The 67286-nt window shown below is 43.1% G+C and overlaps 1 protein-coding gene across 1 annotated transcript; it reads right to left on the reverse strand.

The window, feature by feature from the left end:
• Positions 1–30977: 30977 nt before the first annotated feature.
• Positions 30978–59892, reverse strand: FAXC (failed axon connections homolog, metaxin like GST domain containing). Its single transcript, XM_051778211.1, has 6 exons — positions 59403–59892; positions 58837–58972; positions 53558–53754; positions 45499–45716; positions 40109–40225; positions 30978–38522 (listed from the first exon to the last, which is right to left on the reverse strand). Exons 1-6 carry the CDS (start codon positions 59669–59671, stop codon positions 38239–38241), a joined length of 1221 nt encoding a protein of 406 aa, XP_051634171.1. The 5' UTR covers positions 59672–59892; the 3' UTR covers positions 30978–38238.
• Positions 59893–67286: the final 7394 nt, after the last annotated feature.

A 67286-nucleotide genomic window follows, 5' to 3' on the forward strand; every position in this document is an offset into this window, starting at 1 on the left:
CTGAGATATGACCACGAGACACAGGCTGGTGCAGGTGAAATCGATTTCCCAGCTGTGCATTGGAGAGGCAGGTTTTGGAGCTGTCTAATGCATGAGGCCACTTATCTGTCTCCCAGCACACTGCTATATGTTAGCAGCGAGTTTTCATAGATATCTGGAGACAAAGACTTGTGACTTTTTCCCATTTCCCTTAATACCACTGGAGGCCTTTGAGCAGGTAATACCTCCACCTCCCTCCACTGCAATTGGCACTGCAGTGCTTGATAGACTTGTAAAACCATAGGCAACTCAAGTTAATATCATCCCTAGGGATATATAGGACTTGCTTGTAACAGATGTTATTTAGCTTTTGAAGTTCTTGACATTGTCCAGAAGTTAAGACAGAAGAAATTTGCACAAAATGTGTTAAAATACTGAAACCAGTGCCTTGCAGACAATGAATGCTAAAGCATTTAAATTTCAGCATTTGAAGCTTCAGATTAGCTGGTTATGGTCTTAGAAGGTAAATAATCAGCTCTAATTGTGGACTTAGTGCAATTAACCATTTTACTTGAAAGCCAAAAAAGTATAGCTGTTAAACATCTTTAAACATCTCCTGAAATGAGATGAATGTGTGTGTTGAGTACTTACAGACTCTAGTAAGCTCCTGTAGTTTTAAGAGAGACACAATATCTCATCCTTAATCATTCATGTCTTAAAACAGTTTGAAAAGACGCCCCAGGTGAACTCTGTGGTCCTCCAAAGAAAATAACTAGGACGCAGATCTGCATTTTACAGCTTCATACACAACCTTGTCAAACAAAGGCAACAGAAAACAGGTATTAAACACAGAATTCTGTCTTATAAAGTGATACCATGGTGGTTCATCTAAATCAGAGTTGTAGCAGCGCTTGCAAAGGAAATATGTTTCCTATAACAGATGGAAGAGAGAATTTATGTTCTGCATTGATGAAGTCTAAGCAAAGAAAACCATGACCAGCAGACCAAAAATTTATGGGTGAATGAGACAAGACCTATTTTGAAGAGGAAATTTTTGTAACTAATTAAGGAGATACAGATGACCATTAGAATTGCCTCCAGTAATTGGGAGGAAACAGAAATTGCAAAATTTGTCCCCACTCTTTGATGAAGAGATACGTACTCTCCATACCAAAGGATTGCCCAGCCCACATGTTTCCCAAAGCCCATCCATGAGGATGAACCCTCAGTCAGTTGCATTAATCAATGTCCCAGTGTACACCAGGCCCTCAGAATATGCCTTGTCTGTGTGGGACAGAAGCGGCTTTGAAACTGCATGATGGTATTAAACATCTCACCACGCCCCTACGAAACGGAGCAGAATTTTACTGTGATTCCAAGATAACAGTCACCATTTAGACAAGGTACAAAATTCCTCAAAGACAAATTCACACTGGATTCCTGTCGTCCACTTAGACTTGGATAGACCAACCAGCAAAACTTATTAAACTTCTGGGCTATGTTTATCTGCAGTCAGATAAGAGGATGACAAGAAAAATAAAGGGAGCCTGGGCAAGCAAACCCTGCCACTTAAAACTTTCACTTGAAAATCTACACTAAGCTTCCTGATGACTTTTTTATTTTTCATAATGAAACTTCTTATTCTTGTGTTCAGGATTGTGCAGGAACTTCAGTGCCTGAGGTGTGCTGGAATACACAGATGCTCTCGTAACTTCTCCTCCAGCTCCCTTCCTTAGCAAGTCACAGATAAGAAAAGTTTCTTCAACTTTTTAAGCATTTCTGTTACAGCACCTGGCCAAGCCAGCCTGATCACAGAGAAAGAAAGTGACAGTGTTCACTGCCTCATCTGCTTTCCTCTCTCTGCATGGTATAACCAGCCTGGATAACACTGGAAGCCACCAGCCTGGTGTGCATTGGTCTGATATGAACCTTTACTGATCATGTTTATCCAGCACCTACTCGGTTTGATCTGCATACCGAGCCACATGAAAGCTGTGAGGCAGAAAGTGCATTTCAAAAATGTGATTTTCCTTTCAGATAAACACGTTTTACTCAGAGCAAGCTGAATTCTAACTTCCCTTCCAGATTTTGCATTTAAAAATTGTTCTTGAAAGTTGAGCAGCTAAGCGTCCAAATCTATGGGGAAAGTTCCAGCATCAGTCTGTAAAGCAGGAACTTTCCTCTGCTCGTGCCCTGTGCTTTCTGCTTCAACTTTTGGCTTGTCTGGAATTCATTTATTTTTTATTGTTTTAATCATAACAATTTTGGATGCTTTCAAATGCCTAGAGGACTGCTTATCAATTAATATCATTGCAGATACATCCCTCACAAATCTATGGGGAGGGATGAGATCCACTCAAGGGTGCTGAGTGAGCTGCTGGAAGTGCTCACCAAGCCACTTTCACTCATTTACCAGCAGTCCTGCATTGTCCTGCAGAAAATGGCTGCTCATGGCTTGTATCAAAAATAGTGTGACCAGCAGTGATCGACTTCCTCTAAGTCCCCCTGTACTCGGCACTGATGAGGCCGCATCTTCAATCTTGGGTTCAGTTTTGGGCTCCTCACTACAAGGTGATGGAGTGTCTCCACAAAAGGACAACAAAGCTAGTGAAAGGGATGGAGCACAAGTCCTATGAGGAGTGGCTGAGGGAGCTGGGGTTGTATCACCTGGAGAAAAGGAGGTTCAGGGAAGACCTCATCGCTCTGTACAACTGCCTGAAAGGAGGTTGTAGCCAGGTGGGGATCGACCTCTTCTCCCAGGTAACAAGTGGCAGGACAAGAGAAAACGGTGTCAAGTTGCACCAGGGGAGGTTTAAACTGGATATCAGGAAAAATTTCTCCATGGAAAGGGTTGTCAAGCATTGGAACAGGATGCCCAGGGAAGTAGTGGCATCATCATCCCTGGAGGTATTTAAAAAATGTGTAGATGTGGCACCTGGGAACATGGTTTAGTGGTAGACTTGACAGTGCTGGGTTAACTGTGGGACTCAGTGATCTTAAAGGTCCTATCCAACCTCAGAGATTCTATGATTCTAGGATTCTAAAATTATCAGAAATAGGAAAGGCCTTCATTTTCACTGAAGTTACTTGTTGTTAGTCAGGTGGACCACTTCACATCATGTTTTTTACATCAAGAGTTAAACTAGTGACTGGGAAGTGCCCACCCAGCTGTCACTGCCCAAGGCAGTGGCTTACTCACCTGAAACAACTGCTGCTTTTGGAGGAATTTGAAGGAATTTCCCATATGTAGAACATGATCCTGCATGGGACTACATGCAGTAGTGTTGCAACTGGGGTCTATAGCAAGCTCAGACTTATTTTTTCTATGCTGTCTGTGATGTCCTGGTGCAATACATCAAGGGCAAAGGAAGTATTTGGTAATGTGTACCAAGACAGGAAAACAAGCTGAAACAAAAGCTGGGGGATCAGAAACTAACAAAGCTGTGGGGATAGATTCACAAGAAAAGATGTGTCAAGAGAAACTGTGTTTTATATATATATGCTTAAATATAAATAGAAATATTTGGGGACAATAAAGTCCAAGTCTCACACATTTCAAACTGGTACCTTAAAAAGGCCTACCTGCAGCCTCTCTTTGCCTCCACTTCTCATCTGTAAGACAAAAATAGCACTGTCACCACCACTACCCTCATTGGAGAGCCACAAAAACAAAACAAGGATTCTGAAGCACCTCAAAACCATGGTGTTGCACAATACAGCAAAACTTCACAAAACTTAACAACTTCTGCCTGCCAAGATGAGTTTGAATAGTAGGCAGAGACCACACACAGAATAAAAACAAAGTGCTGAATAGTTGTGTCTTAAGTAAGTATTGCCTCTTCCACCTACAGAATAAGGCCACCACTCTGTGGGAAAAATATTGTACAATGTTATGACTAAAGCTTGTTTTGCAGAGGGTAAATTAGAGGCTGCATAGAAAACTTGACTAGTATTGATAAGTCTCTTCTGAGTACTTATGCACATAACAATTTCCTTTGAAAGCATATTTTAGTGTAATAGATACAACTGAAGGAAACCAAATTACTCAGAGCTGTGTGAAGAACCAGAGAGAAACAAAATACTTGGTTTGTGTTCTTGGGTGGACTCTGAGATCAGTGTCCCTTGCATGGATTTCTCTGATTTCAGACCCTTTCTGTGAACTTTCCTAAAGGAAATAAAATCCTTAAATTTCTAGAAACCAAAGCAAATAATTGGTTTGTTCAATTCAAGTTTCTTCCATTTCCTTTTTTTTTTACATCCCCACAACCAATGGCAAGCAAATGTCTTTTTCTGACAATGTATGCATAAAAGGCAAATACAGCTGTTTGAGGACTGGTTTTTTTTATTTGCTGGGTTAATTTGTGAAGAGCTTGTCACAGAATTTCTGCTCAAGTTTGGGTTTATAATTATATGTTCTCAGGCATCCCAGCAAAACCTCCCAGAAGAGAAACCCTAAAATGTTTAGGATCTGTGTCTATATCTCCATATCCATATATATATATATATATGTATATATATATATATGTATATAAAAACATGTATGTGTGTGCTATATATACAATTACATCTATATTTCTATTTAGAGGTAGTCATATAACCAAATATCTGTATACTTATATATGGATATAACAAGTGGTTTGTCAAAGAGCCAGAGAGCCAAATACTGACTCTCCAGTGCGATGCAGACCCAGCCTTAGTGTCTGGGGAACACAGCAGGGAAAGCCCCTTATGTGACTGCAGCCTCACCCTGTAGCACAGCCAGCAGAGGCTGCCTTGGCTTCTCCTGGTGCTCTCAGGGGATCCAGCAAGACTGGCACTGGTGGAAGCAGCAGGATGGGAGAAGGACAGGGACTGGGATGGGGTCAGGGAAGGCAATAATATGTGCCTTGACAGTGAGGTCCCCAGTGATGGCACAGGTATCCCCTGCTGCAACTCAACCTTCCCAGGGAGAGGAGGAGAGGTTTGGTTCCCCGATTAAATTTTATGCATCCCTCCACTGTTTCTCAGGTTGCTTTCAGAATCAGAAAATCCAAGAAATATATTCACAGATGTTCCCTTGTTTATTTGTTGACTCTGTGTAATTTGTTTGCCCTAATTTGTTTTTGTCTATCATGGGACTTCCCTTTTTAATTTCCCTTTCTCTGTTTACCACTCTTTGTGGAGCAGCGGTCTGTTAAGCTGTGAGAGGCACATGCCAAATTAAAAAAAAAAACGGGGCGGGGGGGGGAAGGCACCGCAGATTGTTTTAAGCACTGGCTGCCCCTTTGGGCCTGAAGGCCTTGCTTGCAGCCTGCACCTGCTCCTCCTCTTGAGACACGGGGCTCCTGATCTTTATCCCCTGCCTTTAAGCTGCCTGATTCCTATTATCCAAACTCAAACAGCGTTCTCTACATTCACGCCTCCAGCACTTGGCATGAAATTAATAAGCCTGGCTGATATATTTCCCTGGAAGCCTGCCACTCTTTAACAGTGGTGTTAGATTAAAAATTTTGGCATGGTTAATGAACAGGGAAAAGCTGAAGCCAAAAGTTTCATGCAGCAATGCAAAGATTTGGGGGTTATGAAAAGAATACCAACTTTGTTCGCATTTTCTGAATGCTGCCCTAATTACAGGGTTAGATAACAGACACAACAAAATAGTCATTGCTAGAAGAAAGGATGTGTTCTCATCCTTCCCTCACATTTGATCTTATCTGTAACCTTTTCAATCACATTCCATTCTGATGTATTGTGTAACCTGAAATGCAGTGGTGCTCAGTTGGGTTCAAAACTCTGCATTTACACAATTAGCAGTGAAAGTGGGGCACAAACCCAGATACTGCCCTGTCCCCTCCCCAGGGCCTGGGAGCAGTGCAGTCCTCCTTCAGTGTCTTCTGGAGACTGGGAACAACCTCTTCCCGGAAAAGCAGAGTCCAGTGTGGATTGCAGGGGGTGGTCATGTCCCCAAGTCATTCTGGCTTTTGGGCATTTCTGATCTTCATCCATCTCCAGTTTTAAGAGATTTCATTTTTAGGATGCTGTCACCATGATTAGGTTTTTCCACTAGAAAAAATAATCTTAAAAATATGCACACATGTGTGTCATATATATATATAAATAATTGGACATGTGTATATGTGCAAAGTAAGAAATGCTATTGAGTCTTTCAGGTGCAAGCCTTTTACCCAAATTTTTGTGACACACAGCCTGTATTCAGTGGCTTTCTGTGCTCCCACTTTGGGAAGGAATCATCTGAAAGTTTCCCCATAAGAACCACTTTCTCCTTCTTGGTTGCAACATCATGACTATGCTTGTTACTACCAAAGCTATAAAAATACTCTGAAACATATAGTCTGCCAAACTGAAAGAGACAGAAAAGAAACAAGAGGTGACATCCTGAGCATGTCACCTATGGGCCTGACTTAGCGTTAGGAAGAACACAAGACCTATCTCTTTTCCTGGCTGCCACAGGTCCCATAGCTACAAAGTCATGGTGTTGTACTAGTGGCAGAAATGCTCCCCCTTCCATTCCCTGTGGGCTCTGGGCTGTGATCTCGAAAATCCTTCCACGTATCTTACGAAGCAGCTGAACCCCATACAAAGGGCCATCCTCTACTGCAAAGAGGCCCACTCCAGGGAGAGCTCCAGCAGTCATTTTGCACCTCAAAACTGTGCAACAGTGCTACTGACAACAGAAAAGAACAACTTCTCCTGCTCAGTGCTCGGGGGAAACTTGGAGTGAAAGGGCCTTATATCGCCTTACTATTGTCCTATCTGCCCTTTTTTACCTTTGTTACAAACACAGATTTGTCACCATGCCTTGACCAAAGCAATTTAACATCTCCTGTCTCTTCTGCAGCTCATCATTTCCCTCTCTCCTTACCTCCTGCATTCTGGAATGCACTTGTTTTCTATTTGTCAAGGTACCCTTTGGAACTGAGTTTGTTTTCCTGGTCTTTCCTTGCAGCTTCCCTCCTTCAAAATTTCCAGCTGAGTGAAAGGAACATCTCTTCCACATTAAAAAGTCTTGACCATTCTGCAAACATTGAGGCAGCCAAACTCCTTTCCCTTCAGAGAAATGGCCTGCTCTCAGTACTATTTTTCTAAAAGTGAAATGTGTCCCTTCCTTGAATTCTGAACATGAGGCACACTGGTTGGGTTGACTATTAGCTCTTCATCCACCACGCTGTCTGGTATTGCTGAGAAGTGCTGGTATCACACAGCAGCTAATGCATTAATGGCTCGCTTACACTACCATGTCAACTGTGGTCTCGGTTGATATTGTAGAAAAGTGTGAAACGATAAGGAAATTGCTAATCTGAGTGATAGGGCATGGCTCTGTGTGCAGCTCCTACCTTTCACAGCTGCTCTTTACACATGTCTGCCCTTGGACAGCTTCCCAGGCTGCCTCACTCCAAGGCTCCTCCTCTCCACCTAGGGTCAAGTCATCTTCTCCTGCACTAGCACCAACAGCTGGAGGCCAATGACATATGAAGTGCATGCTGAACATAATAAGAGTTTACAATGCTAATAACTTAAGCAGGCAGCATTTGACCCAGGCATGAGTGTGACATGGCAAAAAAGTGATACGGAAGCACAACTTGTCAGGCTTTGCATCTTACATCTAGATGAAAGAGGGCATCTGCAAAACATGACCTTTCCTAAAGTGTCCTGCTTGACCTACTGTGGAGCTATTTCAGGAGTTGGGAGGGACAAGCCCGTGGGGAGCTGATTAAGCAGTGGGAGCTTTTGTTCCAGAATTTTGAAATTTTGCTGAGAATCTGCAAACCATATTTTTTCTTCAATTGTCTGCCAAGAGCAGCACTCTATAGTTTTTATTTTGCAAGCAACAGTTTCAAGGAAAATTACTTCCTTTCTATCAAATTACCGATTTCCCATTTGAAGAAAACAGACTGGAAGGAAAGTTTTCAGCCAGTCCCAAATACCAACCACCAGTTTCTTCATTCTGCAACCCTTTATGAGTCTTTTGTGAACCATTGATCTCCATTCTTCCAGCCCACCTCATAGCCCCAGACACAGTGAGTTTCTCTGAACAGTCAGAGCAGGCTATGCAGAAATGTTATGCATTTCCATTAGATTGTAAGGCAAGGTAGCCCAATCCATACGCTCCAAATATTTGCAAATTTATGACTTTTGGAATGTCCAGCACACCTTTCATTTTTATTGTGGTGTTGCACATTAGTTTATCATTAGTAAAGCAGAATCAAAATTAATTGATGATGAGCTCACTGTGTATTAATCAGAATTGTCTGCTACTATTGGAAATAGAAATTAGTCCATATTATTACTGTATGAAAAGCAGACAACCGGTCTAAACACGTGGTAAGTCATCATCATCATTTAGTATTACGTGGCTCCCACTATTCTGGTCTCTATTCCATGTAAGAATGGCAAAATCCAAAGAGATGTAGAGCACAATGATTTTGCATGAACTACTGCTAGTAGAAACAATAATGCAGAAATTATTTGTTCATGTGACATTTTGAAAAGAATGTGACAAAAATGCTAAATATCTCCCTACATAATCTCACTACATAAGCTGTTTCTAGTGTCTGAGTCAGCCATACTACATGATACTACAAACTCTTCAGATTACATGAAGTTTGAGAAGTGCGGATAAACACAAATGTTATAATTGCCAAAATAAAAGAGTGTTAAGACAGAGAATCCAACTTAAAGCCTAGCTTAAGAGACTGGATCCATCCTCTTTCTGAAACAGCTTCAGCTAAACACATTTAGCAATCTCCCTATAAATCTTCATCTGGAGCGATGTTTATTTCCTCTATTCCCAGCAGGCAGCCTGTTGCCTTCATGCCTTGGAACCCCCTCTTTACATTAATTTCCCCTCCCCTTACATTTTAGCTGAAGAGAAAAATTTTTCCCCTCAATTTTATTATTTTTTTATGTTGATATATAGAAAGTAATGAACATGAGGGAAAAGAAATCTGTATTTAGACCAGCTTGCAGGAATAGGTGGCATAACAAAGAGTGGCTGGGACCTGGTTTGCAGTATTTTCCAAGTAGATGCTCTGAAAAGAGCTGCAGATTACCAGTCTGCCAAAACCCACAGTGTTAGTCCCCATTTCAGATCTGTTCTGCCACATTTTTTTATCTGCTCTCACTGTCCACCCTGTCTTCACACCTCTTCCCCAAAGCCTGTGAAAGCAAGTCCCAAGCTAACGCTGACACACAGTGAGGCACCAGCAGAACCACTGGTACATGTCAGCATTTAAGGTTGAATGAGCTGGGGGTGTAAAGTCCAGTATAATATGGGGGCTGTGCTGAGAATTGGGGCTGTGCTGAGAATTGGGGCTGTGGAGGTTACTTAGTGAACCAGAGAATGGGTGTAGGAGGAATGGATACTATGTGTGAGGTGTGCATGTGTTTTGGAGACCCACACAAAAGCTAAGTCACAGGGACAATATGCCAGAAAAGATACACCAGAATTGAACCTGAAGACAACTGTCTGCTGTCACTCATTGCCCTGGCCTCTCAGCTAGTGGTGTCAGATAATCAGAGGTCAGCTGTCAAGCAGCAAAGATCACAAACCTGTGGTGAAATAATTGAGAATCTTGGTAGAATCTTGAGATCATCTGTTCTTCAGATGCCTTACCATCTCTCTATCTTCTGTGTTCACAAGAGTTTGGTTTGACTACTGGTTCTGGCATTTCTCCAGAAGTAACTCAGCTTTTCCTTTAGCCCCCCCTTTGTCTTCCAAGATTATGTTTTGACTGTACTAATTTCAAGATTTTCTCACATTATTTTTCCTATTGGAGGGGGTGTCAGATGTGTCCCATGAGACCTATTCAGCTGGTGTCCCCTTTTACCACAAGGCAAAGGTATTGGATGACCACCTCTCCCAGTCCCCAGTCTATGTGACACCCCTTACAACACAAATGGGTGCTGGGGAGATGTGGCACCAGTGCAGGGTACGAGGAGTGCATCTCTTACAGGGTCCTGCTCCCCCAGTCTGTGATCTGGTGTATTTCAAAACACACCTCTTGCATGATCAGCGCACATGACTGCATCCATCATATGGTTCAGTATGCCAGATTTCCACTCCAATATGTGACATAAGAATTGTCATAGTACATTTTGCACTCACCTAATTCCAAGTAGCATCTCAGCAGTTCATATTTCCTCTCTTTATGAGGGTTTCCTTCTCCTCCTTTTCTTCTTTTTTTCTTTTTTTTTTTTTTTAAGGCAGTGGATGGTTGTCAAACATGTTATCTGGACAGATCAGTCCCAGTCAAAGCTGGAACACATCACTGGAGGTTTTCCCTGGGGTTGTCTGGGAACTGCATGTACTGCTCTGTGGCAAGCTCTGTGGCAAGCTCTCCCTTGCCCTGCAACCAGCAAAAATATCTTAAACTACCCCAGGTGCCAGCTGCATCCTGCCAGATGGTCAGGGATTTTTCTCTTTTGGTTTCAGACTGACCCAGCAAAAATGGCACACACCCACCAACTCTACGTGACCCACCACAGAGTTATGTCCTTACGCTCAATCAGCTTCAAATGGCTGTTCTCCCATAAATGTGTTACTGTCACTTTTTTAAAGAGATCTAGGAGGGAAGGATCAATCTTCATTAATTTGTGAAACAGGGACTTTGCCATTACTGAATGATTTGTTCTGTGGTGCCTGGGAGCACACTGCTACCTCCAGCCCTGGAAAAGCCCGGTTCCAGGCACCAGAGGCACCTGGTGCAGAACTCTGTGCCATGGACTCGCATCTTGCCACACATTTGCTGGAATGCCGAAGGCCAGATACACTGAAGATGCCATGCGTTATCCTGGGGGCTCTACTGACACCCTGCCAGAGTCAAGCTGGCAGGAGCTGCTGAGGCAGATGCTTGCCCACGTCTCCCAGCAGAAGCGCAGCCGCGTAGTGACTATCCAGTAGAGGGGAAGAGGTACGAATGAAATCCTCAAAGTAAGAGCATGGTGTGCTCGTGAAATCTAATTCTTTCCTAATTATTTCACTTAGCATTCTTAATGTTGCCAATTATACAAGAGGGTGCAATTATTCATGCTATAGGAATTGCGACATGAGAGCAGGTCAGTGGACTTTTTATTATTAGATAAAGTTCATCTCTCCAGAAATATTCTCATGGGCCAGTCTGTGGCAGCCAAATGAACTCTCGCAGGAGTGGTGAACCATTGCTAATTCTCCCTTGATCCATATGCAGAACACGTTTCACCACCCTTGTCATCTTTAACACTATCAGCAAGGTATCTTTTAAAAAATCTGAAAGACCCTTCAACAAATACCTCCACAGCTTTCTGCCCTGGGAAGAATACAAAATTTAAAAAGAGAAAAAAATTAAATAGGCATTATTCAGTGTAGGTTAGGAGAAGCTTAGTATAGACATGCTGAAGTTAGTGTTATTGTGATAGAATAGAGAGAATAGGATAGAGCAGAACAGAAGTTATTTCTTTGTCCAGATCAATTAGTCTATATTTTGGCAATTAGAAGTAGTTAAAATTGACGATGCAGTCAGCTATCTCTTTGAATGGCTTTTATTTACAGGCATGTATACAATGTCCTGTTTCCTCTGTCCCAGCTCTACACCTCTTCCGGCCAACACCATGCCCAAAAAATGAGTTCTCTTCCCTTTTTTTTCAGCATCATATCTCTTAGATTTTCTTGGCTATGTAGTTTATCAAACTCTTCCTCTCCCCCCCCAAAATAAGTTAGTTTACCACCTGGTTTACAAGAAAGCTACATTTTCTACAACTGTTGTATCTGGTTTGGTTTTGAATGCTGTACAGTTGCCACATTCACAAGCTTTGATCAGGTTTTCCAAAATCTCCACCATAAAAATGGAATAGTCAAATAACCAAAGGTTGACAGTGTCTGGTGACAGATGGCTTGAAGAAAGATGCAAGAAGTTTCCATACAGATAATTAAGGAGAAACCTGCTCTTGGAGTGTGGGACACAGAGGGAGTGTCTGCTTAAACCCTATCTCTTGACTGGTTTCTGTATTCACTGAGGCAGAAAGGTTTATATCCCTTTTGGATTTTTCACTCTAGTACAGCTGTAGACTTCCTAGTTATCTGCAAATTACCCTAATAGTAAATGTCTAATCTGCTTTTAATCCTGCTAACCACTTGGAACTCTATGATATCTAGCCACCATGAGCTTCACAAGTTTATTTTGTACTATGTTAAAAAAACATTTATTTGGTTTTTTAAGTAGTAGTAGTGCTTTCTAGTTTAGAAATTCATTTCATCTGGCATTACCAGAAAGAATATGCAACCTATTTACTTTCTCCATTTTCAGTTTTATATATTCTGCCAATATGTTCCCACTTCCTTATCTTCTTTCCAAGTTAAGCAGTCTTAGTCATTTCAACCATAACTCGGATGGAAGCACCTTCTATTTTAACAACCACCTCTGCTACTGAGATGGCAGCTTCTGCTTCACACTTCTTTTTTGAGACAAAGAAAGCAGAACTTAGACTAGAATTCTGGATGATGTCATATGTTATGATTTGCGTCTTCTCATATTTTATGATTTGCGTTTTCATGACATGTCAGGTATGACTGTGATGTGTTCTGCATTCAGGTCCATTCTTTGCACGGTGAATCTTTCAATCCTTTCACTGATAGCTGCATATTGATCAGCCGCTTCCACTGGCTACCCCAATTATTTTCTTAGTTACACTGAACTGAGATCCCACAATATTTTATGAGCAGCTTAAATTATTCCTCCCAATGAAATGTATTAGACATAATAGTTTAGGCTACCTTGTATTCACTACAAACAGAAATCAGAGCTTTCTATGTCACAATCTGTTAGGTAGTTTTTTTTCTTTTATAAATCCTCTTTTCAAAATCCGATAGTCAACACTGTAGTTTTCAGTAAAATCTCTTCTCTTGGGCCACTGAACTTTTTCCTATAGGTCTTAGTTTTCAGCAGCACCCCTGTACTTCTTACCTGAGCTCTCCTCTAGGCCTGAGTTGACATGTCCACCTCTTCTGTTGTTTCTTGGCATAAAATAGAGGAGCTGATTTCTCTCCCACTGTATCATGAAAATTTACGTCCAAACAAGGAACAGTTTACATCCTGGGCCAGTAACACATGATTATGCTGATATTCCCTGATACTTGGGCCTTGAGCTAGTAGTTTGATGTCACTTATTTTGTTTTCTGTCCAAAGGTCCACAAGGTCCAAAAATACATTTTAATTTTGTTTTCTTTTTCTTTAAGGCTAAAGCAAAGTTATACAGAACAAATTCTAATATTCTCACCAAAGGAGAAAGGGAGAGAGAGAGAGAGAAGAATGGCCTACTGATACAAGCAGGACTTAATATGGCAAATCCTCTGCAGTAGGTGGAAGAATTTTTCTTTTCAGTTTTATAACCACAGACACCACAGTCAATGTATTAAGCTATTCATAATGACATGTCTTCAGCCTGGGTCTTCCAGAGTCTAAATGGATTACAACTACAGACAAACAAGAGATACAGTTATGCTTGGCCCCAAAGATCACACAGAATCCCAGAATATGTTGAGCTGGTAGGGGCATACATGGATCATCAAGTCCAACCCTTAGCCCTGCACAGGACCATCCCCAAGAGTCACACCATGTGCCCAAGGGTATTGTCCAAACACTTCTTGAACTCTGTCAAGCTTGGTGCTGTGACCACTTCCCTGGGGAGCCTGTTCCAGTGCCCAACTACCCTCTTGGTGAAAATCCTTTTTCTAATATCCAACCTAAAGCCCTCTGACACAACTACAGGTCATTCCCTCAGGTCCTGTCACTGGTCACCACAGAGAAGATACCAGTGCCTGCGCCTCTTCTTCCCCTCACCAGGAAGTTATAGACTGCAATGAGGTCTCCCTTCAGTCTCCTCCAGGCTGAACAGACCAAGTGACCTCAGCCACTCCTCATAGGGCTTCCCTTCAAGGCCCTTCACCACCTTCGTTGCCCTCCTTTGGACACTCTGTAACAGCTTAATATAATTCTTATATTGTGGTGCCCAAAACTGCACACAGTATTCCAGCTGAGGCCACACCAGTGCAGAGCGGGACAATCACCTCCCTCAACCGGCTGGCGGTGCTTTGCCTGATGCCCCCCAGGACATGGTTGGCCCTCCTGGCTGCCAGGGCACTGCTGACTCATCTTCAACTTGACAATGACCAGGACCCCCACATCCATTTCCGTGGCACTGCTTTCCAGCATCTCATTCCCCAGTCTGTACTAACATCCAGGGTTGCCCCATTCCAGGTGCAAAATCCAGCACTTCCCCCTGTTGAACTTCATGTGGTTTGTGATTGCCCCGTCCCCTAATTTGTCGAGGTCTCTCTGCAGAGCCTCCCTGCCTTCAAGGGAGTCAACAGCTCCTCCCAGTTTTGTGTCATCATTCTTGCAGTCATAGTCCTCCAGCTCAGGGCACTGAGACCCCCCTGGTCCATCATCCGTGTTGAAGACAGAGGCAAAGAAAGTGTTAAACTGCCTTGTCTCTGTCCCTATTTGTGAGGTGACCATCCTCATCCTGTAATACACTGCTGCTATTTCTATACTTCCTATTGCCACTAATATATTTGAAAAAACCCTTTTTATTGTCCCCCACATTTCTGGCAGCTTCAACTCCAGATGAGCCACATGAATTTTCTCCCTACAGTGGCAAGCAGCATCTCTGAATTCTTCCTGTGTCACTTGACCATGCTTCTACTGGGCATACACATTCCCTTTTTGCCTTATTTCCAAGAGAAGATTCCTGCTCAGCCAAGCCAGCCTTCCATTGCCTTCTTGATTTCCAAAGTTTGGGAATTGCCTGCTCCTGTGCCCTTAGGAGGTGATGTTTAAAAAGTGATCAGTACTGATGGATCCCAGCACCTGCAGAAACATATTCCCAGGGGACCTTATTTGCTAATTCCCGGAGCAGCCTGAAGTCTGCTCTCCTCATGTTCAGAGTTGAGGTTTTGCTGGCACTTTTCTTCCTGTCAACAGAGATTTTAAACTCAATCACTTTGTAGTTGCTGTGGCCACTGGCCCACTTCCATGACACCACAGCCAGGACAGTGTCAGAAGACACGACATAATTCTGTAATGAAGAAAAACCAAGATTTTGAAAGAGGGAATGAAACATAGGCACCTATTATATGACAGAAGGAGCCATCTGCCCAAATTTTCGGGGCTGAAAAGATGGCAAAGCCTGACCTTGTTGATTTATGTTTTTTTAATTATGAACAGGAAGAAAAAGAAACCTTCAGGGGCAATTCATTGCCATCTGTTGTAGGTGTCTCTCTGAGGATGTTACAAAATACTCTCCGGAGATACCTGTTCTGCACATCGGACTCTGAGGGGTGCCTTCATGATTGCGTTCCACTGCAGACATCCAAGAGCAGTAGGGGAACTTGATTTGATTTAGGCATCTAACTTTAAGATAGCTGAATTAGTTTGGATGTACTTCATCCAGTTTTCCTTTTGTTTAATTCCATCTTCCCTTTCCAGAAGACAGAGAAGGAATATTGTGACCCCAATACAAGGTGACCCCAGGTGTTCACTGTGCAATGGACCCAAGGAGATGCTGAGCATGGCAGGAGCCTGCAGCATCTGACATTGCACTGGCCGAAATTGCAGCAGTAGCTTCTCCAGGGATGAGCTTGGCCACATGCCTTTTAAGCTAGGAAGACTCCAGCATATATATAGTTCTGCTTTCTGCTGTAAAGCACAGGAAGACTCAGGATCATATCTCATGTAGCTGCATTCACTGCAAAGAATCAAAGGTGCATGCAGACAGCTGAAGAAAACAAAACACAAGACTGCAAGATTTTCCCCATTACCCCATTAAACCCACAGTGAAGAGAAGAAAGGGAAGCATGAGCAGCCATGAGAGGCACACTCACATGACCAGGTGCAGACAGATGTAATATCACTCCACTGTGGAAAACAGAGTTGCATTACTGCAAGGATGTGCTTGAGTTAAAAACTTACCCTCATCTCTCCTCAGGCCTGAGTTTCATTGCAGGAATGCTGGTGGTACTTGTGAACATCTGCTTGACAGAAATGAGTGTGAAATGCAATAATGCTTGTTCAGCTCTCTGGCTATGTTAAGTGCCTCTAAAACACTGCAAGTGCTACATATATTATTCAACTTTTAAAGGTGTAATGGGAACTGGCAATCATTATTGGCCTGGCCAGAGCCCGAGTCACATTTGTTCTTGCTGGAATTAAAAAGCATGGGGATTACAATTTGAGTAGGAAAACTCAATCATTAGCTCATATAATTGCCTCATAATATATAAGGACTAGTTTATATCTCTGTGATCGGACCAGGGAAATAAGCTCATAATTCTCATGGCTCATGTCACCAGCTTTACTATTGGCCATGCTGAAGAGTTCAGCTCAAATTCTGCTCTGGTGGAAACTCTGTATAGACCAAGCACAGACAAAAGAGTTGGGTGCAATGTGAACTCCAGAGATAATGACAGGAAATGATAAAAAAAAAAAGAAAACAAGATAAATAAATCCACTTCTACCCTAAAGATACAACAATACAACCCCATCGATTTGTTGCCACTGGGCTTCTTTTGTCATCAGACTTCATCAGCCAGACCAAGGCTGTGCTCCAGAAGCTGCCTTCCCCCTGCATAGGACCAGAAGGTCCACCATCACAACTGCCCAGCAAAAGTCTGGAAGGTCATACAGAACATCTGCTCCAGGATCAACATGCTGCCTACCCAGAAAACACTTTCTAAAATGTTATCCTGACCCTTAGCAAATATCAAAAGGCATTACCTACCTCAGCAGCACAGAAAGAGAGCAGAAGACATCCACCAGCATCTTAGCATCTAAGATCATGCCATTTATACAATTATTATATTAATAAATGAGAAAACAAACAACCTGGTAATTCTGGAAGCATCTGCACGTGCAATGTCATGCCTTCAGTGGGTATTGTCTGCTGGAGGAACCTTTCCCTGCTCAGATTGTAGACGAGCAACTTCTCTCCTGATTTAAGCATTAGCAGTTTGCAATTAGGCAAGATGAATAGGCACACATGATGCCTGTTTTGTTGGATAGCTGGCATTTTTTTGGTAGCTACTGTGCTTGAGGTCAAATCTCTTGTACTCAGTTCACTGCTGTGAGAAATGGAGGTAGAGCAGCTCAGGCTGGATACAGCTGGAAGGAGGGACCACACAGATGTGATTACTTGTTAAAACGCTGTTATTAAAATTACTTGTTCAGTATCATCAAAAAACTCTGTCTGGGGTGAAATCCAATTCTCCAGGCTGGTATTAGCCAGCTAAATCATAGTGCTTCTTCTTAATGCAGTTTTCTGTTTCGTTCACTACTCACTTCCCATCTTCTGCAAAAGATACAACATAGGGGCTCTGCAGGAAATAGTGTATTCCACTACCCAGTCCTGCCATGTCTCCTACACACCCCCCTGGCTCTGCTCTCTCAGCAGCTCACTCAGCCCTGATAGTCCCATGGTTTGAGGAACTAATTGAACAAATAAATTCACAGATTTTCTAGAGAATTTAATACCCTTGCACTGGAAAAAGTGAAAAAAAAAATGTTTACTGAATTCCATTAGAGCAAAAATAAAAGCAAACAGGTTCATAAAGATCACTAGAAAAAATTTTAAGTGCTCTTAAACATTTGTAGAAGTCTTTGTCACCTTTCCTAGAATTTGCACATATCACATGTCCATCTTCCTTGGGAGTGGAGAGCATTGTAGGAAGGGTGTAGTTTGATAAGTGTATTGGGTTTGCCACTCGGGGGTCTTCTGTGAGAACCTGCCAGGAACTTCCCCTGTGTCCAACAGAGCCAATGCCAGCCAGCTCCAATACAGACTCAACACTGGCCACGGCTGAGCTCATCAGCAGTGGTGGTAATGCCTCCAGGATAACAGATCTAAGAAGGAGGGGAGAAAACTGTGCAACAGCAATTGCAGCCAGTGAAGACAGGAATGAGAACACATCAGAAACAGCACTGCAGACACCAAGGTCAGTGAAAAAGGGGAAGACGGTGCTACAGGAACCAGAGCAGAGATTCCCCTACAGCCCACGGTGTAGCCCATGGAAAGGCAGGCTTTTCCCCTGCAGCCCATGGAGGTCCATGGAGGAGCAGATATTCATGCAGCTTGTGGACGACCTCACATTAGAGAAAGTGGATGCCCAAAGTAAAGTTAGATCCTGTGGGAAGCCCCCATTGGAGCACGCTCTTGGCAGGACATGTGGCCCTGTGGAGAGAGGAGCCCACACTGGAGCAGGTCTGCTGGCAGGACTCTAGAACTTGTAGGGGACTCACACTGGAGCAGTCTGTTCCTGAAGGACTGCACTCCACAGGAGGGACCCATGCTGGTGCGTTCATGAAGAACTGTAGGTTGTGGGAAGGACTCACCTTGGAGAAGTTCATGGAGGACTGTCTCCCACGGGAGGGATCCCACACTGAAGCAGGGGAGTGAGGAGTCCTCCTTGTAAGGAGGAAGAACCAGTAGAGACAACCTGTGAGGAACTGACTGCAGCACCCATTGCCCATCCCCCTGTGCTGCTCAGGTGGAGGAGGTAGAGAACTTGAGAATAAAGTTGAGTCAAGGGGAAAGTGAGGGATGGGGGTTTGTTTCTCATTATCCTACTCTGATTTGACTGGTAATAAATTCAATTAATTTCCCCAAGTCAAGTCTGTTTTGTCCATAATGGTAATTTTTGAGTGATTCTTCCCTGTCCTTTTCTTGCCCCATGAGCCTCTCATTCCATTTTGTCCCCTGTGTCCAGCTTAGGAGAGGAGTTATAGAGTGACATTGGTGGGTATCTGGTGTCTAGCCATGGCCACTCATCACAATAAGCAAAGAAAAAAAAATATAGAGGCAAGGCAACTTTTTCAGGCTGGGCAATACAAATATGGACCTCACCAAGGTTTGGTTCTTTTGAACCAAAATTAAGGGATGCAGTGAAGAAGACCCAGGACTGACTACATACTAAGTGGTGAATGTGACAGAGCAGGATTAGAAGGTCTAAAAGATGAGGATGTTTTTTCTATCTAAAAGAGGAATGTTATGAAGGTGAAGAAAATAACAGGTAATGAAGGTAGCTTTAGATACCATATCTGAACAAATAGCCCAGAGGAACCTGAGACTGTCCAAGTACATAAATGAAAGTTTGAGAGTCCCCCAGCACCAGAAATGAAGAACTTTCTCTAGGACTCTGACCTGTCTCCAGCAAACAGCAGTGTTTAAGCGCCAGGGAGCACAAACAAAACTGTTTAACAACAAGAAGGTTAAGTGCAGAATGCACTTGAAATGGGCTTGGTGTTGAATATCAAGTAAAGATAATAGAAAACCTTCTTGCCTCTACTCTTCCTATGCATCTTCCCCCTGTAAATCTTGTCATCAGGCTCCTGAGAGGCATCTCTGACTATTCAGGAAGACATAGTAGTCAGCAGGGACTATTTCTGCACAAGGATAGTCCTCAGAATGCTCTTCAGATGCAAAGAGACTCAAAAGCATGTCATAGTTTTCGTTGGCCTTATAAATTTGCTCCACTAAAATTGCACTTATGTAGAGCAATTAAATTTGGGAACAACTCAGAAAATCTTTTGAAGATCCACTAGAAACCACAGCTAGCACCACCTTTGTTGGAAATTGAACCAGGACTGATGTAGCAGGTAAAAATACTGAATAAATTTGGTCAAACATATCAGAATTCCACTGGCATGCAACAGGAATGGACTTGATCTACTGTTCTGACACTATAATTATCTACTACCTGATTTATCCTCCACCCTTTATAAGATACGACAGTGTTCACTGATCAAATATAGCTTTTTTCAATCAGAAGGGTCAAAACCTTTTATTTTGTGAATCAGTGTCTGGCTAACCAGACCTCTTTGTATTAGTATTCCGATGGTGGCCCAGCAGCAGAGTAGCATGGAGGGTAGCAGTTGTTTTGGTTAGAACCCACTTTGTGTTTTCAGCCCCAAGCATTGCCTCTAGCCACTTGCACTTCCTTAAGAGGATTGTTTGTTAGTGATATTTTCTTGAAAAAATATTAACACAACGTAATGCTATTGCCTTTTCTTAGGAAAATAAGAGAAGTTAATGACCAGGCATACGTCCGGGAGGGATTACTGATGTCATTAATATCTCTCATTTATTTAGTGGCTTAAAAATAACAACAGCAAGAAAACCAGATTTGTCTGAAAACTCTTAGTGCAGACCAGCTGATCTTGGTAACCTCATGTCTCTCTCCCCTTCCACCACCCACTTCCACTGGGAGAAGCATTTGGCTTTCAGCTCTAGAGGCAACAGAAATAGCTCTCAGAACCAAAATTTTCCTTCAGGTTGACTCAGACCAACATTTTTTCAGTATTTCCAGTGAATTTAAGCTGCATTTGGAGTCATTTTTGGTAAAGACTAGATCACTTGGATGAAGTCACTGTAAAAAATTATGTTCTGTGAAGTGGCAGGTTGTGATGGGGCGGACTTCGTGCTCTGGTGTTGAAGGCATTAGTGGAGGTTGGGGTTCACTGAGAAGGGTTGTTGAGAAGCTGGGAAAAGTATAAAAAATAAAATAATAAAAAAATAAAAAACAACACGAAAAAAAGGAAATGTCTGCTTATTGGTAGGAAGATCACAAGCCACCAGCTGACAGTGTGCAATGTTCAATATTTGAAACAGTCGAAGTGGTCACCACCCCTGTGCTGCATTCACTGCTCAGAGGCGGTAACACAAACAAGCTTCTCTGCAGATACAGTTTCTGAATTCCTTCATGTTGTGTTACAAAAGTCATTTAGAACCTATTTTATTGAGGGATGATTCTGACGACAAACTTATTGCCCTGACTATTGAGCTAACCAATCAGAAAAGGGAGGAAGAAAGTAATAACAAAAACGCTCACCCTGCCTCCCACAAAAATCACTTCCTGATGGGCTATATAGGAGGTTGTGCTCATGTACCACTGTTGGGTACGAGCCCGGAGGCTCAGTTTGATATAGGTGAATAGTGAAAGCAATGATAGTACAGAGAAATCCTGCTTCTTGAAGTCTACAGGAACTTTGGATGTAAAATCCAAATGGATTGGATTTTGACTCCAAACCTTCATCTGAAAGAAATATGTTGCAACCCAAGGCAGATCTGGGAGGCTGTAATTCCATGCAAAATGAGCCAGATTTGTAAATCCTTGTAAAACCACTGAAGATAAATCACATATGCACCTACACAGCGAGTCCAATCCATTCACAGTGGGCATGTGGAGTCTGACCCAGCAAGCATCAGGCTGGCCAAAGTGAGATTTTCATCAGTCTTCCTATTGGTTTCTCATCTGCCCTTCACGGCTAAGAGTCAGGTTCCTTTTGCTTTTCCAGTGCCATCCGAGCATCCCCTCTTGTCAGTGTGGGCATGTTGAACATCGCACCAGGAACTGGTGGCCAGCCAACCCAGCAGCTGAAATGATGGGTCAATAACCTACTGGTACACATCTGGCCTGTATATCTGTACACTGTCTGTTACACGGAGTCAAAATTACTCTGACACAAGTCACAGTGTTCCCACCTTGTCAGCTACTTAAGGGTGGTTCTTCTATCCTAAGCTGGTGGAGCTTGTACGTGGGGAAATATATGTGAGTTTTGCCTCTCCTGTGACCTTCTTTTTCTGCAGTGCCTCAACACAAAGACTGGCTACTCTACTGCAAGTGTCAAAAGCTCCAAAATACTTGAGATTTGTACCACTCAAATAGACACCCTCTCCCTTGCATCTTAAAGTTACAAAATCAGCTCCTTGACAGCCGTTCAGAGATACTCTTGCCCCCACTTTGCAATAGGGAAACTGAGGTATGGCAAGTGTGGGTGACTAGCACAAGGTCATACACACCAGTGGGAGTTCTGGGAATAAAGCCCAGAAGCTTCTGGCATATTGAGACACAGGCATATATTTCATACCATCTTGGCAGGCTATGGATGCTCTCCTCTCCTCCCCACACTTCGTGTGCCACAGAAACAGCCTTTGTTCTCCCTAACTTGCTTCCAAATTTCTCAAACATCACTTCTGCTGTGAACTGTAACACTCGTATTCCGTCTCTATGGAGCACTTGTCCAGACGGTCTGTGGCTGTTTCTGCCCACTGCTAGGCTGGACTTCTCCAATCCTGACTATTTGTCAACTTCTATACCTTTGATTGACATATAGGATCAGCCTGGAGAGCTTGTCCTGACATTTTTAATTGTTAGAGACCCTCTGGCCACTAACACTGATCATGAGGAGACCTGGTTTCATTTGGTTTTACCAAAATTGTTTAATTCTGATTATAATTGCAACTTTTGCCCTTTGCTAACTTAGCAAAAAGCTCAGGCAAAAAGAGACACCTGCCTATTAGCAAACCACTGGAGAGTCTAGAGCTATGATTTTATTAAACTTCTTGTTGGGTGAAACCTTTGCTGAACATGGGTCAAGTCTTTCAAAGAAGAAGGAATAATTTAGAGTGCATCTAGGAGAACTTGTGAGCACCACAGATAACCATTAAACTGTTTGTGGGCTCTCTGGTTTTTTTTCCTTGGAAGGAAGTCCTGACCTTGAAAGTTGTGCAAACACGGGAGTTGAACAGACACATTTCCTCCCTTGCCTTCTTGCCCTGCATCCAGTACCAGGGATGGTATCACACACTCTCCACACACTGATGATAAGTTGAACTAACAAGAATATGAAGAAAATGTGCCAAACTCGCAGAGGGAAATGAAAATCAAATCCCCTTTCTCACATCAGTGTGGGAAATTTTTATTTCTTGATAAGATAGGAGCTTGGTGGAAGGGAAACGATTGAAAAACAGATTAAAACTAGAAAGAAGCTGCATATCCAAGTCATCCACTGCCCTCCCGTGGCTATGTGTAAAGCACACCCAAAGCACTTGGCAGCAGAGTAGGGCCTCATCTTCAAGTCTGTGCAAATACATTTGCCAAATTAGTAGATTGTCTTTATGTTGTCATTCCCCGTCACTTAATGTTTGGCTGTTGGCTGAAAGATCATTTTTAACTTAAACAGTTGTAGAATATAGTAAAAAATAACAGAGGGTATGTTAACACATCCGATTGAAAAATCATGAGAAGGTACAGTATATTAACAGTTCTCTGCAATTTTTAGAAAATTATAATAGTACATCCTTGTGACAAACTGAATTTAAAAAAAACTTGCTATAAAAGTATTATTCTCTGAAATTAACCCTGTATTTTTCCTTAATACAACACAAGAGTACCTGAAAAATTTCTGGATCAGAGGCAGATAGAATTACAAAGTCTTACTCGTTTTCCTGTACCATTGCCAAAGGGGCAGGATTAGGATTGTCGAGTGTGTTAGAACCATTATTTTGTGGCTTTTGATCTAGCTGCACTTCTAGGGTGTGGCATATTTGTTGTCAACATATACGCAACTGAGGTTTAAGAGATGTTTGGCAGTCCTAATTCAAAAAACTGAGGAAATTTTTCAGAATTTCTGCTGTTTGCCTAAGCTGTTTCCCACTTTCACCAATCAGTAATCTACAAATTGCTAAATTACTGCCACGCTGTAGACACCGCGCAGGTGTGTCATGTTTCTATGAGAATAATGAGAAGATGTGCTGTCACCACAGAGAGGAGTGCTGAAGGCCAGATGAAGCACAGCTTCCAGGCAGAAGTGTCACTGCAGATGTGATAATTAAGGGCCAGCATCTCTGCTGTGGATGTCCCCACCCCATGTGGAGGCAGGGGAATCCAGTGGAGGGGTGTCCCTTGCTGCCCAAACCCACTGCAGCCACCCTGTGAGCTGTTGTGAGGAAACTCCTAAGCAAGGGGATGGAGGGGGACTTTTCAAGAATGTATAAGTCTTTCTACTTAAACACAGCACACAATAAGTAGCCAACACAGAGGGAGAAGGATGGGCCCTGGTTTCCTCTTCACAAGAACACAGAAGAGATGACTGAGTTGGTGAGATGCAGTGAAGCCTGCAGGTATTTGTTTCAGCATAACAGTGCCTCCAGAGAGCAAGTACACTTGGACAGCCACTTCCAAGCACCATAAAAGGAAGATTAGGTGGTCAGGAACTGAAACAAGAGATTCTAAGGAGGCAGATTTGTCACCACAGGAGCATCCAGGAGTCAGCCGAGCATGCTGGCAATACTATGCAACCACCACCTGTGCATCCATCAGGGCAAGCACAGAAGATGTGTTTACAGAAGAATGATTCAGGACACAACTGGGAACTTCCCTGCAGCTGACAGCAATTGATCACCGACAAGGATTCTGCAATTGCAGAAGAGAGGGGCACAAACAACAGAATTATATGCATTTCCCTGATGTATAAATATGGCAAGATAGGATGGGACATCTCATGTCTCTCTCCTAGGAATAATACATAACTAAAATCAACAACAGTTGCCACATGGGCAACCCCTTCAAGAAAGACATCAGGGTCTTTTTTTGCAGCTTCTTCCAGCAGATCTCTTCAGAGTCTCTTTCAGTTTTCCCCAGGAAAGAAAATAGGAATATTTATGACTGGAATTTTCACTGCTTGATCCTCTCCTAGTGAGATGGCAGACTGCATGAACAGGAGGGTGCACATCATCGTGTGCAGGAGCAGCCAGCTCTGCTGGAGACTTGTCAGAACAACCAGGAGGAGGCTGAATGGCAGAAGCAAACTGAAGGCAAATAAGGGACAAGCCCAACTTCAGTCCTCCACAAAGATGTTTTGCTGAATGCAAAGTGGATGATTTATTTCTGCTTCCTCAAACATGGCTGCTAAGAGATGAAGTACCAAGTAGGGAGCACTACCCATTTTAGAAGCATGGTATATCTGCTGTAGCTGATGTAATCGTGTTGCTGAAAGCTCAAGGCCTGATTCACTTGGCTTGAATGTTAAACGGGCTGACTATAACCTGCTTAGGATGGGGAGGTTAAAGAAGGGAAAGATCAGCACTTTAAATTACAAACATCATTCTGTCATTTAGAGCTCTGGATAAACAAAAACTAATGACATTTTTTAATACATATGGAACAAAATGCTGACTAAGCCAGGTCAGGAGGGGGGCATCTAAAGGGTCTGACATCTCCAGTGTCAGTCAATCACTCATATCTATTTCATTTCATTCACATGTCAAAGAGAAAAAATATTTACTTGCCTAACAAAGCTTCGTTTGCTTATGTTTGTCGTGGTCTGATGACATGAGCTACCCTCAGCCCCAGTACAGAGGCAAATAGGCTTAGATTACAGTTAAAAATGGCACTTCTGTTTGACGGAGATTACACACAGAGCGAGAATGAAAAACCAGCTAAACTGGGACTTTGTTGGGCCTTCCCTTATTCGGGGCATTGTTATACCAGATCAAAATCAGGGTGATTGACGCTTAAGTTGTCATTTTAACCCCAGCACAGAAGTTTGGGGATGCGCAATTAATAATTGACCCCGGTGCCTCCCAGCAGCGTGGAATCAGATAAGGGGCACAGTGTGAGGCTGCTGCTTGGGCAGGGCTGCCTCAAACTCGTTTCTCTAAATTTTTTTTTACTTTGAAGCATCCTTTGATATTGAATCTGTATGGAAACAGGAAAGTTTAATAATATTGGTAAGCAGAAATGCTGCAGGATGACTTGTTCTGCTTCAACATTTTTTTCCTCGTTGAGTGGCACAGAGCGTATGGAGAGGCTGCCCTGGGGGCAGGTCCTCGCAGGCTGCAGGGAAGTACTCACCCCAAAATAAATGACCTGTGTCTCCTTTGAGTCATTCCTGCCATGTTTTGGCATCTGTGAAATTTAATCATCAATGTTTGTAATCGGGGCTGTACAAATTATGATTTTATAACCATAACCTCAATATTTTTTATTTATTATTTCCTTACTCGCCCATTTCTTTTCCCTCTTCCCATCTCCTCAGCCATCAAAAGCCAGTAGAATACAAGATGTCTGTAGAGCTGAGAAACTGTTTAATTTAGATGATGAATGAACCTCTTCCTGACTTACAATTTGATGAGACAAGTATGCATTTAGATTTGTGTAAGTAAAAGAATCTACTAATGTTTACTCCTCATGCTAAAAAGAAACCTCAAATGTCAGCAGCAAATCCAGAAGTTTCTCACCTTATTAGCATGGGAAACACTCAATTTTAAGCTAAACTGATAGAAGCTATTCTGAAGCCTACGAGATGCCGCCAAGCTTCAGAGACTGGTTTAGACTGGTAAAAGTCTATCACAAAATCTAGCTGGCCTCTTTGCCAGCAGCAGCTACTTCGAGACAGCCTGAACCATCACAGCAATAAAGCAAGCTGCTTCATACAGACTTTGTGAACAGGAACTTGCCTGCTGCAATCACTTGATCTCTGTTGTCAGGTATTGTTGTGTTAAATAAGATGGAGAGAGACATCCTCCTGTGGATCTCATCCCCTTCTTCCCCATGAAGTTTTACAATTACTCTAGGTAGAATTTTAAAGCTTCATGTAATAACCATTAGGTTTGCATGTGTAAAATAATTGCTCGTCTTCTATTATCCTCCTATTCAAAGCTTTTGGTTTACCCCATTTCTTGCTCTTTTTCCCTCACCAGTCATGGCTGTTTGCCAGTATATATCACATACACGGTCCTTTCTTACATTGCCTGATGCTATTTGGCTCAGGTGATGCATGTTTCCAAAGCTTTCTGAAATTTATGTATGGATTAAAAAATATATATTATAATAATAGACAAGGCAAATCATTATGAAGCACTTGATTTTTATGCATCTTGTTAGCCAGCTCCCAAACCACAGGAAGATTACTTTACAATCATACCATTCATTCTTATTTGTCATATTTTTAGGCTTATTGTAAAAGTACTAATATTTTCATGGCTTTCAATAAAAAACTGAAGACTTCTTTAATAACTTTTCTAAGGGATTTGATTTTGTGAACCACTTCAGCAAGCAGGCTTTAAAAGATTGCTATTCACTCTGATGCCCCAAGTGAGTTCCAAATGTAACCATGGCTATATAAATGGTGTATCAGACAGAGATGCTTTTTTCTCCTCTTGGGTTAAGGTTTGCTTTTGGCCTCACAGCAGAAAGCAAATAACAATAGTTACAGCAGCTAGAAATTCTTCATATCATCCTCAGACTTTTACAATCCTTTGTTATTCTGCAGGATTTTGGTAGCTGGTTATGAGTTATAATGAAATCCCAACTAACATTTTTTAAGACACATAGATTAAAATAATTGTAATATTTTGAATTATTTTATGGGAATAGCAGGGCTGGCACTGGCTTTCAGAAAACAGCCAGGAGAATATTTACTATTCAGATAGCACTAAGCCTGGGAAGGCAGAGAAGCTACAGTCCCACCTTTAAAATGTGTGACAGTATTTTACAGTTGAAATATTACAGGAAAGTTCTCTAGAGCTGCGAGAGGAAAAGCATGGGCTGTTCACAACTTGCACAACAACTCTGGAGAGAGGAGGCACAAACTTCACCCCCTGCTTTATCAAAACATGCACACATTTGGGAACCACCTGCTTTCACACTGATGCCTTCTTCATCAGCAAACCTTAGCATTTTCCCCTTCTGAATCATTGTTTGACAGTGAATCACTGATGATCTTCAGTAGCGGGACCAAAAATAGGGCTGGGCACAGAAAAAGGCTGGGGTAGAGGGAACCTTTCTGTGTTCAGTCCTAGGTCTCCCAAGCAACCGTGAGCACACTGCTCCACCTCCAAGTACTTCAGATCCTCCTGGGAGCAATCACCTCTCCCTGCTCCATGGGCTATTTCTGCGATGCTGAACTCACAGTGCCGAGAAGCCACGCTGACAAGAGCCGCATTAGCATGCAGTGAAGTTTGCACCCTGAGTAATTATGGTTTTCTTTGTCACAGTGAATCACTGCATGCGAAATTATGGCAGTTTCTTTATGCGTAGATGTAGTTGATAAATCAAAGCTGCTTATTAGATAATAACTGTGTTTCAGGTGGCTCTCAAACAAATGCTGCCTTCAAAACGATGGCAAAGCATGGCCCAACCTCAAAGCCTTCATGCCTGGGCACAGAAAATTCAGCTTTTTTCACTACTGTCTGTAAGGTCAGCACACCCTCAGCTGCTACAGATTCTACTGTGAAGGACAGTAAAACTTCTGCCTGGTGATAGCCCATGCCTCCTGTCTCCAAATGTTATTATTTCTGTTTCACATTTGTCCTTTAAATAATTTCCTCCCTGTTTTCTCAAACAAGGCTTTATTTTACATCCTCAACTTCCACTCTAGAGTAATCAGCACTGCTCTAAGACCCTCTAACCCACACAAAGTGCATCTGCTAAGAATCTCTTTGATGCCTATTGCTTGCTTGTTTTTTCTTCCTTCTTTGAGCCCACCCCTGGCTTTTCCTATATCAAATTCCAGTTTCTTGCACTTAGTTTCAAGGCTCTTGACAACTCTATCTTTCTAGTCTTATCTGTTACTGCATCTGTAAACTTGTTAGCATTTTTGAAGCGCCCAGAAACCATCGTAATGACAGAGAAGCTCGTGAGGAAATTAATCATTCTGTTTCCATTGTAGGACTTGAATCCTGTGCAGTAAATAAGGCTTGGGAGGGGTCACACTTCAAATGAAATCCCCACCAGCTCATCATTAATTCACCAGTCTCTACCCCCTGCACCAGATGAGGCAGAGGTCTTAAAGAAAAAAATAGTAAGAGAGAAAGAACTGAAATCTGCACTCAATAGTTATTCAAAAAGAGCTGGCATTAAAACTATATAAGCAATGGAACTCTGGTCTAACCTTGGAGTACTCCATGTTACAGCCTGAAGGTTCCTTGATCAACTTCCCCTGCCTGAAATGGTATGTCAGTTCTCAGAAAAGTATCAGAATAGAGGTGATGGCTAAGCTTTCAGGTAAAGACACAGCCGTTTGCATGTGGGACTCAGCCTGGGATCATGAGGTGTTAATTCTGATGTCTGACTGTAGGGTACACTCCTGAGCCATATATTCATCTTCCACAGCTGCACATGGAGATCCAGGCCATGCAGTCAGTGCAGTGGGGCAGTTCAGCTCAGCCGACAGCAGACACCTGCTCTGCTGAGAAGCCCTGAGGTTCCACGTACCACTCGGAGCAGATCTTCATGCATTGCAACAACAGAGACACCTGGAGAAACCTAGCAAATTCTTAATATAAAATCAAGTGTACATGGCCAAATCCACAGCTAAACACTGAAGCAAGAGACTATCTTTCTCTTCTCTCTCTTGCTGCACCACTTTTTTGCTTGGATTGCAAACCTCAGAGTAGGTAGTCTGAGCCACTGAAGAACATTGCATGCAAGGACTCACATGCTGGCTGGATTATTTGGGCCCTGCCACAATATAAACACTGAATAATATTAGTTACAACACCAACACCAAAACCATCACTTTCTTTCATTTTCCCTTTAAAGTGGTTTTCCCAGGTAGGATTCACTTGCCTGAAAACAGCTGTTTAGCCATCATTTTAGATGCTGTAAGATAGCCTGTCTAGCCCCAGCTGCTGCTCCTGCTCTTAGGTCTCACCTGGATCCTACCAGCCAGCTCTACACAGATAACCTAGGTCTCCCAGGAGATACTGGGCACCTACCTTGTGCAATTGAATCCCAGCCTCACAATGGACACCAGCGTGGGGGAAAAGCTGGCAGAGACTTCCAATCAGCTGCTATGAGCAATTTAACTGGAAAATGAGCAATATTAGAACCATAGAATGGTTTGGGTTTGAATGAACCTTTACAGGTCATCTAGTCCAATCCCACTGCAATGAGCAGGGACATTGCCATGCAGGATATGGCCAATACCTAAACAGCTTTTCAGGGAACTTATTTGTGCAGTTCCCTTAGGGATGCTGTGCAGGGACGCTCCTGGACCACACACCTACATCTCCTCAAATGGAAAAGACAGGAACTTACTCTCACCTTTTTGGCAGCACTCTCTGCAATAAAGATCAGGCTTACCACCAGTTACTGTGATCAACCAAACTCCCACTGGCAAAGCTGCAGTAAGCAGCTCCATGTGCCCACACGTCCCAGAACTACCATGCAACATCCAGAATATTTCTCACATGCCCTAAGTTTAAGTTTTCGGGACTGGGGGATAAACAGAGTTTGTGAGTATTTCACCAAGGCAGAAGTTCACCGGAAGAGACAGAGACCTGATCTTGACAAGATCCTCAGCTTTGGCTGCCAGTTCTTCCAAGCGTGCTATATTTAATGTTTCAAGTCCTGTATTTCAACCTAGGTGTTTATTAAATACATTGAAATGTCCAGCATTTGTAGATAAAAAGCCTATCAACAACCTCACCAGCCATAAAACTTCAAGGCACTGAAAAAAGCTAAACATCTATTCAGAACGGTACTACAGGTTTGGGAGGTTTGGGCCTGAGTTTGTCCTTTTTTTTTTCTTTTTAAGTTTAGGTAGGTGAAGTGCACCTGCAACACTGACACCATCAGCCTACAAAGTTGGATTTGATGTCAAGCCTCTGCAGGATCTGAAAGCACCTGTGTGCAGTCTTGCACCTTTATCACTGAATGCTATTGTCTCGTATTTCTTCCAGCAAGGTCACGTGTCCCATCACACAGCCCCTATGCTGCATTCAGGGCAGCATGCTAAGCCTGGCTGAGGACTTGCACTTGCTGAAAATTTTCAAAAATAACATTGTACAATGAAACTAGCCATCACAAGTGCTCTTAGCTAAGACCTTAAAGATTATGCACTCCTGACAGTTACCTTCTCAGGATTACTTTTTTTCACGTTGGCAACAGTAGTCACAAAACAGAGAGAGGGGAGCAGGGACCCCTCCTCACACCCCAGTTTATGTGCAGCCCTCCCTCTTGCGCTAGCCCCTGAAATCCTTCTTTTAGTGTCAGTGGGAGAGGGGATCAGTGATAGAATGACTCCATCCAAGCAATGCTGATGGCTAAATTATTTGCCTGGGGAGATGAGGGTTTAACTCACTGGCCATTAAAGTCTCGTGCACTCCCCACTCTGAAGAGAGCACCTCTCAGCTGTTCACAGTTCTACAAAAAGCACAGACGCAGAATAAGGACATGAACCAGAAAGGTATTTTAGATCCATTAGTTATAATTTACACACCAATGACATACAGCATAAAGACAAAATATACAGATTTTCATATATATGTACATGGATCAACACAGTGCACAATTTAAAGTTATGTTACAATTAAGTGTACAATTTTAAATATGGCTTTATAAAGTAGTAATATAATAGTGCTAAAATAACATATGTCTCATGTAAGTTTATAGATAAACAACATAATGCAGCTACAGCATTAGAGTCCACATTTAGAAATGTGTTGCTTCATTTTGTTAGTTAAACCTTGTACACTGCAGCTAGCTGAATATATCTCTCACTCTATACCCATCGACATATACTTTATTCTTGCTGGATTGCACACCCCTTTCTTTGGGACTTGCCTTCTTCAAGTATCCTGAAAAATAAAAACCTGTACATTTGAGGAAAGGTAAAAGCTAAGGAATGAGGGAAGAACACATACAATGATAGTGCCCAGTGAAAACATCAACACAGCCAGTGCAGCTTAAAAAAGCACTTATTGTTTAGGGAGCTTATAAGAGAACAACAATCACATCTTGTTTGCCTTACTGTCCCCAGTAAAGCAAATTTTTACTTGAGTATAATTAGACTGGAATAAGAGAAGTGGTAAATTCTGGGTCACTTGGAAGCTTAGTTGGAAACTATGGCACCGCTGAAGCAAATGATACTTTTGTCAATTGCTTCAAACTGGGGCAGGATTTTATTTGTTCTGCAAAAGCTGAATGCCTTTTGGAAGCACATGTTTCAGCTTTAGCTTGTTGAGCCGAATGTAAAAAACATTACATGAAATACCACAATCCTTTTTATGCTCAAGTCTGACCAAATGCCCGTAACGATCTCCTCTGGTCTTGAAAAACCTGGGAGTAAACCTGGGTGCAACCAAGATGTGGTACTAAGAGTTTATCACTGTAGTGACACACAATGTTTTCACTGACTGAGATTCCTGTGCTGTACAAAGACATACCATTTCATCTTCCCAATTTCTCGTGGAGCTGCAGAAACCTCTGCTGAGAAATATTTCACATTAGGGTACTTCCATAGGGAAGGAACACAAAAGAAGCCCTCCCTGATGGCCGTCAAAGAGGATTGCCCAAAACCACCAGTATGGAGCTGATTCATGTTGCAACACTTTTCTCCACTAAGGCAGAGCTGTAAAGACTGGGGTCACTGGTCTGAAAATTAGATCCACCCTCCCACCAGCAACCCGTGCGGTGCAGAGGAACACCACTCCACAGCGGTGAATACACTCCACCAGCTGAATACGATGGCCTGTGTTCACCACTAGCTCAAAGCTGTGCTCACTGCAATGCTCTGGAAAGTGATCAAACCCAAACAGACCCTTGTCCTTGCCGTTCATCACCAGGACACAGCACGAGCATGGGATGACAGCACACTGATGCCTCATCAGAGGTACAGCCACCAAAATGAGCTCCTTCACTGTTCACCAGGCACTAATGAACACCCGAGGCACAGCACAGCACACACAAATACCCGTAGCACTGATCAACTGCTGAAAGCCTCTCATTCAGTACCTCTGATGCTCTTGGTCCATGAGATTAAACAACATGACCTGGGTGCTCCTCTGGATCACAGCTGCTGACATGCATGGGCATGACTCACATCTATGCTACGTGTATCCATTTCCATATGCCACTTACTGGGCCATCCAACTAATTCTGCATTTAGAGAGCATAATTTGCTTTATTCCTATCACATGTCCAAGTCACACTTTTGCACTATTTGGGGGGGGGGAAGGGGTTAGGCCAAACTTGTCAGAAAACAGATTCATATTTTTATTCAAACATCTAAGGACAAGACCCACTTGAATTCATCCCCTGCCACAGAAATTTCACTTGGTGAGTTGCCCTGCATAAATCTGCACATAACACACTTTTCCAGCAGGCAATATTTTGTAAGGCTTAGCATCTGACAGATACAGCCCTTTCAAGGAAAATAGTATGAAACTGTCATGATTACTTGAGCAGACATCACTGACAAAAGCAAATTTGTGCCTGAACTGTTGCTGCAGAAATATTTCAGGCAGTATTTTTTCAAAGAGAATATAGATCTGGAGGGACATTGCCAAGGTTTTAAAGATCAAAATGTGTTACTTGCAGTGCTATAATTGGATGGAAACAGTCCTCCAGATCTGAAACATCAGGTTCAGTTTGGTTTTTAAATCAAACACCACATTTGCAGAATTTCTGTAGGACCTATATATCCCAGCTCCTGTTTCCCCCACTCGGTAACAGTGAGCTCTGCTGACAGAGCCAATGAATCCAACAGGGGTAAACAAATCCCTTCTGACACGACAGAGTGTCACACAGTCAAACACTGCAATTCATGTAAAAAAAAAAAAAACCACCAGACTGCTTCAAATCTAACTCCAGTGGGAACATAGGGCTTGCTTTAAACTCCCATTTGCCAAATGAGGAGCAGACCAATTACTCATTCTCTTAAAGCAGCACTATGGAAACAAAGGCAGTACCCAGCCGTCGGTGGTATTTAAGGCAAAGTAACCAGGAGAAATGGCACCATCTCCTCATCAGGATATGGGGTCATGCTCCAGCTCATAAGCAGAGCAGGGGTTTCCCCTGGCCACTGGAACAGTGGCATTATCCAGGCCGCAGGTGCAGCCCAAGTCTTCCTGCAGCAACCCACCACTTGACACTTTCCCCATGGCCCACTCTGCCCCCTCCAACAACCATCCAAGGGCTCCCCTGCCCTATTTTGAGAGGGGCTGGACAGTGTAGAGGAGCTCCACAACAGCTTTCCTTCTGCCAGTACCATGTACCACCATCTATCCCAAACTGGCCTGGGGCTTTGGCTGGGACCAGGTTTGGTGCTGGCAGCTGTGATGCTCTCAGAGACCTCATGGGCATCTGACTCTTTTTTTAAGGGTCCCTGGACGTTTCCTAACATCACCCCACAGTGAGTGTTTGGCTGTGGCAGTGGGAGCCCCACTCATGGAAAAACCTTATGAGGTGCGTGTCACCTCAGACATAACATCGTGGCATCCTTCACCCTCCAGCTCCAGACAAAAGCAGCCATCCCAGCTCACCCACCAGGAGGCTGGCAATCCACAGCTGCCCCAGGCTTGATGGCTGCAGAGACACCTGATGACCCTCACCCCCATCAGCAGCACAGCCAGGACTTCCAGCATCCCTACAATGAACTTGCTTGCAATTTTGATCAGTGAGAGAGGAAAAAAAGAAAAAGAAGGAAAAAAAAAAGGAAATAAAGATAGTGTCTAACTAATTTTAGTTCTGTACAGCCCCTCAGCACTAACATTAAAAATAGATATGATGGAATGGAAAAAACCCCACAAACTAAAAAGACACTGCAGGACCAAGAAAATGTTGCTCTTTTAGCAAAATTTGGAAAGTCAAAAAAAAATGTTCCCTTTTTAAGAAAACACATCTCTTTTTTTCCCCCATGCAAACCAAAACAAATGAACACTTTTTCATAGCTGTTAAAAAAGTTTGGCTTTTTAAACTTCTTGTTGTTTGTTTTCCCACAATACTTAACCAAGGCCAGCTTTCAAAAGAAAAAGCGTGGATCAAAACCTTTTAAAGAGGTCTAACAGTCAATATTTGTTTCTAGAAGGGACAAATAAACCCAAAGATTTCCTACCCAACCTTGACAAAATACACCTATAAATTCTTAAAAAGATGCCGTTTCCTAATTTCACATCTAATTTGAACATGGCCAAAATCAAAAAGGCAAACTTTATTGAGTAGCTGTAATGAGGAAAAAGCCAACTAACTTCTCCCAACTAACCTCTCCTCTAAAGTAAGCTGAGCAGTCCCTCAGAAAGGGGAAGGCATGTGATGAGCTGCAAAATACATTCACCTTACTGATTAATCCTGAAAAACTCAGCTGACAGCAGAAAGCCGCTTACCCTTCTGCAACCCCTTCTGATCCTTCCTCAGCCCCTCTGAGGGCATGCCCATTACCTGGCTGGTCAGGATCAGGATGAGGTCCAGCCTCTGCTGAGGCATACCAGTCGTGTGTAACAAAAGCAAAGAATGCCAGGTGAGAACATAATCACAGCCCTGTCAAACACCTCCATCTCTGCCACAGCATCAGCTCTACCTGCCCTTGCAGCAGCTCCGAGTGTTAGCAGACAAACCAGGCCGTGGCATGACACCGGCTGTGCATCGCGTTGGCGTCTCCTGTCTCTGCACCCGCCTCTGCCTGCGGCCACACAAAATCCAGATTTGGTCACATGCACATGGGAGGGTAAAATGACATTGCTGACTTCTGGTTAATCTGTGTTTCAAGGGCCACTGCCATGGACAGACCTGTCAGCCCACCAAAATTATAAAGGTGATACTGAACCGAGGCTGGTCCGCTGAATTCAGGCTGGTCTTTCAATAACTGGGACTCATCAGCTGCACACCTCAAAATGCTGAAAAAAACCAAGAAAGCACAGCCTTCAAACATGCATGGGTAAATGAATGAGAACACCTCCATCAGAATTTCCACCACATTAATGTTTTCAAAGAGGAGCTTTTTGATGTATATGCCTTTTATTCAGAATATCAATACCTTGATTTTTGCAAATAAAATCTGTCCTGACTTGGCCATGGAGTTACACAGGCATTTCAGGACATCACTACTTTCAAGCCCAAGACTTATCTTCATGTGCCCTATTCTCGTGCTTAGTTTCCTGAGAAAGGTCCCAGTAACTGGATGATACCTTCATCCTTCTTGGTTTTGGTTCACTTTGCAAATGATACTTGCCCACATTGACCAGAACACGGCTCCAAGGATATGCCTGAGGAACTGAGGAAACAGGTGCAAATTCACACCAAACTCGTCAGCTCTTGCAGCAGTGGCTCCCATACATGAACAGACCTGGAAGCTCACTGCAGACACGTGTACCCCTGATTTCAGAGCATCAGAGCAATGGCTAGCTCTGTGTTTCCCCAGAGCAAGCACTTTCCTCTGCAGGAGGCACTTCAGGATCCAAGACAGTGAGTTATTCATTGAAAGTTGAAGTTATTTCAAGCTCCAGACTATTAGGACTACTAACAATTAACAACCTAAAGTAGTTGTCTACCCTGTCTGCTCCCAAAACATATAACACAACCAACACATTATAAAAATTTTGCTGAGGGATCCTGATTCATCTAACTGTAAATCATTGAGAAAGTTGTAATTAAAATATTTTTAAGCAAGCCACCAACAAAGTCTGCAGTCAGATACCTGATTTTATATGCATGTTTACAAATATGAGAGCTGTCTTAATGTTCTATATGCTCTGTCTCTACTTAAAACCAGCTAGTCTTGGCCAAGCAACATTGATGTACATGCTTAACTTCAAAGTCATGAGTAAGTCCAATGGATTTTTCTCATCTCTAACCTGCATTTAGGGAGACAAGAACATGAAGCATATCAGAACCTGTGCGATCATTCCAAGTTCCAGATTCACAGATGTGCTAGTGAAGGTCACTTAAAACCAATTCCAGCCATGCTTTCAGTTCCTGAATATTCCCACTGCTGGCGGTGCTGACAGAACTGTCCTATCTCAACTGCCTCCCGTGCATCAACTTTAGGGATTGGGCCCTGTAAGCCAGCACAGAGCTCAGTACCCTCTGAAGCACCTTCCCAGACAGCTCTAAAGCATTTCATTGCCTGGGCCAAAGCCTTACAACTATATGGTATCCCACGCCTACTAATATTCCAAATTGCTTTGCAGCCTTCATGGGTTTGCTATGTCTGTTGGTAAAGAGCACAAAGCACCCACTGCTGAGACACACCAGGCTTTCAGCAACACATCCCAGTTCTTTAGCCTTGCCTAGCAATAGCAGAGAGCAGTCAGGGGCAGGGAGTGAAAACATAATAATAATTCACAAACACAGAAGAAATTTGGCCAATACACATTCCAGATGAGTGTTCGGGAGATTATACATTAACACTGACATTTCCCTCCTGAATAAAAACATTCTGTAGTAGTGATTGCAAACTTCTGCAAAGAAGAAGAAACATTGATCAGCTCCTTTCTGTAGGACTGTGTTTTTCTCCAGCTTTCCCTGACTGTCTGAAAAAGAACTGGGAGTGGTTCTTACCTGCAGACACTGTAATATACGCACCCAAAGTATGAGCAGCTATCAAATAAAATTCCCTTGAAACTTTGCCAAATCATAGAATTTTTTAGGTTGGAAAAGACCTTTGAGATCATCGAGTCCAACTGTTAACCCAGCACTCCCAAGTCCACCACCAAACAATGCCCTCAAGTGCCACATCTACGTGGCTTTTAAATACCTCCAGTGATGGTGACTCAATCACTTTCCTCAGTAGTCTGTTCCAATGCCTGACAGCCCTTTCAGTGATGAAGTTTTTCCCAATATCCAACCTAAACTTCCCGTGGTGCAACTTGAGACCATTTCCTCTTATCCCATTGCTTGCTACTTGAGAGAAGAGACCAACCTCTGCTTCACCACAGTCTACTTTCAGATAGTTCTAGGGAGAAATAAGGTCTCTTCCTGAGCCTCCTTTTCTCCAGGCTAAATACCCCAGCTCCCTCAGCCATTCCTCACAAGACTAGTGTTCCAGCTCCTTCACCAGCTTCATTGCCTTTCTCTGGACACGCTCCAGTACCTCAGTGTCCTTCTTGTAGTGAGAGGCCCAGAACTGAACACAAGACTCGAGGTGCACCCTCACCAGTGCTGAGTACAGGGGAATGATCACTGCCCTGGTCCTGTTGGTCACACCATTGCTGAAACAAGCCAGGATGCTGTTACATCTGATCCACCAGGGCACACCACTGGCTCATACTAAGGTGCAGTCAACCAGCACCTCCAGGGCCTTTTCATTAAAGCATCAATCATTTTCTTCCATGGAAGAAAGCTGTGCCAGTCATACCTCTTCCTTTTATGTCCTCAACCCACTCCTGTAAAGATAAGATATTAACACAAATCTCCACTTCCCAGAATTCTGTCCCACTTGGATGGGGGATCTGTTTTTGAGTACGAACAAAAATGTAGATGGAAAGGTCCTGTTGTCCTCTAGAGCTCTAGTTTGCCCACATGTGTTTTAAATAAGTGTTTACCTTGGTTCCACCTGCACAGTAAGACAAAATGAAATACAGTTGAAATAGTCCAAGTAGCACGTGACAGCTGAGTCAAGCACAATGGTCTCTTCCAAAGTGGTATAAACCTCTTCCTGACCTGAAGGAGAAAACAAATCAGACTGACCCCAAGAAACAGCTTATTTGCACAATGGGAGACACTTGTACACATCACTTGCATTGTTCCTGATCTCTGTACTCATCCATGTCCACATCTGAATCAAAGAGGGAGTGTCCAGTGTAATCGGTATCAGGCGTTTGGGAAATACTATTCCCTTCCTCATCAAATGTTTCTGTCCTTGAATAAAAACTGAAGTCCTGCAAAGGTGAGTAAGTCTTGCTTGCTTCGCTGCTTTCCTCGGATTCATACAGAGTGTTATCATCATCGTGGTGCCATTCTGGCCAGAATTTCCTCCTTATTCTTTCACAATACATAGCAAGGTTAATCAGTTCACCTGCAACACAGTGCAACAGATTTCAATAAATAGATTCAGTCAATAATGCTCAAACTCACCTGCTAAACACATAAGCATTGTTTGGAAAGAAATTGTGCAGGGTCTTTCCAAAGAGTTTTCAAAATTCCAAGATCCCATGAATCCTCTTAGCAACTCTGTTTGTAACTTTCATCTAGCTTAAAACCCATATTATTAACCCATACACAACAAGAAAGGTTACGCAGGAATAAACACATATGTATGTTCATGCAAATAGAAAAATAAATCTCCCAAATTCAACATCTAAAGAAATCAACCAAGGCAAGACACTAATATTGTAAAGTTTTCATAGGAAAATTTTTTGCTTAATTGCAGACACCTAGTTCCTAACGACAGAATTTGATCCTATATATGCACAATACACTTATTAAATGCAGTGAATTTAGATTTTCCACCACCAGATGGCAGCGCTGTCTGCAACATAAATTCACATTTTTAAGTTTTCATATGGTCACTGGTTCACTCCTAGTGTTCCCAGCCTTAGTACCTTACACCTTATGTTTATACATACATGCATGCTTACAGAATAAATCATTAAAAGATTCAAAGAAGAAACAAATAATAGCATGTTAAAAGGGAGCTGTATGTGAAACCTGTACTCACGGTAGCATGAGCAGGTGGATGGGTACAAAGAATCAACCTTGGGTATACCTGCTTGGGTATTTCCATCTGTTACTTTCTATTTATTTTCATTAGAGACAAACTAATTCAACAAACACAGTATTCCTTCTAGAAAGCCGTGAGCCCTTCAGGATTTCATCTGTGATTCTCCAGACACTGAGGGGAAGAACTGTATAGCCGATACTTATTTCCCCATCTCAAGTGCTCATTATTTGAGGAAAAGAGTAAGTCTATGCCTCCTAACTGTCGATTTAGCAGAGCTCTCCTGTACAGAGTAGATTTACAGGTCAGATTCTTTCCTTTTACACCTATTTCATATCCTTTTCCTCCTTAGCTCTTCCCATTTTTTCACACTGAGTGGTTTTATTCTGAAAAGGGATGTAAAGATACTTTAACATCTACACCACTCCACAAGAAAAAAAAACCCCTCCGTGGTAGGGAGGAGTATGCTGGTTTCCAGCTCATGCCAAAACACAGTGACTCCAAAGTCAGGTTGGATTTTTTCCTTGTCCAGCATCTTCAGTAACAGCAAAGGCTGTAATTTCAGTGGGACCATAGCACTTGCAGTTCTACTATCAAGGAAACTACTCAGTTCAGCAGAGTTTGGCTCATGGTTCTGCTTCTGTCTTCTCATACGTTATCCAGTATTCATTCCTCAGAGGCTTTACGCCTTTGCCATTTTAAACAAGAAAAAGATCAAGTACACGAATAGAAACAATTACTGTCTAGAACACTAAAGAGAAAATAAATGTGAATTTTAAGAGAAAACAACATTACAAGATACAAATGCTACATCAAAGGCAAGAACTGTCTGTGATGCAGCTGAAGTACTGCAGTCTTCAAAATGTCCTTCCAAGGTGCTGCAAGTGTAAACATGGAAAATGCCACCAAGAGCTTTTCATCAGAGATATCTTAAGCTTTCTTACCTTTGATTAGTCTCTCTGGTCGAGTCCCTGGTAGCGTCCACATTGCCTGTGCCAGATGTCCAAAGACGGTGGCATCAACGGTGGAAACAGTTGATCCCATAATGTACTTCTTGTCACCTGTAAATACAACAGAAAACATTTCTTGACTGGTTGTCACTCTTGCGCAATTAAAAAAAATAATTCCATGGTTACATCTTTAGCTTTTTTTTTTTTTTAGTAAAATCAATTAAATGAAAAGGTTCACTACCTTAAAGACAGGAATTCAACACTGAATATGACTGCAAAGCCGTTACCAGGGTGAAATCCATAACTGCAGCTTGCCCCATGCTCACTCACAGCTTCTATAACCAGGCCAATAACAGAGCCACCACTGGCCAAGGAACCTCCTCCACTCCTCACAGCTGGCAGCACTCACACACTGTACTAGTTCTACTGCATTTAAAACCTGCTCTGCAGCCAGCAGGTGCCTGACAGCACGATTTTCATCTTGCTGCAAACCCAAAACTCTTCAACCACGGTTCAAAATCATGAACTTGCTGACAGAAGCTGGTCACGTGCAAGCACCTCTCGTGCGTGCAGATTCAGTTTTGATTTACTCATCTGATCAGCCAAAAAAAGAAACAGATGGATAACTAACTAAGACAGGGAAGAAAAATCACGTTTCAAAGCCACTGTTTGCAACAAAACATCCAGTATAAACTTGTTTTCCCATCACAGGAATGAGACCTGGAGCAAAGACCACACATAGAGCACGCAGGTGAAACAGGCAGTATTGCAGTGGTCAGGTTAACCGGTTGCACTGTTCCTGCCTTGGCCTGAAGTGCTATAAACTCTGTGAAATGTGGTATGTAATTGAATTCTCAAAATCCAGTTATCCCATCTCCCCAGGACATTCTTCCCCTGACCATAGTAAGCTGCCTGTAATTCAGCAGGTTATTAAATGTTAGGGGTATTGAGCGAGTCTAGAGGAACTGTCCAGCAGTAAAATGCATCAAATTCCAGTGTACAGTATAAGGAATGCTGCCAAAGCAGTGCTCAGGAATAACCAGTAACAATAACCTCCTCTGGCCTGTCAGATGCCATTTTAACATGGAGTTAAATCTCCCCAGCTCTTTCACAGTTGCATCAATCTATTGTTTGAGAACTCTGTACAGGGTAAATGTTGTGTCTTTTCAGTATTTATCTGACACCTAAGGATTCATTGATCTCAAAAACAGCTCAAAAATTGGTCCCTAAGCCACAGTTATATGCCAACACTAGGAATTTAGCATCATACAACTGGGCCTTGAGATTCAATCCATAGTGATTTGTGCTGGGAAGTAATACTGTCATTTCCATCTTGTTACAACTAAGGCAGGCAGTGAGCGAGGGCTGAACCATCTCTCTCTCTGGTTCACCACACACAACACACCCTACACCCTGAGGTGCACGGAAACAAAGGGCAAGAGGAGGAAATAAAACTGTGGGTTCATAAAACTGTAAATCTGGTTTTAAGTCATGTTGCACCACATAATATGGCCTCTATGCACGTTTTTCCCACCAGTTCCAATTTGTTCTCAAAAATTTCAGTGCAACTTTTGTCCAGAAGACTTTCTGATAGACCAGATATTTCTGTGTTCATTTTTAGGCCAGATTACAAAGTGCCTGTCACATCAAGGCTGCCACAGTGCTGATCATCTCAAACACCTCTCTGCATCCCCTGGCTAATCCAACAGAAATGAAATCACCTAGTCACACTGGACTTGGATCAAATATGTACTGCCTGGGAATTTGAGAGCACACAGCTCCACTATTTACAAAGGCATACACCAGAGAATTCAAAAGCAGCTACTTCAGCACTGGGTCAAGAAACACCAGCAAGAAACAGATCTGAGACACAGGCAGAAGACCTGCACCCTTCCAACAGCAGCATGGTCAGCCCTTGCAGGCTGCTACAGGGCATTTCAACTAACCTTAGAGGCTCACATTCAGGTTAGACCCACCTCTGTGTTTCAGCTCTGAGCACCCCTGCCCTTCACAAAGCATCAAGTGCTTTCAAAATCAAGTTCAGGAAGCTGCTGCCCTGCAACTCCCTGCTAAAATCCCCATCTCCCAAAAAAAGCCTGAGGCAGGCAGACAGCTGAAAGGGCACCAAGAGACTTATGGGCATTGCTCACTCACTTGCCTCTTTTAAACAATTACCAAAATGTATATTTATATATATCACTAATTCATATGCTCATTCCCCACAATTTCTTACGGTACTAGCAGGCAGTAGGAAACAGCTACAAGAAAATTACATTTGTGGTTTAAAGACTTCAGGACAAAGAGCAAGATGATACCAATGTAGCAGACTGATCCATCACGGGAGGGTTAGTTCCAATTTCCATGTTTATAAGAGATCTGGAGAAGTATGTCAGGGAAATGGGTACAAGGGAGAGAGAAAAATGATTCTCAGAAATGAAAAATAAAAAAAAAAAAGCACCCAAGATGTGACTGGGAATGTCAAAATGAGTGTCATAAGAACTGGCAGCTGCCACGTTATCATTCTCTGGAAGCAGCTCTTAAAATTTAAAAGTTATTCTTGTTCCCATGGGAATGGTCCCTGTTAAAAAATGGGGAGCATTAATCTGATATGCCTGATAACTGACAGCTACAGTTTGGTATGTGCAGCTATTCTGCATGATAGGCATCCTTTTTAAGCTCTTAAGATTGCCCTCTAACAGCCAAAATCCCAACTATTTCCTCTTCTGGGAAAACACCTGGGTACATATACGTGGAGGGGAATCTCACAAAGATTGTGCAGGCAGTAAGCTGACTGACCACCTTCTCCTTCCCCCCACGAAACAGAGCTGTCTCTAGTCAGTCTGGAAGTCTTTGTCCCACCTTCTCTACCCATTCCAGGATACCACCTGGAGGCCACATTTACTAGACCCAATCATAAACAGCCAGTTGGAGAAAACATGAGCGTACTGATGTTAATGAAAATCAAGGCAATTATCGAAAAGTAGATGAACTCACCCATAAGCAAAAAGGAAAATATAATGATTCACGTAACCACACACCAACTAATCTGACATCCATTTCAGAGGGGAAGATGAAAAAAAAGTACAATGTTCAGTTGGTAATGTAATAAAATAACAGGAATACAGCAAACGCCCATCAAGACTTTTTGAAGTACACAGGAACATTCTCAACAACAATCTGGAAGGAGAACAAAATCTCTGCTGATATGTGTATAATACAATTAAAAATCTGATACAGTGAAGAAGTGCTTTAGGATTTCTAGTGCTTTTTCCCACCAAAAACAAAAGCAAGAGACTGATTATAACATTTACCTTCACAGGGAGATGACCCAAGCCACCCAGAAAGGAAGGAAGAACTAGGAAAAGCATCTACCTGCAGGCTGGAATTGGACAAACTCCCATTTGAAGCAAGTCTGATTTTAAACAGATTTTGATAGTGACTAACATCTACTACCAATTACTAACAAAAGTGGTGGCACCTCTGCTTTCTGAAATCTCATAATTAAAAGTAGATGGCTTTTAGAAAGCCATCCTTAGCCAGCAAAAAGGCACAGGCCTCAAAACAGCAATCAAGCAGCCTGATTCACAGAGATATGTCTAGACGGTTAAATGATCTCTTTGAACTTGAAATTTTACAAATCTGAGTGTCAGTATAGACTCCAGAGATGGAAGGATGCAGACTTCAAATAAGCAAATCAGAACTTTTGCAGGTACTTGGGAACATGTTTTAGTTTTCCCTTGAAGGCTCTGTCTACTCATGGCAGACTGGGATGACTTTAGCACAGACACATCCACTGCTGCTCCCTGCAGCCTGTCAGTGTTGTCTAGCCAGAACCATGGGGCTTTGCTGAGCTCCCATAACAGGCTGAACTTGCTCCAGCTCCTGCCCCAACCCCATTCCTCTTTGTAATGAACATGGAGCAACACAGTGCCAATCTCAAAACCACAGCAACAGTAGTCCCACTGAGGAGGGTACCCTGAGCTGGCCACAGCTCTGCAGCAGATATGATCAGACCTCCACTTCTAAAGCGAGCTGCTCCCTCCCTTCCTCCCCCTAACAGAAAAGGGACTTCTTAAGCACCAAGAAACAGGTTTTCTTTGAAGAGGCACTAGAATAGATAACCATTTTTGCTAACAAACAAAATGCAGCATGAGAAAGCAGGGTCAGAAAAAGAGTAGACAAACCTTCCCCCTGCCCATTGTGCCCATGCATCGCATGTCTTTTTTCCACCTTGCTCCCAATCCAGCAACTTGGCAGGTTTGTTTCAGAGAACAAACTTAGAGAAAACTCTACATAGCCTCATCTAGGTCCACTGCAAACACCTTCTTTTCCAGAATACCTTGGAAGTTCAGAAGCATTTCTTCTTTCCCTTTCTGAGCAATCAGTCAGTTTCTTCCTTCTGCTGGGCTTTCCTCCCCTTGCTCCCTTCATCCACTCCACACTTATTTCTTTAGAGCATGTGCAGTATGTCCTCCCTTTGGAGCACAGTCTCTCCTGTTCTGCACTCAGCCACCTCTTTAAAGCAATCATAAGAGAAAGCACAGCGGCCAGACATGGACCATGTCTTTTGATTCCTTGCACAAGAGAGACAAAAGCTCAAGAGAAGCAGCAATCTGCCCCAAACCAATTCCTCAAAATCTAAATTTTACACAGACACACAATATGCTTAGCTCTCAGTAGACCAGAAGGCAGGAAGCACAGTGTAGACAGCTCCAATGCAGATTGCAGCCTGAGCCACACAACAGAAATGAGGTTCATGCAATGCTAACTAAGTGAGGTCACCTTAAAAATAACATTATAGGATTGGATTATGATAACCAAAAAGCCTAAACTCACCTCTTTTGACAACACACAACCACTGCCTACTAGGAGCTTTGAATAAAGCTACTAATCCAACCAAATACAACAAAGTTCAGCTCATCAAAATAACACCTGCAAAGGTGTTTTCAAATCCCAGCCTCATAATGATTTAGCAAACAGCCACAAGTCCCATGAAATAAAAAATGAGACAAACACCCCATCCCCAAAAATCATAAATAAGAGGTTTCATTTGCAGAATTAAACACTACATTTTCCTAAATTCATATAGCAATATGCTCTTCCAAAACTGCAGGCTATCTTTTGCTCCTCTAGACACACATACTTGGTGGTCAGAGAAGAAAGCCTCTTATGCCTCTAGACACACAATCTGGAAGCAAACAGTGGGGAAAGATACACTTTCTCTGCCAGAGCAAGGCACTGAATGACAGCAGCAGTGCAGCTTCTACCTTCCGCCAAAATGAGATTACTTGTGTGTGTGATCAAGCTGTCAGGAAGCACTTGAGGTGAGTTTTATCCTGTGGACAGAGCTGTGAACAGACCACGTACAACTCACTGTACCTTACCCAGGAGGCCTGCCAGAGTCCGCATGTCCTTCTCCATCAGCGTGTACATCTCCTCCTCTGAGAAGCGGCCAATGCCATGGCCGTACATTTCCCGCTTCACAATTCCTTTGGTCAGATGGCAGAAGATCCACTTCAGCAAGTCGCTGAAGGGGCCAAAAAGAGAAACCATCTTTTGCGTCTCATGAAGATTTTCCACCCATTGGCAATAAGCTAAAGTCCTAAAAGGATGCAAAGATAAGTTATAGCAGTGTGATCCCCAGATAGCCCACCACCACTCTGCCAAGGCTCAGACAAAGGTCAGGCAGATGAGCAGTCACTGCCCTGATGGAGAGGCAGCGGAACAGCAGACCCTGTGGCAATTTGGAGTGACAGCAGAGCAAACCGACTTTGCAGTACTTACACAGACTGCCCAGTGCTTATTCTCTCAGTAAATAATGATTCACTTCAGCAGAAAATGAGATTCATATTGAAATATAAAACAAAAGTTGTAGAATTCTGCTAAACTCATGTAACAAAATGCAATGCAAAAGGGATTTATTAGCTAAAGATGACTGACTGCAAAGACCTGGGGAACACAATAACAACAAAACAGCCCACAAAGGTATCAATCTTTCTCACCAACCTGTTCTCCTTACTCTCTATACTCTGAAACTTAGCCAACCAATAACTTTTCTCCAACAGTAATTTTTCATTGGAAAAAAACTTCTCCTTGGAAAGTAATGATGACACAATCTTTTAAAAACAAAATTTAAAAAATGAAGGAGTAGACGTTATTGGGTTGGTTTTCTGTTTCACATTTTCCTCTCTTCAAAATGCTGATTTTATGAGAGAGACATTTCTAAAGGATTCTGTTGTATCCCATGCTTTATTGAATGGCAAATAATATTCTTTTGGAAAGTCTTTTTATAAAAATTTGTCTCGCCAGCTAAAATTTTTATTTCCTACATGAATTTTTGTTTTTTAATAATATAGACAAATAAAAACTTGATTTGTTGCTGTTGCAACTCCAGAAACTCCTGAAAAAAAGAAACATTAACTTTTTTAATAACCAGCATCTCCTGAAATAACAAACAAACCAAAGAGACCACATATATGACTTTTGTCATCAAGTTCAAAGGATGTTGGAAAAAGGGCTAAAGACATCTCAAAGTAGACGTGACAGCCATATGATGTCTGCAGGATCTCAGAAACACTGGGAGTTGGTACCCATATTCTATTAGGTTTGTAGCAATTTCCAAATGGAAAAAAACTAAAAGTGGATTTACACATTTGGGATTGTATGAAAAGAGGCTCAAGGAGACTGACAAACTAGGGAAGCTAGATAGAAAAGCTGAAATATCAAAAGATGCAAGTTCATGTACACAATTATATTAAATACTGACTTAATAATCAAATGTTTCCATTTCCAATATGACCAGAGTTCCATTGCTTTAGTTCGGAATATGACTTCAGTTTAATCCTTGTACATATTTATAACTCCACATAATTTTCTTAGTGCTGATATGGATCACCTAATTCAAAAAAGGAAAGGGAAAAAAAAAAGCAATATCTCTTGAAGAACTCCTGCGACTTTTTTTCATCATGTACATTTTATCAAACTCCCATGTGTCATGGTAAACGCTGAATTCAGCACTACTATCAGGGAACAATTACTTTCCACCATGAAAATGTTCTAATATTTTAAATTTCCACAGATTCTTTACTTGAATTACTAATAACATGAGGTGAAAGGAGAGTATTTTGCTGTAATAGCTGAAAACAACTCCACTTTGTGCTCAAATTTAGAATGCTCCCAACAAAATGGGTGAAAAGTATTTTAATTCTTTTAAAAGTTGTCCACAGCAGTTCAATGCCTTCTGCTCAAACTGGTTTCACTGAAGTTAGTAATAGTGAGGCATGCACAGGTTTTGCTGCAAATGCATAAACAATGAAGAACAAAAATGCACCTGCTATGCTTCTAATGGCTTTTACCCTCAATAGGTTTCTCAACAACCTCTTGCACTATAGTAATATGACAAAAGCATCCCGCTGACGTTTCATACACTTCAATACCTCTCTTTGAATGGGGGCGTTCTGCACAACCCTTGTTTTTTAAACTGGATGGATCAACTCAAGTCATTGAGCTGGTTTCAGCACAGCAGAGTTTGAGACAGCCAGATTCAGCAGAGGAATTCAGCAATACAGGAGGAACATGAAGCCAACAAGCACAGCAGCAAACAGCTACTGAAACTCCTAAAGCATTAACTTTGTCTGGAAGATGTGGTGTGGGACTACCTTGCTCCAGGAACAAAGTAAAACAGTATTTAAGAAGGATGGAAAGAAGACTAGCCTAAAGCATAAGGGCACTCTATAGAGTGGAACATTGCAGTAGTCATGTTTCACAGCACATACAGCTCTGAATAGGAATTTAAACTCTGGTCTTGATGTGAACACTAGGAAATAATTACAAATACTATCTACACCACAGAATCATAGAACGACTTGGGTTGGAAGGGACCTTAAAAATCATCTGGTTCCACCCCCACTCCAGGGGCAGGGATGTTACCCACTAGATCAGGTTGCTCAGGGTCCCATCCAACATGGCCTTGAGCATGTCCAGGGATGGGGCATTCACAACTGCTCTGGGCAACCTGTTCCAGTGTCTCACCACTCTCTTCCTACCATCTAATCTAAAAAACTGTTCCCCCTTGTCCTATCACTGTCTGCCCATGTAAAAGTCAGTTTCCCTCTTTTCCCTAAGTGCCCTTTAGGTACTGGAAGGCTGCAATGAGGTCTCCCTTGAGCCTTCTCTTCTCCATGCTGAACAACTCAGTTCTCAGCCTGTCTTCACAGGAAAGGTGCTCCAGCACTCTGATTATCTTTGTGGCCCTCCTCTGGACCCTCTCTACCAAGTCCACATCTTTCTTATGCTGAGAACTTCAAAGCTCAATGTAGGTGGGGTCTGCCAAACACAGAGAGAATCACCTCTCTTGACCTCTTTTGATGCAGCTCAGTATGCAGTTGGCCACCTCACACTTTTGACTCTTGTCCAGTTTTTCATGCACCAGAACACCCAAGTCTTTCTCCATAGGGTTGCTCTCAATGAGCTTTTCTCCCAGTCTGTAAGTTATTACTTAATACTTGAATAAGCAAAGAAAAACTTGGTCACTGAAAGCACTGCTCTGTCATGCTGCAAAGACCCTCCTACCCCAGCATGGACCTGACCTGCTTCATCTGGCAACTCTGCAACACAACTTAGCTGCTTTAGGACAACAGGCCTGGCCTGGAGAAGGGCAACAAGAAGGCAAAACAAAACAGAAAAAGAAGACAGGAGACCTCACTGCAGCATTTTTTAAAAGTCACCCCAATTGCACAAGACTAACTTTGCCATATGGACTTGCCACCACTATTGCTCACTCCAACCACACCAGTGAGCTGGCACTGCACCCTGAATGATCAACTTTGTCCAAGATGGTCTTTATTTCATAAAACAGAAGCAACAAGATTTCCCACAAAGCTAATTAGCCCATACTTTAAAGCAAAAATACATTTCCCTAGAGCTCGCTTGCTCTTGGGGGAGAAGATCTTTGGGTTTTGAAGAGGCAGAAACCAAATCAGGTGTTTAACAACCAGGACAGCAACAGAAAACTGCACAGGATTAAGGTAATCCTGCTTAGGCTAAACTGTCAAGACAAATCTTAAGACATCTGCTTGTCACTGTGTGCCTGAAAGTATTGCCAAACACTTCTTGAACTCTGTCAGGGTTGGTGCTGTGATCACTTCCCTGGGAAGCCTGTTCCAGTGCCCAACCAACATCTGGGTGAAGAGCCTTTTTCTAATACCCAACCTAAACCTTCCCTGATGCAAGTTCAGGCCATTCCCTCAGGTTCTGTCACTGGTCACCACAGAGAAGAGTTCATGCCTGTCCCTCCTCTTCCCCTATTTACCTTATTTACCTTCTGACTTTGAACAAGTAGAACTGTCAGATGTCCCAAATCTCAAATGTACATGGGCAACAAAGATAGCTAAATAGAAAATCAGAGTTTGCTTCTAAAATTTTATAGCTCTAAGTATACAAAAGCAAGGAAAAAAGTAGGCTCAGATTCACAGAGAGTTAAAAACACTTTTAAAACTGACTTTACAAGCACTCCGTTAAAAGAATTCTATTCAGAGGTTCATTAATCTGTGTTTCCTACCAAAACATGCTTCTGAGCACTTAATTTCACCCATAACTCCTCTGCTCAGAACACATCAGTAGAGTATTATCAACATTACAAAATATTAGGAAATGCCAGAAATTGGGTAGTCTACAAAATCTACTTCAGCAACGCATAACTATGTGTTTTATACTACAGTTAGTATTTATGGGATGACATAATTACTTTAAATATTGGCCTGAATAGAATATTTTGGGAAACATTAACACTCCCATTTGTGCCAGCACATCTGTACAAATGTTAGAGTATAAATGAAAAAATAATGCATTAAAGAGCAATGCTGTGGAGGTGAAGTAAATCCGAACTCTAAATGTAACAGCAGCTTTGGCCTCAATACATAAATCAGGCAAGGAGATGAAGAAAGTGACTCATCAACAGCAGCTTGCCTGATTATCCCAAAACTGTCTAAACACCAAGGCAAAGGGAAAGCATTCACAAGGATGTGAACTGGGGGTTATTTCTCCTATCTGAACATGTGCAAACCAGAATTTCTTGATATACAAAAGGATTATAACAAATTCATTCCACAATCAGCAGCAGAAACTGCACCTGCTGTGCAACTTCCCAGAGCAACTGGCTTCTATGCCACCAGTAGCACTCAAGTCTCATCACTGTTAGCAGCAGGAGAGACACTGCACTTACAATTGGCTTGATGTATTTAAACATATTTACATTATAAACATATTTTATGTTTAACACATGACAGGTCTGAACACTGACCAGAGTCATATTCATTTGTATTCTCATACCATGCTTTTCCTGTACTTCAAGCACTCAAGTCACATATGATGTTTACAGTTTCTTCTTGAAAGACAAAGCAAGAAATGAGTCATATATATATATGCGTGGATATGTGTTTGTATATATATATATACATATATATATACATATATATATACATATATATATACATACACACTTATCACTACAGTTCTGTTTGACAATACAGCTAAAGCAATCTAATGGGATAGTCTGCTTAAGCTGAATATTCAAGGCTTTATGGTCTAGCTAAGCACATTAGTGCCACCAACCTAAGATCCCTCTCCTGAGATTAAAGTGACAGGAGGCATCTCACAGAGACTGCTACCCCTCTAGGCACCAGGAGCTGCCTGGCCTGAATCCCAGCAGTGTCATCAAGCCCAGCATGCCAGTTCCGGAAGGAAGTGAGGATCACACCCATCTTACATAGAGGTCTGATCCCATGAACGTGCTGCAGATACACCAAAAACTCAACACATCCCCAAAGGTGGCTGTGGGTGCCCCGTTAGTTTCTGAGGGCCCACAGGTCACTGCAGGCAGTGGAGGAGACCCAGAGCAAGCCTACAGCAGATGAGTGGTCTGCCCTGGATCCAGGACCTGGGGTGAGAGCCACAAAACTGTTCCACTCCCATCTCTTCCCTGCTGGTTTGGCCCAACACCCATTCAGGTTAGCAGGCTTTTTTTCTTTTGCAAATTTAAACATAGCAAAAACCTAATGGTTATGGCATTCTCCAGGGGCAGGAGCTCCAGCATCAGCTCTGAATCAGTCTAGTGCATCTCACAGATAATGCTCTAATCCCAGCACAAAAATAAGCACACTCACTCGCTGTTTCTCTGCCTGACCCCTGCCAGGTGCCAGTCTGGGTTGGAAGCAGGGTGTCCACATGCTGAGGTTCACAACAGTCCTACACTGCTCTTGGGTCCAGCCAGAGCAGTCACTTCCACCTGTAAGGGGCACCAACTGGTGAAGATGAGCAATTACCTCAGCAAAAGCCAAACATTTCCAGAGGAATGCTGAGCACCCACCAGGATTAGCTCCATCCAGAGACAGCACACCACAGGATGTACTTCGCTTCCTCGTTCGATAAATGTAACGCAGTATTACTTATTTATGATGAAGTTACTTTGCATGCTGCTGGCAATAAAACAGTACGTATCACATTTGCTATCACCGCTTTGGAAGCTTGATAAACCTTATTCTGCAGACAGGCATCACTGCGTTACAAATTCTTTACTGTGGGACTGAAGGACACAATGAACAAACCCTAAGCTTCTGGTGGGAAGTAGGAAGGTTCAGGGACTGATGGAAAGGGATCCCACAACCACAGATACAATGCTGTCAAGGAGAAACGCGGCCCTACACAACGAAAGCCTTGGTTTATTTTGGTGTAACTGTAAGGTGGTCAGAGTTGTTATCCAGGAATTACAGCAATACAATTGCAATGCCTCGTGACTCAGGCTTTGCCCAGTACAGGGAACCCACATGGTATAACCTCACCAACACACCAAGCCACACAGCAGGGACATAAAGTAAGACTTGCAGCTGGATGTTTTACTACACTGCAGCGAAAATACATGCCTTGGAAAAACTCAACTGTGTGACTAGACAGGATAGGCAACAGGGATACACAGCCAGGCATGCACATCTCTGTCCTTACTCGATGTAACTTTGTCCGCCCGTTTGGACACCACCTCCCTGGGTCAGTGCCTGAATTTGCAATACCTGTCCTCCACACACCCCTGTGTCATGTCCAGCAATGCCAAGTCTGCTCTGAGGGAGTCTGGATGAACAGACAAAAGCTTCACAGAACAAAGCACAAGTTTGCAATTGAGACACAACAACAGTATTAGCTTGTCAGCAGTAATGATACATTTAAAGCAGGTAAATCTGTGACCCACGAAACTACCGACACTAAGGCAGAGAGGTGAAGCATTAGGGAACTAAAAGGCTTCATCCTCCCTTTGGCAGCTATAGTAACTGAAGGTGGAAAAATGAAATAAAGGTTACATTTGCAGGCTGCTTGTGTCAGGTTTTTGAGGCTATGACACTGCAGATGGGTATAATTGGTGAAGGCCACGCTTCCTGGAAGGCAGAGATTACATTTCTAAATCAAATCACTTCAATCTGGCTACTTAAGGCTAAATTTGTTCTGAGGAGACACTAAAAATTATTTGAAGAACTATATGTTCACGTGTTGCTGCTCATCTTTGATCACAAGGTGAAAGAAAAAGCAGAGAAATGCATTCAATTTAAAATCACACATCGTTTCTAAGAAAAGAAGTGCAACATAAATGCAAAACTTAGTATTGCAAGGGCTTAAATCCATACTAGAAAGCACAGTATCGGGAAAAAGCCTTGTGCCTGCTGAGGCAGCATATGCAGCATCCCAGATGCCACGTCCACCTGATACTTCTATGAATTCAGTCTGGATAGGGCACTTAAAAAGGACTGAAACATAAAGCAAGAGGTGTTATTTTCAAAGGTGTCAGTAAAATGCATAAAGTACCATTTCTATTTTCCATTCATATACATATTTCAGCTTTTCAGGATACTGTGACTAATACTGTGTCCTATCAATTGGCAGTACTGTCAACAATACATATTAACAGGAGTATCCTGTGTTACAAGGAAAGGCAATAATCCATATTGTAATCACACACACATAATTAAGATCAGTAACTGTAAGAACACAATATTCCAGATTCGCTACAGACACTGGATTTGTTCCCCTGCGTCCCCAAACCACAGATGTATTCAGCCACCTTGATCTTTTGCTCTTTATTAAGAAGACTCTTTCTATATGGAGGTCACACTAAACAGGACGAAGGAACATCCCACTGCTGCTTCCTTCTACAAAGCTGCAGGCAAAGGGTCTGACTTTACCTTCCTCACACAGCATAACAAATTCTCAGGGGAATTACCCCTGGTTCATACTGGCGTACACAGAAAGCAGCAGCGGTTTTCTAGGATGAAGAAAGTTGTGAAATTAACAGTTGGGTACCCAAGCTTTCTGCAAGAGAAAATAAGCACTCGTGTCCGGGTACAAGCTCAGGGGCAGAGCTGACAGCACAGGAATGCAGCCAGCTTTGCCATGCAAACTTACCAGTATAAGTGCTCCTCCACCATTTTTGTCACAGCTCTGGAAACAGCTCTTTCATGTGGCCCAAGGTGTTTATTTAAATTCACTCCAAGTTTCTCTTCCAAAAAGTCAATAATGAACTCGGTGCCAGATACTTTCTTGTGATTGTATTCAATCCAAGGCATTTTCCCTTGAGGGGAAAGTTTTCCATCAAAATAGTTCTAAGGAAAAAAAAAATCAAGTAAACAAACAAATATACAGACAAAAAAGACCCTTCAGGTTCTGTTTCAATGAAAATAAAGATTTTAAAATAATGTTCTCTCTTTTTAAAGCCAACATTATCCAACAAACTTTTTTTTCTAATTAATACTCTAGAGCAGCAGTAGCTGTTCAATCAGAGCAGCAGTTTTACCCTATGTGACAATTCAAATAAAACTACTTCCAGGTCCCGAAAGGTGTTACTCACTTTTATGCTGGATGCCATGTGATGTAATATTATTACATACCCAGGTTATTTAAGGGTTGGAGATGCTCAGATCTCCCAGAAGACTGGATTAGTTATTCTAAACAAGTTTTTAATCACAGGACTCACAACTACATTTGGTTCTTGCACAGAGCTGCACTTTTCATGTTAAAAGTACTTTTAAAAAATTAATTAACTACCTAACACAGATGCCTGCATTACCTCCAAGGATAAAACACACACTACCACAAGCATATACAAAAGGCATATCATTCCCTTACTGAGCAGGAGGGAAATCTGCTTTCTGCAACTTCAGAACTTAGAAATCTCACACATTCAGAAACATACTTGTTACAACTGGGTCTCCAAGAGCCCAGCACAGAGTACTGCACTACTGCATTGCTGAATACTGGCAGAGGAATACTTGCTCAGCAGACCTCTCACGCAGAAGTAGCAATGTATTTTCCCCATTGGAGAAGGTGAAACACAGAGATTACAGAATTTACGTCTCCTCTGACAAACTAGAGAGGAATTGCTGGCTGCCAAAACGTGATCAGATATTTGGCTTCAATTCTCTTACTCCTGACAGCAGAGACACAAGGCAGAACTTTCTTCCTTCTCTGTGATTCTCATTCCCGCATCCTGTTATTTAGTGAATGAAAATTCCTAGCCTAGATAGCTGAACCATAAGTGCTTACAATAAAGGCTCTGCACTCAAGTCTGGATTCACTTAAGGTGGATTAAGGTACTCTCACAGCATGGAGTGTATACCAGAACACGCCTCCCACTCAGTCTGAAAGCACCAGCACCCTGTTTACCACTCAAAATGCAGATGTGCAATGCACTACAATCATGCAGCCATTCCCAGAGATTCTTCCCTTGTGGATGAAAACAGACAAATGGGTAACACTGCTGGGAAACAATGCCTTCTGGCTCTAGCCTCTTCTGGGATTTGTGCCCAAACAAACAGCATGCAGGGATACTGGATTATATAATGTCTCATCTACCACACCTCTGCATGGGTGAACAAGGCACCTGAATCCCTCCTACTTGCATGTGTGGGTGAACATGGGGATCATTTCCAATGGAGAAACTCTAAAAGCACTGCACATCCAAAACAAAGGAGAGCACTGCCCCATCCTTCCACCTTCCAAGGCCTTTCCTTCATCAAAGAGTCTTTCAGCACTGAGACTACTGATAGAATTCCATAATTTTTCATTATGACTTTACTACAGAAGCCTGAGCTTTTTCTGGAACTACACGGTGTGTCTAGAAGGCAATAAGCACTGCTGGTTTATTTCCCTTCTTGTGCACAAATATGGATGTTTTGCAGAAGCTACTGGACTTGAAGCTGTGTTTATTACATCTTGCAATTACTGCAGTCCATACAATTCACAACCCAGAAAAAAGCAAATTGTTATTATTCAACTGCACATTTCTTCAAGCACATATATCTAAAACATATATATACATTGCCTAAGAAGATTTTCGTGTTTCACTATATATGGTTTATCAAACAAAACAGGAAACATCTTTCAGTGACCTGAAAAAACCTTAGTTTCTTGAGAAATCTGTTATACTGTTCTTGTATTCACTGTTCTCAAAGGGGCATTTTTAAGCTTGAAACCTCAGTACCCTTATGGCTGCTACTAATTGTCATCAAATATTTATCAATTTTCCACTTAAAAATTGTTCCAGCTGCAAAGTAGGGAAAAGCTATGTTATTGTTAAAAACCAAAAAAGAAACCAACAAAATATTCCTTCATACCTCACAGTACATTAACTGAACTGCAGCCTGCAAAGCAACAATAACAATAGCTCCACAGAACATCATTTATAGATGAATTTATAAAAAGAATGGCACAAGGCATTTCTGGGGTAATTTTATAGTATTATCCAGAAGAAATTAGGTTTCACATTTTCAATTACTGGTGCTTATGCTTTTACTTTTACTCATGTCTCTTCTCAAGAAGGCTACCATCTTCACAGACCTGGCATGAAAACAGCACATTTCTGCTCATTAATTATTTATCATATTACATAAAGGCTCAGCTCCTCATATTCTTGAGGAAATCAAGGAACATCCAAAACATCTCTATGAGCACCCAGAATGGCCTCTCTCAAAGCAGGCTTTATCAAGAAAAGCATCAAACATTTTGGAGAAACAGCTAGGCATTGTGACAGCCCAGCCAGGGTGGGGCTGCCCAAATAATTTTTGATGGAGAACTCGCACGTAGAAAGGTAGCTTCAAGAAAATGTAAGCACATTACAAGAGTGCATCTGTTGGAAGAAAATCAGCTGAAAGCAGGAACGTGTCACCCTATTCCAATCCTCACACACCATTAAGGCACATTGTGAAACACACACAGCACATTATTTAACAGCCTGATGCATTATAATAAAGTATAAACATAAGCAATTGAAAAAGTAAAAGCAGTCTGACCACCTTGCTGCCTTCTCTTCACTCTATTACACAACCCTCCCTTCCAAGCAGCCTCTCCCTGCAGGGTGATGACCACAGCAGGTCTCCTGAGAGGAGCACCAGCTGCCACCTGCAGTGCTTCTCCATCACAGCCCCTACCAGCACACAGGAAGCGAGGTGTTTCCTCCTGTATCACGCTATACCCCGCACACACACCCTCTGCTGCCTGCCAGGCAGCCATCACATGCCTTCGTCACCTACAGCATCCTACAGGTAACACAGTCATGAGGGAACAAAATAAAAGTCTCCAGGTACTTCGGTATAGAAAACTCCATAATTCCAGCCAAGAATAACGTTACCTCCTGCTCCCCTCCCACTCAGTCCCACAGCAGCATCCTCACCTTCCTCCACCTGCCAGAGCCCAATGCAGCAATGTACTCAGGGACAGAAATAAAATCTGCTTCTTCCAGAAAAAAAAGCTGCATCTTCAGCTCATAAGTTTAGCTCCACCAAACTTACCTCTAAAACCCTACAAACACCTTAAACCTCTATAAGCCAGCATGGCTAAAAGCAGCAACCTGGCATTCCCAGCACCTGCAGGACCCATTCCTGCTCCTGCAGCATAGCACATGGAGCATGTGGGAACCAAGCTGGGTTAAAACCGAATTAACTAAACCTCCCTGGCTCCAGCTAGGCCAGCTGCAATCCAGCCTGATCTGCCACAGAAAAGCACGAGTAGGAAGGGACAAGAGGAAGCAGCTGAAGGTAGGACTATCACTTTTGATGGTCCTGCTGATCTATGCCAGCTTAGTGTGCTCACAGCTAGTGAGTTGGGATAGAGAGAGATGCAACACCAATAAGCAATACCAACCTTCAGTCCAGAAAATAAAGAGGGGAGGGTAACCCTTGTAAAATTCCTCTCTTTGGGAAAAGTTGAGTGAATCACTTATAACCAGCATGAGCTCCTGAAACGACTCCGTCCTGAATCACACAAATGCACAATGTCATCTTTTAGAAGTAAGTGACCACATCTTGTCACAACCATCTTTTATACTGCAGCTTTCTTCAGCTACTCTCCACCAGAGCAACCTTGACCATCACAAACCTTTAAACTGCATCAACTGCCATTAGGAAGAAAACAGATCTCACCAATATTGTCTTCCCTTCAAACATGCAATTTCTACCCAAATTACTTTGGGTGGAGAAGTGATGTGCACAAAGTCCTCCTGCTCCAATAGCATGTACAAACTTCAGTATCTTGCAAGTTCTGTAAACCAAAATGAGGAAAATACATCCCATGGGATGGAAATCTTCCTCTTTAGTAATCCAAAGTATCTGATTCAAGTACCATTAATTCTAAGATAACGAACATTAAACTCAGGCCTTTTATACAGAGTTAAGCAAAATGTACTCATTAGGTTTTCCTTCACTTCTGATGTAAAGGAATTTAATCACAAATGAAGCTGAATGAATAACAACTGTGAATGTGCTAAAAAAAAAAAAAGTTGTAATAGGGTTGGTTTTCCTGTGTACAACACTGGACATAAACAAAGCATTCTTTCTAACATCTTGCAGACATTTCTTCTACCAAAGATCCAAAGATCTTAATTCTATGTATCATCACTGCTGCATCATCTTAAAGGCAATCAGTGCTTAACACAAACAAAAAGAAAACCACCCTGTTTCAAAGAGCCCGTGTGCTGCACAGCCTGCCAACACCACAACAAGGTGTGCACCAAACTCCCAGTGTCACAACTAAACCCTTGATGCTAATGGGCGAGACTGAGAGATCCAAGTTTCCACTCTCATAGCTTTCATTCACTGGAGAAGCTCGGGCTTCATCATCCCCTGTGGGAAGATGGCATGAGAAGCACCCAACCACAACTACAGAGCAGTATTCATGACCTCTAAAAGAAAACCCGTTTTACCTCACCGTGGAGGAAGCACAAGTCATGGGAGGTGAAGCAAAAGGCAAGCACTTCTTCCCAGGAGAGCTCCATAGAAAAACCCTCCAGGAAAATAAGCTGCAGCTATCTAATCATGATGTCTTCAGCATGGTGAAATTCAAAGATCAACTAATGTTACACTTTAGTTCTGGGGTGTTATTTAGTGTTATAGAAACTCCAAACTACTCTCCCACTTCAGCATTTCCAGCCAAGTTAACTTCTTAACATTCATTTAGCTGTGCCAGTTCAATCTCCAGCTGTTCCAGACCAATCTTATTCAAGTCACGTCTTTAAAGGCTATACACCATATTTAACAGGAGATATAAAAGTGTTGGTGTACCCACCCAGTTGTAGGTGTATGTTTACATCTCCCTGTGTGAGACAGACTGGGGGGGAGGAGAGATGGGATGCCTATGTGCCATTTCACGTAATTACAGCAAGCTGCAATGCAAAGGCAAACTGCACAATTTACCTGGTAGGGTAAATCAGCCATCCTCAAGTATGTTTCCATTTTCAGACAGAACGGCGATAAACTTGGAACACCATTCCTAGGCCTTGAAAACTGATGCAGTATGATAGCATCTTTTGAATCAAGCTCTTCCTCTTTCCTGTCAAAAATGAAATGGAATTTTAAAAAAAAGGAAACACTGGACAGGTGCATAATACATCAGTAAATTAAATACACAAAGGAGAAACCCTGGCCAAGGCAACACACTAGTCCGCCTTTAAGGGGCTGCTGCAGGTTTTGATTGCCTGGGTCCGGAGGCGGTGCGAGGGCCCAGCCTGGACCACCTGTGGGGGCAAGCGCAGGGCTCGCCACGGGGTCGCCTCCTGGGCTGCTACGAAGGGCGAACGGGGGGAAAAGGGAAATAAAAAAAAAGGCAAAAACACGGCGAAAGACAGAACCCAACCCGCCGGACCCCGACGGCCTGCCCCCGCAGGTACAAGCGGCTCCGAGCGCCGCTTCATCCCGGCGGGAGCGCCCTCGGCTTCCAGCGCCGCATCCCCCGCCGACCCGGGCGGCCCCCGCAGCCTCACCGAATGGCCAGCAGCTCGTGGAGCAGGTACGCGGCGGCGGCCAGCAGGGCCCCGCCCGTCAGGTACAGCGTCTTCTTCCACCAGGAGTCGGAGCCCAGCGCCGCCATGGTGCCGCCGCCGCCCGACAGCGGGAAGGCGACGATCTCGCCCCCATAGAAGGCGGGCGGCGGCTCCTCGGGCCCCGCGCACCAGCCCAGCGACAGGCTGCGGTTGCGGCTCAGGTCCGCCACGCAGGAGCGCGGCGCCGCCAGGCCCACCCCCCACAGCATCCTGCGCCCGGCACCCGCATCCCCCGCCGCGGAGCCGCCGAGCCCCACCTGCCCTGCCCTGCCCTTCCCTGTCCAGCCCAGCCCAGCCCAGCCCTGCCCTGCCCTGCCCTGCCCGGCACGGCGGCTGGGAAGGGCCGCGCCGCGCTGGGCGGCTGCGGCGGCTCCCTCAGCCAGCGCTGCGCGGCTGCGCGACGAGGCTGGGGAGGGAGGGGATGGGCAGGAGAGGGAGGAGGTGGGGTGGACCGAGTCAGGTCTGTCCTGCCCTGCCCTTGCGGAGTGCCCGGGCCGCGGTAACCGCTGTCCGGAATTGAGTGGGAAAAGAGGACGTGTCACGCCGGGGGGGTTCCGTGTGTGCCGGCCCTGTTAAAATGCCCGCGGTCCGAGCATCGCTTCGCTGCTCTTGGAGGACCATAAGAAGCCTCGTATTCATCCCGTATTTAGGACAGAGGAGCCACCCCCGTGCCTGGCCGCAGCTGAGCGTTGCCACACTGCGTCTGTCAACACCGCGGTGATTTTCTTTCTGTTATTCTGATGCTCGATGAGGTGACTGAGGAAAACACCTCTATGGGCAGAAAAGGAAGCAAAATGGCTTCAAAGCAAATCTCTGGGCCCAGAAGGTCATGAGATTTTTACGGGCACTGAGGGTCCCGGCACTCCCTTGCCTGCGGCCACCTGCTGCAGCGGGAGCCGTGGGTGCGCCGTGGTGACATGGGCAGGATTTCACCTCACGTTCTGCCGAATATCCGTGGCTCTGCATATCGTGCTGACCCCAAAACACTAACAGTGTCCTTTGCTTTCTGATTAATACCATTGCCCAAATACTTCGTCTGTCATCAAATGCTGTGGTGTGTACAGAGCTGCTCCAAAAAGCTCCCACAAGTTAGATATTTTATTATGCCATCAGGGGCATAATAAAGTGACCTGATCCTTCACACAAATGAAGCATTTTCAGTGTCCAGGAAGGAATAGTCTGTGACCAGGGCTTTGTAAACGCTTTGCCTCGGGATGTGGGACAGATTAGACAAAGGAGGCAGATGAGGAAGAGAAGATCCCTGAGAGAAGCCGTGGAGTTCAGATCCATATGCCGACTTCTCCAAGTGCCAGTGGTGGCCAGTTTTGTGTTTAGTTTTGCTATGCAACATCGGTGAGCGCAACTTGAAGCTCTGTCAGGGGAGGTTTAGGTTGGACATTAGGAAAATGTTATTCGCTCAGACGGTGGTGGTGGGTACTGGAACACGGTCCCCAGGGAAGTGGTCTCAGCACCAAGCCTGACAGAATCCAAGAAGCTCTCAGACATGTGATGTGATTCTTGGGACTGTCCTGTGCCAGGGCCAAGAACTGGACTTCAAGGATCCTTATGTTGGGTCTTTTCCAACTCAGGATATTCTATGATTCTGTGAACTGTCTCTGCCTCCTACCTGCCCTCACCAGGAAGGCTGCTATCTGCTGACACTTTCCTACAGTAGCTTCTTGAAGCATTTTGTTTTATTCCTCACTTTTATCTTGTTGTTTAAGGTTATTCAGTAGCCACAGGTTACAGCACAAGAGCCCTGTGTTTGATACATAGCATGTGTTTGATACTGTGATGACATTCCACTCGCGGGCATCAATGGAATCAGAGATCCCAGGGACCCAGTAAGTCTCATTCCACAAACAGGTTGCTCCTCCTTTGCACTCATCCTTAGGTAGGTGCTGGCTGAGCACCGTCTTCACAGCTGTTGGGCCACCCCACATGACGGATGATGCACAGGTAATGAAATAAGAGTGGAAAGTGAGAGCAGCAGCCCCTTCATGCCACAACTGATCATTTGCAGCATGAGGTTTTGTTAAATACTTACAACAGCACAATGAAGAAACAAAGAAGAAAAGTGCTTTTTCTCTGCTACAGCACCTGCAAATCTCAGGGTGAAGATTTATTTCAACTGGCAGGCAGCCTAACAAATCTGGACTGTCATAGCCTGATAGCCGGTCTCAGCTTTTGTTCCTCCATGGGAATTGCTTGCTGTGTTACTGATAAGAGGGATCCAGTTACAGATGGGATCTAAGTTTCTGTGAGGGTGAAAAAAAGTCCTGGGCATCCGCATCCCAGCTGCTTCTACTGCTTGACTTTCAGAGGCAAATGAGCTATCCTAAAATCTGTGTTTTAATCAGTGGCCAGCACAATTGGGAAGACCTGTGAGGGAGAGGAGAGAGGGAAGGCAGGAGCAAATCATTCACCTCCCAGTGCTGACCCAGATGAGATAGGCAAACCTGGTGTTTTGAAGGAAGCGTTACTGCAATTCATGCTCTGAAAATCGATGCTGTGTTTTGGTAGTCCAGCTTGTGCCTAGTTGCCTCAGGATTATTAGAGCAGCACTTGAGTCAGATGTTTAACATTTGTTCAGTAATGACATTGATACCCCTCTTTTGGAGAAGGACTTTACACTGTGTTAATCCTGTTCTGGGTGCGGTGTTGCCTGGAAGCTGCGAGGGTCCAGAACACAGCAATGCCTCCCAGAACATAGTGCAGGAAGCCTTAGCAGTAGAGCACACGTGCCTCATGGTATGTCGGATACAGATCCCCACAGATACCCTGGCAGCCTTGCAGGATTTTTGGAAGTTGGTTATGACCAGACTTGGCCATTTAAAAGATTCCAATGTCACATCTTGGTTGCCAGAGTTTAACAGCAAATAAAGAACATAGATAAAACACAAGTACCCTCATACCTGTTCCTCACACTTGTCTTGCTAGTGGTGCTCTGACAGCCTCTCTTTCTTGGGGTTTTAAAGTCTCCTGCCAGCAGATATTGAATCCATTTGGCCTGACAGTCTGATAGCCAAGCTTACCTGCAGGTAAAACATCAAAAAGTATGTCCTCGGCCTGCCTTTTCCCTGACTGTGGAAGAAGGCAATGTCCATTCCTCCAGGGAAGGTGCAAAGCCTTTTGCCCATGGCCAATGACTTGTATTAGAGAGGATTATTAGCTGGCAGCAGTGTCCATGAACCTACGAATTGTCTTCTGTTCCTGTGCATTGCAGGTGCTGCAGTCTCAGACTGGTTCCAGAGATATGCTCTGGTTTTCCCACTTTGCCTCAAAGCAGCTTGCAGGTGATGCCCGCTGGGCTGATGGCTGCCTCACTGTCTTGCTCAGGGAGGGTGGGAATCCAGCTCTTCATGTTTGCTAAATTACCACTGTTCATTTTTTTGAGTGGGGAAAATGAGAGCTAACAGTGACACGCCCACAGCCTGTCTGGCTGCAAACACACACCAAGTGCAGCACAGTCTGGAACAGTCATCCCTCAGATACAGCACACAGAGCAAAACAAGACCTAAAACGTTAAAGTACACTTTTATCTGTAATCTGTTCTAATGCAGCTGCCTAAAGGAAGAGAGAGTAACAGGACTAAATAGGAAGATTTTTCTAGTTAACATAAATCTAAGCTTACTTTGTTAATATAGCAAGCCAAATTTTCTTCTGAAGTCTGCAGTTTGATTTAGAGGCAGGAAGGAACTTATAAACTCATTAGTGTCACTTGATTCTGTACGTTTGCATAAAGACTCTTGATCTTCATTATGGTTGTTGGGTTTGTTTTCTGTAATGTCCTTGGGTTCATTACACCTCTTTAAAAAAGCCTGAGGTTACCATGGCAGGCTGCCCACAGAGGTGGCAGGGGGTGTAGAAACCACAGCCTGAACCCAGTGGGTGAGATGAGTCTTTGTGGAGTCCCACTGCAGAAGCTGTCCTGTCTGTATTTTAGCTGAACTAAGTATGCTTTTTAAAAATCAGAGCTCACACTGAATGCCTTGCTCCAGGTTTTGCTTTCCTGTATTGCTGCCAGCTGGGTTTAAACAGGAGAGCTTCATTTGCCAGATCTCTCCTGGAGCTTCATAAAACAGGGCCATCCATTTTCCACTCATTTTTTGCACTGGTATCGCCCATGGCTCCTACTTGCTGCCTCTTTCTCTTCCAGGTGGTCAAAGTTTGGACAGCACGGAGCCTTTTACAGCTCCAGAAATGAGCATGGGTTGCTCTGCCTGTAGCAAAAGCCCCTTTCCGTGCCCAGGCACAATGACCAGCTGTCACCAGCCAAAGTGACACCTCTGCTTAGGCTGAACTCTCACTTGGTGTGCTGCCAGAACATCCTCCAGCGGTACAGAAATGCTTTCCTTCTCTTTGAAGTAGCCCAAACTCACTGAGCCCTTGGCTGCAGATGATGTAATTTAAGGGGGGTTTGTGGTGAGGGCTGAGTTTATGAGAGAGTGAAATAAGGCTTTTTCATTGCCAACAGGCTCCCAAGATCTTTCTGAAATAATTGCTGACAAAACTGGGAATGGTTTTGTTGTAATACTGATGATCTCTGTGGGCAGCTTGAGTTTCATAAACATGACTTTTTAATTATTCAGATAAAAATAGCCAAGGTATAGCTGCAAAACAGTCATGCTGTGTTTTTCAGATTGAATTTAGAAAAGGAGTTAATGTAACTTTCATGATAGACAAAGGTACAAATATACAGAAAATGCAAAACATCCAGATTCTAAACTACTTCTGTGCTATACAGAAATACCTGTGCTATACAGAAGTATCTGTACACATTAAATGCAATTCCAGCTTTTACTTTGCACTTGCTGGCAAACAAAGCCACTTTCTAAGGCAATCCATACCTTCAGACTGTCCTGAATGATGTAAGTCAGGGTATCTTTCTTTCTCAAAAAACAAACAAACAAACAAAAAAAAAAAAAACAAAGCCCCAAAACCACTTTGTATGAAACCTCCTGCTTTCTTCAGGTGGAAATACTCGGGCTGGTAGCTGAGTATAGCTGGCTGCTACTCAGCTGACAGACCTACAGTTTCACAATTCTTTCATTGTTTTTAATTTTATTACACACAAGCTTTTTGGACAACTAACAACCCTCAAAATGTCACAGGGGCAGTTACACGCTTTTGTAGTCAGATATTTCATGTAACACTTTCTCAGCAGTGGAATAGTGCTGGGAACCAACTACAGATTTCTTGCCATAGCCTGGTACAGCGGCTCCCAGTCTTTGCTCATTTGTCAGTGCTCTCTGATTTACAGAATCCTCAGAAGAAGTAAGATTTGCAGTACATACTGCCATGATCTAGTTGGCGTCTCGGTTCATATTAAACTAATAACAGAGATGTGTGAAGGTTTTGCAGATTTCCTTACACAGATTTCCTTACCTTACTGTATTTACTCTTTTCAAAAGATCTGTGGTCTTCAGATTTTACCCCCCTAAGTAAGAAATGTTGTTTTAATGCATCTGCCTTAGATTAGCTTGCAACCCACCTAAGGTGGTTGTAACAGATAAAAGCACTAACTGCTGCAGACACTGCAGAATGGAGCAATACACCAGTAGTGAGAACAAACCCTGTGAATTCAGGGCAATAGAACCACAAAATGGGAAGAGGAGGTCATTCAGCATGACACATTTGTCTGGAAATCAACTCTCAGCTGAAGGCAGTGGGAGGAGAAGGAGAAGGGATGGGAACAGGGAGGAGGAGAGCCCCTTCCAGAGGCCATATCCCTGAGGCCAAGGCTGTGCTTTCATCTCCTGAGAGCTCTGGAAACAAAGAGGGATGGGAGAGACAGTGGCAGAGCCAATGGCCTGCAGTCTGCATCCTCCAAGAAGGTGAACTGTTGGACATTATAGTAGATAGCAGGACTTTGGTTTATTGTGAATTTGGTTCTTGAAAAAGATGCTTGCCAGGTAGTTCTGAAGACAGAAGCATTTTTCTTATCTTCAGGTAAGATTCAGTAAGGGAGACATGCTGTACAACCCACATGGAAATGCTGTCCTGCCTAGACAGGCCATGTAGTTTCTTGCATTACCTGCTATGAAGCTTTTCAGCCCATGTAGCTTCCTCCCTTTGTTGTTCTTTCATGGGACATCATCTCATCTGAGAACACCTTCAGAAACTTTGGCATCTAGGTTCATCTTGGGTGGGCCTCACACTTCCTCCAGACAAGGCAAAAACAAGGTTTCTCCAGAGTACTTTGCAGCTACATCAGGGTGAGCCAAATCTCATCCCACACTCACACATTTCCTAGTGGACACCCTTGGCTGGCAGCTTTAGCAGGATTTTTCTTATACTCAGTCTGACTGAGAAATGCTGTTCCAGTGATTCAAAATTCAAGGGGTCTTTTTTTCTTGGCTGCAGAGCAGAGGCCTCCAGGCAAGCCCATGGTCAGAGAACCACCTCAGTATTCCAAAGCTTTGTGCTCTTGAGAAATTAGGTGTTCTTGCTGCTAGGACTGGGAGGGGTGAGGTGGAGTGCGATGAACACATACCTGTCTTTGACAGTGAAAGAAAATCTGGTGGTGCTTTGGTTAGAAAGAACAACATAAGTGTTTATTGGTTTTTAACATCCCTGGGTGTGGGAGAGACACAGAGCTCTGTGTTCCTGCAGCAGTGGCAAGAACTCAGTGGGTGTGGACGTGCCCATCCAGGTCAGTCCTCCTCAGTTACAGCTGAGGACCAGGACAGGGAGCACCCTGAAGGGCTCCCCCAGGGCTATGATTTGTGCTGCAGAAACAAATGGCTGGGATCAGGAGAGTCAAGAGTCTACAATGAGCAGTAAACAGAGACTGGTAAAGAGCAAGCCCCAAATACAATTTTTTCGCAGTCTCATGGCAAGAATAACCTCTTGCCTCACCCAGTTCTGTGTGCATGCCTGGTTGCTGTAACATTGCTTTTTTCACCTCCTACTGTCACTGTTCATGTAAGCATTGAAGCTATGGTTTCATAACCATGAACAACCTGAAAGCAAAAAGATTTTCAAATTTACTTGACTTACACTCTGCCCATTTCAATAGCACTATTAAATTTCTGCAGGAACTGGACTAAGAGTGAAAACTTGGTTTCCTATGCACAGATTTTAAGAAAAAAGTTTCTGTAGCACAAATACGTAGTATGTATTCAATGCACAGAACTGAATTTGATTACACTGTACTGAATTTGATCACAGAATTGCACATCTATGAATAATGTAGGGATTTAAAAAAAAAAAAAACCACAAAAAAAGATAAAAAGGTGTAGGGTATTCTTGCACTGTTTGTTATCTCACTAAAATTATCTCTACCACAGTCATTTACTTTCTAGTTTAAAATGAGTCTGTTTTAAAGAGGGGGGATAAATACAGCCAGAATAGTTAGGACAATCCACCAGAAGAAAACTGAGGGTTAGAAACTTTGGATGGAGCACATCAGGGCATCTGGAGACATGCTATGTGTACAAGGACTTGTGCACGGCAGTCCCCACTCCTTTGACCACACTGCTCACAGAACTCTCCTGGATTGACAGGGCTCCAGTAGGCATGTAGGAGCAGAAGGCTGGGTGCTTGTGATAAGGTTTTTGTCAAAACCAGAGGTATCCATGGATAGCCAGGTCCATGTGCTTGTTGCTTAAACCACTATTCATTAGGTACATGATCCCTCATGTGAGCCTGGACAGAGAACCCCGGGCAGCATCAGAGGCTTTTTGTGCCATGTGCAATAGAAATAGCAGTAAAAAAAAAAACCCAACAAAACAATTTCTTCCCCAGGTGGCTCACAGTTTAATGAAAAACTGCAAGCAATTCTGAGAATTACTGAACAAGTAATTCACTTCAGAGTTGGAC

This window comes from Manacus candei, unplaced genomic scaffold (genome assembly GCF_025592945.1).
Source record: "Manacus candei isolate 608988 ecotype Guabito, Panama unplaced genomic scaffold, ASM2559294v1 h1tg000011l, whole genome shotgun sequence".
Classification (NCBI taxonomy): Eukaryota; Metazoa; Chordata; class Aves; order Passeriformes; family Pipridae; genus Manacus; species Manacus candei.

Bases quoted from the DNA above. Each gene is read 5' to 3' on its own strand.
- FAXC (XM_051778211.1), bottom strand. From the start codon at position 59,671: ATGCTGTGGGGGGTGGGCCTGGCGGCGCCGCGCTCCTGCGTGGCGGAC. The intron at 53,755-58,836 runs GTAAATTGTGCA...TTTTTTCCTTAG, and splicing joins TGGCTGATTTACCCTACCAG to AACTATTTTGATGGAAAACT. The intron at 45,717-53,557 runs GTAAGTTTGCAT...GCATCCTTTTAG, and splicing joins GTGGAGGAGCACTTATACTG to GACTTTAGCTTATTGCCAAT.